This window comes from Rhinolophus ferrumequinum (assembly GCF_004115265.2).
Source record: "Rhinolophus ferrumequinum isolate MPI-CBG mRhiFer1 chromosome 5 unlocalized genomic scaffold, mRhiFer1_v1.p scaffold_110_arrow_ctg1, whole genome shotgun sequence".
Lineage (NCBI taxonomy): Eukaryota > Metazoa > Chordata > Mammalia > Chiroptera > Rhinolophidae > Rhinolophus > Rhinolophus ferrumequinum.
In genome coordinates, this window is record NW_022680355.1 from 7,235,572 (window position 1) to 7,307,660 (window position 72,089).

Consider the following 72,089-nt stretch of genomic DNA (forward strand, 5'->3'; position numbering starts at 1 on the left):
CTGTTTTCAGGGAAGCTAGAAACCAGCGATAGACTGAGTAATTAATATTTGTTAAATGAGACTGGGTAGCGTTAAAGGTATATAAGCTAGGGAAGTCCGCTTAAGATAAATTGAATTAAGACTTTCCAGGTAAAGATTCTCTCTCCCTTTCTTTTGAAAATCTCATTCAGCAAAAAAATGAAGCCTAAATTTAAAGGACAAAGTCAAAATGTTTAAAAATCACATAAAAGTAAGTACACAGCAAACCTAGTAGTAACAGGAGAAAGTCGGTAAAGACAAGACATTAATCATATTGTTTCCTTGTCTGCTGCTCTTGTTGAAGCTCTAGGAGTGCTTATTAAATGCTTTCAATACAATATAACTAAGTGTATGAACACGGTTGTCGTGACGCTCCAGGACTCCCGAAACCCGAAATGCCAGGTCTATAAAAGCTGGACCACAGGGGAAAACATGTAACTTGAAGGTTTCATTGACGATAATGTATCAGATTGCACAAGGCCACACACAAGATTTCTCCTGACCGTCGAAGCCAAGACGACTTCATTGCGCAGTTTCCTTGTTTCGCCGCACTTCCACGGGGTTCTCCCAGCGCGTGGGGCTCCGCGGCCCGGACGACTTGCGCGCAGTCAGGCAGCTACAAGGGTCTGGGGTCCCTTTGTAAAGAACCTGTTCTGCGGGCGGACGTCCGAACCAGCAGGATAGTGACACCCGACAGTGCAGAGCTCGTGCAGCCGCTGGGCGCGTTTGGCACGTCGGGGGGGCCCCTGCAGGCGGAGTTCCCCGGGGCCGGTCACCCTAGCGCGGGGCCCTGAGACCGTGACGTCACGCCCGAGACTCACCGTTGCAGCGAGACCGCCGCGTTGCGGTTCCGGTCGGTTGCCTGGGAGACGCCGGTACACAAAGAGGACAGTTTGCCGTTGGAAGCCGAGTGGCCTCCGCAGTCGCCCCTTCCACGCGGACTCGCTGGCCCGGCGCACACGAACAGCGTCGCCCCGGAGGTCGTGGCCGGCGGAGAGCTGCGGGCGCCATGAGTCAGAGGCAGGTGGTGCAAGGTAGGGCGCGGGGCGGGCGCCCCGACGGCTGGCGGCGGGAGCTGGGGACCGCCGGGCGGCCCCTCCACCGTGTCTCTCCCTGCAGTATTCGAGCAGTACCAGAAAGCCCGGACTCAGTTCGTGCAGATGGTGGCAGAGCTGGTGACCAGACCCCAAAACATCGAGACCCTGCAGAACGCGGGTGAGGCCTCACTCCGAACCCGCGTCGCCTCTCACACCCGGCACCGTGTCACGTGGTGCCTTCGCCTCGCCCTGCACCTCAAGTCGCCCCGGGTCCTCGGCCCTGCCTCGCCCCTCACCGGTACCCCCGCCGCCTCAGCGCCCAGCGTCCCGGTCCGCCCCTCCACGCTCTCCTTACCCCGCCTCCCTTCCCCCGTCTGCGCTCCCCTGTCTGCTGAGCTTTTGGGGAGGAGAAGGATGGGGACTGGAGGACGGCGTCCCTAAATTCTTCCAGTCCTCGGAGAGGGCAGTAGAAACATTCAGCCTCTTTAGCGGGACTTTAGGGGTGAGGCCGAGAGGGTTAAGCTTCCACATGGGTCCCTATTTCCATCTTTATGGCAACCAGAAAAGTGTCGGTTGAAAGTCAAAGCCAAACGAATTGCCTGGAAGTCATTTTACGTGAATGGGAATCTGCCCTAATCAGACTTATTTTATCCGGGTGCCGTTGCATGTCATCCTGCCTTTGATCACCTTGGACTTCTTCACACCAAAGGAATTCCAGAGCGGTTGCCACATAATTTCTCGTTTTGCAGTAGTGAAAGAGCAATGATATGCTTGAATATTTTCCAAGAGATTCAACGTAGGTAAAGACCTAGTTTTGAGATACCTTTCTGGTGTTCTCATTTTACCCTTCAGTTCGAACTCAGGCAGACTCTGTAGAGAGAGGAAGAGTGTGTGTGTGATTCGCTTCTTATCTGTTAACATAAAGAGAGATGATAATGGTTTCTCTCTCTCTCTCTCTCTCTCTCTCTCTCTCTCTCTCTCTCTCTCTCTCTCTGTCTCTTTCTCTCTCTCTCTTTCTCTCTCTCTCTCTCTTTCTCAATTCCTCCACCATCTGAACTTAAAGTAAGATAGCATTTTAACACTAGTGTGTCATGAGAAACGAGAAACCTTCAATTTATAGGATATGATCTTTAAAACGCATTTAAATTTACATGAAATTAAAAGAAAAATAAGAACATATGGACAGGGCAAGAAGACATAATGGTTACTCTAGTTTTTTGTTTTGTTTTGTTTTTTCATTTTTGGAGAGTAATTACTACTGCACCGACGTGGTAATTTTTTTGTGTGTTTTTATTTGGGGTCAGGGGATGTATTTAGAATTGAGAAAGTGTATTTTACAATCATTTTTCAAATCTTTTTATTTTGAGATAACTGTAGATTGACATATATTTGTAAGAAACAATGCAAGACCCCGTGTACTTTCAAACTGTAGTGTGACGTCACAACCAGGATGTCAGCACTGATAAAATCCATTGATTTAATGTAGGTTTCCCCAGTTTTATTTGTACTTATGTGTGCGTGCGCATGCGTGCTATACAGTTTTATTCTGTGTTTATGTATCACCACCCTAATAAGATACAGAACTCTCATCACCAGGAGCATGCGGTATGTTGCTCTTTCATAACCACACCCACCTCCCTCTAGTCCCTAACCCTGGGCAACCACTAATCTGTTCTCTATTTCAAAAATTTTGTCATTTTAAAGTTGATAATATTTTGTTCTGCAATTATTTCACGTGGATTAATTTTCTTCTGCATGTGTGTATGTGCTTGTATGCAGGCAAAGTGTAGTCCTCAGTGTATGCAGAACAGTGTTGGACACACTGTTAGTATATACACTGACTAAAGTTTATTAGAGCGTGTTACATTTTCAGAATGCACTTAGTGCTTAGATTTTTTTTCCCTCTGAGTTCTACCCAATGGTCTTTGTGAATGGACACTTGCTATTTACAAATATTTAATTTTTGGAGAATATATAGCTAAACTAAAACATTTTTAAAAGGGAAAATGATTGACATTTATTACAAATTTGATACTATAGATAACACTTAAGATACAGAATATCATGTTTTAGTATAATAGTGGCAGGTTTCTCTTCCCATACATGTACAATGTAGAATATGTTATGGAATTTAATCAATTCAAACTGTTAAGCTAAGTGATCACTAAAGTATTAAGTGCCTTAGATATGACATTTTAAATAGCCACCTACTTTCACTTCTGGTCTGTCTTGTGAAGGGATGGAATACAAAAGGAATATAAATTAATGTTTTGAAGTTTTCTGCGCTTGACTAATAAAATCTTGATGGAATACTAAGGTTTTGCTCTTCCTGAGAAATTTAACATACTTCATGTTATCTAGATTCAGTTTAAGCACTCCTTTAGTTATTTTAAATAGATACATATAATGAATATTCCAATATATTTATTATTTTAAAAATAATAAAAAATATTTAAAAATAACCTGAAGACTTTGTTATGAAAACTTCTTTTAATAGTCAATTAACTATTCAAATTAGTTTATTCTTTTCTAAAACAATCACCATGGGTTTAAAAATGCATGTGAACGAGCCACCATATGTGTGCATCAATTATATTTCTGATCAAGTTTTTTTTTTTTTTTTTTTTTTTAGCCAAGTGACTTCATTTTGCTAGCTAAGACACCAGTGCATTTTATTCCTGACTGGCATAATCTCTGCATATCTGGGAGGGTTTTGCATCCAAGATAAAGTGAAAAAAATTTCCATATAGGCATCATGATAAGTCAGTAGTTCACTGACGTAAGAATTTTTGAATTGATTAACTGCAAAAGGAACATTAAAGGTGACAATGATCAATAGAGTTTTATTTTATTTTAAATCTCTGCTCTTTTTCATTGTGTTTTTGATTATGCTAATGAGAGAATTTGCCCTATTAAATAAGTTTAAAGTAATTACTAAAGCAAAGTCTTGCAAGATATCTTCTTTAGAGTATTTGGACAAAAATAAGTTTGATTTCTAATCAAAATTGTTACTGGAAAGAACTGTACAATGTGTGTATAACCTAGAGTTATTTTTTTTCTCATTGAGATTTTCTTCTTCTAAATCAAAAAAGCATATATAAAAACATCAAAAAGTTTAATGTTTGTCATAAAGTCTCTACGCACCCTCAAACCTTGTATGTTTGAACCATATTTTGCAGAGATTTAAAAATAATTTTGATACTTCCCCTTTTTGAATAATTAGTAACACATGACTGTAATAGTAGTAATAATATTTTGTCACTACCAATTGTAGAATTTCAGTAATTAAAGGTGGTTGTTTAATTGTAAAATATAAGAAACATGTTTTATGGCACATTGGAATACCAGGCCACTGTTGGGTTATTTGGGAGTTCTTTTGAAATAAGTTAATAAAAGCTCCAAGAAAAGTATTTTTAAACTGCTTAGCTAAATAAAATAAGCTTATGAAGCAGCTATTTTTATAAGAAAAGTGGGGATAAAATATAAAATAATCCTTTGTAATATGTTCCATATAACCTATAGTAAAACAGTAAACATAGCAAACCAGTAGGTATGCACATTTTCAGAAGAGTAGAAATACAAAAGTTTGCATAACATTTGAAATATGCACCTATATGAAGCTAACTTGCAAGTTGAGCCAATTTAATGGGTTCAGAATTCAAGAAAATAGTAACATGTGTTTACAAAAATGATTTTAAATTACATGTTTCTGGGGCAGTGTAAAAGTCTTCAGCTTAATGTTCTACTACCTCAATTTACTGTGAGAAGGAAAAGCCTGTGGTGTTTATAATGTATTTAAAATATATCCTGGTAGGTAAAAGTACCATGATTCTCTTATAAAAGCTACTGTTCCATAGGATAAAGAGAATTAGTAGAGCAACTTGAGAAAACTTAGCCAATCATGCTATTCAAATTGATGCATTTTGTTAATGTAAAAGGAGTCTTCTATTTGTAAATGTGACAATCAACTTGAAGCACTCATTATTTTTAAAGATGGTTTTTTTTTTTTAACATATGCTTAAATGGGAAATAGTCTAGGGAACTATGAAAATTCTGAACTTGTAGCACCTAACAATGTGTCCTAAAAACAAGATTATTTAGAATTTTATTCTGTGTTCTAACCCATAATCCCTACATGGCTGTTATCTGTTTTGATATCTGAGCCTTGATGCATAAATAGAAAATAATATAGTGAGGGCTGGGTTCTCATTGTTTTCTTAGGACAAACTGGACAATTAAAAAAAAATCCAACCTGTAGATGAGCCTATGAGAGGGGTGCTCAGAAATGGCAAATTGTGTGGGTTAAATTTAAATGTTACACATTAAATATGTTTGAAAAGTTAAATATTTCCTAATTCCACTTTACTTTTGAGTGTTTTTTCATGGCCTTTGCTCCTCTGACAAGAACTTCCCCTACACTTCTTTGTCTAATTAATTTCTACTCATTCTTTGTAGCTCTGGTTAGATGTTGAGTCCTCAGGGACATCTTCCTTGAGCCTCATAGTAAGTCAAGTCTCCTGATTTATGCTTTTCTTATTCCTAATATTTCTCTTTCATAATACTTATCACAACTGTAATGATTTAGTTTCTGCTTTCTCCACTAACTGTAAATTCCATGCTTAGCATAATGCTTAGCATAGAGCAGATGTTCAACATATTTGAATAGAATAAAGGAAGGAGTAATTATTTTTCTAAGTGTTTTTACATCTCTTACAAAATTAGATTCTTATAACAGCTCAGGCAGGTAGGGTAGGTATGTTCTTCAGTGTGGATGCTTAAGCCCATAAAGGTCAGGTAATTGCCCTCGTCACAAAGTGAGTTAGTGGCCAAACTGGGACTGAGACCAGTTTCTTAATTGCTGCAGCCTGACCTGGTGCTCTTTCTGCTTGTAGATATTAGTAAATTATTTCTAAATGGTTCTAGGAGTTCCTAATAAACCTCAATGTTCACTGTTAAAACAAATTGTCTGTTGAGCCCTTTGGGTACCAATGGCTGTCCAGTAATTGCGCATAATTGGTTTTGGGGTCTCCTTGAGGACCATTACGGGAGCTTCAGTGGAGGCCAGATGCAGAGGACTAACTTTGATAAATATCTGAAGGTTTGATAGAGTAGGAGAGTATTTAGGGCTTAAACTGGCCTGGGAGCTCTAGAGAATCTTTCAGCTTCCTCTGGTTTCTAAGGAAAAGCCTTATCAAACCTGAAGCTTGTTAAGAGCATCTTGGGAAAAGTGTGTAATCCACTGGAAGTTGTAATCCACAGAGAGTTGTTGGACTGAGACCCTGCCAGGATCAGGGAAAGTGCAGAGGAGACTTCATCAGAGCTCAGGGTGGTCAGCTGGCGTGGGATTGACTGCCTGCTGTCCTGGGAATTTTGAGAACACACAAGGTAGAGCAACAGGGAAGGGGAAGCACTTGATATTTATTGGTTGATTGATGTGAGTGTGTATTTAACACTTCTGTTTGTTTTGCATTTAATCATACTTTATGTGAAGGACTTTTCTTCCAAGTTTTTTGGGGACAGGACTTTGGGATTTCTGTTGACTAGATGTACTGGCCCTAGGAGAAATCCATGGCCACATGTAGAAAAAATTGGGCCTTCCCTTGAACACCAGTCAAATTTCCCTAATTTTCAAAGTGAAATATGCCCTAATGTTTTTTATCATAAGGGTAACTCAATTTAAAATTTATTGTTCAAGTTCTGTTAAAAGTCTAGCTGAAAACAAGTGATATTTGTGTTTGTGTGTATGTTTTGTTATGTGCCCCAATGTTTTTTATCATAAGGGTAGCTCAATTTAAAATTTATTGTTTATTCAAATTCTGTTAAAAGTCTCGGTGAAAACAAGTGATATTTGTACTTGTGTCTATGTATGTATGCGTGTTTCTCCAAAGGAAATGATTTCTATCCACTTATGTGTGTATTCTAAATTCTATCTCTGTGTCAAGATAGAATCACTATTAAATTGTATATATTGACTAGATTACATTAGTTTTCCATTAGAAATGTCTTTATAGGATTAGCCTAATAATATGCCCTCTTTTTAATTTTTAAATTGGGGGCTTATTTTTAAAATAGACAATTTCCCCATAGCCTTAAATCTGTCATTCAAGACATTGTCCATTTTGTTGTTAATTTTTTTTTATACAAAGATGTGGTCTTTTATTTAACTTGTCTTCATAAATTATTATATGTCAAGCTAGTCCTAGGTATGAAATTTCAGGAAAAAAAATTGTTGCTACTTCCTTCATTTCACAAAGTGGTTCCCTTTTTACTTTTGCTGCCAGGAAGCTCAATGCTCTGTTGAGAGCTCAACTGCAGAACTATCCCTAATCCATGTTTTTAATAAAATTGTTAGTCCCTCTCTCCACCTCTCCACTACATGGTTCTTAATAATTATCTTTGTTATGCATATCTTTTAGAGTAAGCCATCCCCCCCAAAATTAGAGTAGGTGGCATATGAAAAAAACAAAAATTAATTGTATCTGAAGATATAATTTTGAACTGACTGCCTTACAAAATTTTCCTCTTCAGATATTACTCATGGAACCTTTGGAGTAGACAACCCTTTTAGAACTGTCCTATTTATTCTCTACATGTTAGTTTTCACAGTTAGTTCATTCATTATTCAATAAACATTTATTGAGTGTCCAAGTGCCAGATGAATGTTTAGACTCTGATCATGAAAAAATACATGGACTCTGCCCTTAGGGAGCTTATTTGCTAATGAGGAGACATATAAATAAATAAAATACTGTTTGGTGAATGTCTGAAGATAGACATATGGAGCACATATGAAGGGTACTTAACTCAAGCTTTCGGAGTGCGGGCCTCTGTTCATGGCAGTCTTGTAGGAGGATTTCCTAGGAGTTAGCCAGACGAAGAAGGGGGAGGGGCAAACTGCATTCAGGAACATTATGTGTAAAGGCCCAGAGGCAAGAGAAAACGAGGTGTGTACTTGATAGAAAATGCATATGTTTAAGTATGACTGGAGCTTCTTGGGGTAATATGGCAAGGCAGAGGAAAGTCAGTGGCTAGAGGATGTCAGCCTTAATTATGAAGGACCTCATCTGAAGTTGGGACTCATCCTGAAATTGTCTGAAAGCCATTGAAGAGTTTTAATTAGAGGAATGATGGGATCTATTTTGTGCTTTAGAGAGATGATTTTCATAGTAGTGTGGAGAACAGATCGGAGGGCATTAAAACAGGATCAGGAAGTCCAGGTATTCATTTTTGCTGTAGCAATCACACTGGGTAAGAGATCTGCAGGACTTGTGACTTAATAGAAGGGGTAGGAGCACGTGAGGAGAGAGTTCCAGATGAGCCCAGGCTTCCGGTTGCTTAGGTGCATTAGAGCCATTCATTCGTGGAGAAAGAGGATACAAGAGGCAGAGGGAAATGATGACCTCACTATCAGTGCTGACGGCGGTTATAGTGTGTTGGGACATCTGTGTGCCAGTGACTACGGTAAGCAGTTTGGGTAGGTAGGGCTCTGGAGTGCAGGAGACAGGTCTTAGCTGGTAATAAAGGCTTGGATATGTGGGACTTACACGTTCATTTGAAAAGTATAGTAAAAGCCCATTTTATATTTCCTCATGTAATTATAAACATGTAAGTTCCAATTGCTTTATCTAAAGTGAAATGTAAATTGAACTTGCTATAACTTGTATGCTTTACACACTCAGTTCGAATCTCACGTATAGGTGGTGATGGCTGTGACCTAGTGGAGAGACAGACAGTTGCCCTGGAAGAATGAATGGAATTTCGGTTTAATATAGTAATCATAGAAGACAGCTACAGTGATGTTAATGGTAGAATAATGTGAATTCAGCAGATTATGCCCTTTGCATTCTAAAGCTGGCAACAGGCCAGTTTGCATTGGGAAATGGTAAATGCTATATAGTGCATATTAAATACATACATACAGTGATTCCTTGCCCTCTTAGAAGAGTTGCTGGTTGCTCTGTGAGTCAGTAGTCTCAGTCCCATCTTCCTCTCATCCTTTTCCACTCAAAAATGCCATGTCAGGTGTGGTAGCCCTTCACTCATAAACAACTATGTTAACACTGAATCACCAAACAAAATTCAGAAGATATTATAGTTAATGGGAATAAATTTAAAAGAAGAAAGTAGACTATTCTTGATCATAAGAGTTTCTTGAATTATTTACCATCATAATGGAATTCTATGTAAAAACACTATACATGTTCTGTGATTCATTCTGACTCTTTTAATAAATTGTAAGACTCTTTGTTGTAAGGGATATAACATCTAAAATCATAACTGCCTTGATAGTTATGACAGTGAAAATGTATTTCATAGAAAACAAAACAGATATGTGGTGCCAAAATTTATGATATCTTAATCAAATTCAGAAATAGTGGCCAGAGGTATATAATCATAAAGGCTGGAAGAAAACAAAACAAGGCCTGAGAATTCTTATTCTAAAAAAAAGGAACAAAAAGGAACACTTACATACTTTCAAGTAAAAAATGACTAGTGAAGGAAAATGAGAACATGTTGTAAAATTTACAGTCATGAGACTTGCTTCAGAAAGTTTGCAGTCATGTAAATGTAATATTATAGAAACAAAATTTTTTAAATCTATTAAAATTGTTAAGTGTAATTGGAGCTACGTTGTGATGACAGAAAACGTAGTGATTAGAGTAGTAAAAGCTAAGTGAATGGTGGTGTCTAGAGTCAAGACCACAAGTTTTTCAGTAAGAGCCAGTTGTGTATTCAGAAGTATGCTAGATAATTTGAGAAATAGAAAATAAACATAAAACAGAAACCCTGCTCTAGAGATGCTTATTATTTTACTGGGGAGATAAGACATTTGTTCACGTAAAACAAAGTAGAAAACCTCATAACATGCTATGTCAAGGAGGGCCGCTGTGCTTTGCATAACTTCAGGAGTGCCGTTTATATTGTGATCTATATGAGTGGCATCCCCTGGATTTGTGCAGTACACAGCCTACCCAGCCATACAGGGTGGACCTGGGATTATTCAGAATCTTCTTTTTTCATTTACTTCCCTGAGAGTAAGTGGTGTAAACAATAAAGCTCCACATGGCTTCCCGTTTCACTTAGAATAACATCACAAAATCTTAACTCGACCTATAGCCAAATTTGATCTGGCCCAGCCAACCTCTCCAGCTTTATCTTTTGTCACTTCTCCGACTTTATGTTTCTGGCCAGTGTGAATTTATCATGGCTTCTTCAACTGTCTGCAACAATCTTGCATGCCTTATCCAAGCCAGAAACCTGGAAGTATGACTGATTCCTCCATCTTCTTCACACTAATCAGTTTGTCTCCTAAATGCCTCCTTGGACCTTTCACTTTTCTCTTTCCCTTTTGCCGTTGCTATTCTCCAGGCTATCTTCACATCTAGTGTAGGTTCCTGTAATAACTTCCTAAGTGGTCTTCCTGCTTCCCATCTTGTCTCTTTTCATGCTTTCTTCCCAGTGTAATCAGAGTGATCCTTCTTTACAAAGTGAACATTTGAGGGTTACTGTACCAACATTAATGTTAAGAGACAATTCAAAGTACTTAAAATAGGTTATTGGACGCTTCAGGACTTTTTAGCTTTCTTTCTCTAATCTCCTTCCTCCCCTGTTGTACAGTAGTCATACTGTGTTCTCAGTTTTGTCAATATATCAAACTTTGTTTTTGATTCTGAACTTCATTTCTATAGTTCCTTCTGGTTGGAATGTTCTCTGATCCTTCTCTCTGGAGACTCCCTCCATTTTTTCAGCAGGCAATCTACCTGGAAGTCTTCAGATCTCGACTTAGATGTCATTTCCCGTGGTTTGCCTTTCCTGTGTCCTTCAGAATCTGGGTTAGATGCTGTACTGTATGTTTGCAGAGCACGCTGTATTTCTCTTTTAGTTGCATGCATCACAGTGTTTTGCATTTGTTTATCTCTCAGAACCCCTTTATAAGTTCCTTGAGGTCAAGGACAACTGTGTTTTCAACATCGTGTATATTCTTAATAGATATTTCTTGAGTGACTGGTGAGTGAATTATTCATTCCATAGTAATTCTAAAATATATGGTTGAAAAGGCTCAATCTATGGGACCATAGAATGTTAAATATTTCTTCATAAGAGTGGAAGGTATTGATTAATGAATGAGTCATATACACTAATAATAATAAAATGTTGATGAAAAACATGGACAACATAGGGAATTGATTCCTTTAATTAACACTTTTATTTATCATGTACTTAATGGTGTTCATTTTGTCCCAACTCATCTTCCTAGCACTTTAGAAATTTTAACTCATTGTAACTCTTACAAGAGTTTTATGAGATAGTCCTAGAATTTGCCACCATTTCACATATGAGGAAACCGAGACACAGAAATGTTAACTAATCTTACTGAGTCCCACAGCTGGGAAGTGACAGAACCCAGATTTGAAACTAATCATTCTCCTGCCAGAAACGTGCTTTTAATCACCTCAGTCTGTTGTCTTTTACAATAGGCAGTCATGTAACAAGCAGGGCAAGTGAGTCCTTCTATTTCTAAAGCATGAAGTTTCTTTTATAGTCTCATTGGACCCCAAACAGAATGCCTGAGTCGGATGATAACACTGACCATCAAAGGTGAATTCTTTGCTGTGTATTGGTTAATTGTATGCAGAAATCACTTCTTCCAAAACTTGAATAAACTATAGTGGCAATTTCATAGTAAATAGTCAGAGAAAGTAGTTTTAGATGAAAATGAAACATTATTGGAATTTAAATTTTTAAAGCTTTGCTAATTTACAATAATAAATCTTCATCAGATAAGTCTAGGATGATTTTGGATAATTTTGAATAAAATTTTAATGTAAAAAAATATATATGGTAGAAATCACTTCATTTTTAAGTCTAAAAATACAACCAAGGGCATGAAAGGACACTATGAAGAGAGTAAAAAGACAGCTCACAGAACTGGAGAATATATTTGCAAAGCATATATCTCATAAGAGATTAATATCCAGAATGTATAGAGAACTCCTAAAATTCAACCAGCAACAAAAACCAAACGACCTGTTTCAAAAATGGGCAAGTAATTTGAACAGACATTTCTCCAAAGAAGATATACAAATGTCCAATAAGCACATGGAAAGATGCTCTATATTACAAATCATTAGGGGAATGCAAATCAAACCACAGTGAGATACCACTTCACACCCATTAGGATGGATATTATGAAAAACAACAACAAAACATAAGTGTTGGTAAGAATGTGGAGAAATTAGAACTTGTGCTTTGCTAGTGGGGATGTAAAATGTAGCCACTGTGGAAAACAGTTTGGTGGTTCCTGAAAAAGTTAAACATAGAATTACCACTTGATGCAGCGATTCCACTCCTAGGTATATACTCAAAAGAATTTAAAACAGGGACTCAAATTGATACTTGTACACCAGTGTTCACAGCAGCATTATTCACAATAACTGAAACGTAGAAACAAACTAAGTGCCTGTCAACAGATGAATGAGCAAACAAGATGTGGTATACATGCAATGGAATATAACTCATTTTAAAAAGAAATGAAATTCTGATGCATACTGCAATAGATGAACATTGAAACCATGCTAAGTGAAATAAGCCAGGCAAAAAAGGACAAATACTATACGATTCCATTTATATGAGGTATCTCGGTTGAAAAATTAAGAGTGACAAAAAGTAGAATAGAGGTCACCAGAGGCTGGGGGTAGAGGAAAATGGGAAGTTATTGTTTAATGTGTATAGAGTATCTTTTAGCAATGAGGAAAAAATTCTGGAATTGATAGTGGGTGATAGTTATACAACATTGGGACTATACTTAATGCCACTGAATTGTACACCAAAAAATGGTTAAAATGATAAGTTGTATGTAATATGTGTTTTGTCACAGTAAAAATAAATAAAATGTTTAAAAAATTGAAAAACAAAACAAAGAAGATAAAAAACCAGAGAAACCAGAAATCTTTACCATGACTTAAATGGGCCCAACGGTCCAGTTTGTAGATAGTTGTTTTATTTTTTAATTTTATTTATTTTGTTATTTTTTTAAACTTACCCACCTACATACCTTGTTTTTAAAGAAACAAAGTTGAGATGTTAACTATCTTTATAAACAGAAGACTGAGGTAATATGAATATAAACTATATACATGTAAAATGAGACTTAATGAGTAATATTTTTGTCTTTGGAAATGTTTGCCATTTTCTTCCTGACTTTTATATATGCAGTTGGCATGCAAAATCAAAGTATTAGGAATATGTTGCATTAAAAGGAATTAAATCAAAGAGTGATGATTATTTTGAGGCTATTTTATAATCTTCTTTACTAGATTATTAGTTTCTTAAGAGGAGGCGCTGCCTTAATTCATGTGTAGTCCTATTCCTTGCTCCTTGGTAAACCCTGATCTGTGTTTTTGAATGAATGACTGTGGACAGGATCAGCAAAGTGGTTTCTGTTTGGAGCATAACTGGACTGCAGTGTAGGAATTAGCAGCAATGTCACCAGTATGGCACAGGAACAAGAAAAATAGAAAAGGAACTCAAGATTATAAAGTTGGGGGAGGAGGAGAATTGTAAAGATTTATCCTAGAATTTAAATTTCAGAACTAGTTACACACCATTTTATCAGTTTGTATAGAGTAGACAGAATTGTTTTATAGATATTAAAGTACAATATATGAATTATTATTTTAACATGAGATATTAGTACATGTTGGCTCCTTCAGTGGAGACTCTAGTGAGGTCATTAGCTGCTCCCTCGAGACCTGGTGTATCAGATACTATTCAGGCTGCTGCAATTTATGGATTCTAAATTTTCATGCATTTGCTCACCAAGGATCATTCACTATGGATTGCTAATGGACAGGGAGGTAAAGAAAATTTTCTTTTTATGTTATATATACTCCTTTTCTCTTTCCTTCCTTCCTTCCTTCTCTCTCTCTCTCGCTCTTTCTCTCATCATTATCTGTATTTTTAGGACAAACCTGTAATTAGAACAACAAAATCTCCATGCTTAATCTGAGTAAGAGACAAAAAAAATATGTCCCTGGGGACTAATGATTATGAAGCACTAAGAGGCAATTCAAGGACTAAATATTAAGGGCAATATTTTCTCTAATAAGATTGACGTTATTCAAACAAAGATATTTTAAATAGAAACTTTAGCTTTTACTTTTATAGGTTCAGAGAGCAGAAGCATCCATGTAGAAACCTAACTTGGATATAGAAGGAAACTGAAGGAAAGGAATTGTGTGTCAACTTATTGGCACTATTTTTCCTGGGCCAGATGCAATAGAAAAATGGAGGAGAAAATATATAAAGCAGAAAATTCCTTTGAGTATATGGACAAATGAAGTACCTTTTTGTGTGTAAAGTATTTTCCTACTAAAATTACAAACTGAAATTTTCCAAAATTGGGAGTGTTTTGGTATATTAGCTAAATATTGTAACTAATAATAAACACTTATAATTTAATTAAATATTATAGACCTAGACAGATGAATTCATTCTTCAAATTCTTAACAAAAAAGTTCAAAGTTCTTGAGATTTTAATTCAAAATATCTACGTTGAATACCCCAGTATGGATTGATTTCCCAATTACATTTCAAAGGCAGTAAGTCACTACCTTCACATAAATTTATCAAGTGAGGGAAAAAAAACACAACAGAATCATCAGGAAAAAATAATATGAAACATAATTATGATTCTCTTAAAACTATTCTAAGCATACTTATCCTTTATATCTTTTGGCTTTATTTATTATGAAACTTAAATGGAACTATGTTAACAAATTTAGCTTTTCTTTTAAAAAATATTAACTTTACTTAAAATGGTGCATATTGCTTATCAATTATGTCAAGTTACATTCAATAACAGCAGCAAATAACCCAATTTGAAAATGGTCAAAGGACTTGAATAGACATTTCAACAAGGAAGATGTACAAGTGGCCAATAGCACATAAAAAGACGTTCACCACCATTAGTGCTAGGAGAAATGAAAATCAAAACCATAATGAGATACCACTTTACACCTATTATTATTTTTTAAAAAAACAAAGTAACAAGTTTTGGTTGAGGATGTGGAGAAATTTGAATACTTCTACTTTGCTGGTGGGAATGTAAAATGGTGCAGCCTTTGTAGAAAACAGTCTAACAGTTCTTAGTGGTGATGATTATACATCATTGTAAATGTACTTAATTGTACACTAAAAAACGGTTAAAGTGGTAACTGTTATGTGTATTTTGTGGCAACTAAAATCTTTAAAAAAGATAAAGTAATAAAGCAAACTACAAAGAAGAGATTGGCAAATTGTTTTAAATCCAACTTTCTAGAAGGAACCCATGTTAATATTTGGTAATAATTCTAATACCTTATTCTGTGCTTTAAACTTTTTATTGTGAGATATATCAGAAATTATCTCTATAAAAAGTATAGAAAACAGTAGAAGCAACACTTATGAGCAAACACTGGGATTTGTTTCACAGGAGCTATTGCATGGACATGAGTAGGAGGGTTTTGTGGCTGCAAAGTTAACCAGCTTGAGTGGGATTCAAACTTGCAGCTGTGGCCTTATGTAAGACGATCTAACTAGGTCAAATTAGACATAAAAATAATCAATAAATGAAATTGGAAGTTATGAAAAGCCACAGGTCACATTATTAAATGTATCTGTGATAAGCACCATTATTCTGTTTAGGTTATTTGGTAGTACTATTATTTTTGTCTAATCCTAAATGTTACTGTAAATGTTTTCCTTTTATTCTAGTTAATGTTTCTGGACATAACATTATGAAAGAATATTAGTAATATTTGCTTTTATAGATCACTGGGGTGTGTTTTTATAGAAAAGATGTATAATAATTCAAGTTGAAAGGCCTGATGTAAATGGTGTAAAATTTAGAAAGTCAAGCAGCACTTTGTTTGGACTCTGTCATTACCTTTCTTGCAACCTTAGACTGAAACACCATCATTAAAGAACAAATAGCAGTCGACTATTTCGCATATTTTATTGTAAGGCAAAATTAATATAAAGAGTGGGAATATCCAGTAAAATGACCAAAATGCAATTATGATTTGTCTGCCTTTCTCCACATCCTCAATTTTTAATACATATTATTTATTTAGCGATTATCAATAAAGAATGTCAGAATTTCTAACCTCGCTCCACCATTTATTAGTGGTATGATGATTTCATTAACCTCTCTCAGCCTCCATTTCCTCATTTGTAAAATAGGGATAATAATAGGGCCTACTTCATAGGTTTGTTAGGAGAGTGCGATGAATTAGTATGGAAAACAAGTCCTTAAAACAATGTGTGCATATAAGTGCTCCATAAATATAAGCTTCTTTTATTATTGTTGTTGTGATGATATACCTACTAAAATGAATATTATGAGAGCTAGTAATACGATATATTTCCTTATCTCAAAGAATGTATTTATTTGGAGGTAATGTCAGAAGTCTGATTTGCAGCCCTTCATGAATGTGAGGTCCTAGCCAAATGTCCACCTAGCCCCCCTGCCTCTGAGAAAGATCCTGATACAATTTCTGTAATGAATTCTAAGTTCATTTGGAATGAGAGAAAAGACCCAACAGTTGGAATCAGAGAAAAAAAAACAAAACAAGCAGAAGACTTCATTGAGAGGAAAGGATCTGAACTGAGCCCTGAAAGATAGGATTTGCAAAGGCCGGGGGTGGGGTGGGGGTGGGAATCTACCACGCCCCGCCCCCCATGTTGTAGGCATTATACTCTGTGCTTCACAGCCTTTCTCTGCATTCCTCATGACAGCCCTGTCAGGTCACATAGCCAGTGTTTGCCAAATCAGGGATTTAAACTCTTATCTAATCCCCACGCCTTTCTTACTTCCATGTTATGCTGCTGCTTTGATGATTACAGGTTGTATTGTTCTTGTCTTGGTCAGCCATGTGCTTCTAAATATCCCATTAGTTTTTAGTGGATAATTTTTTTTTGTTTTTGCTGATTTTCCATTTAATTTTCTTATCTGCATATATGCTGAATTGTATGTTTGTTTTTTAATTTAAATTTTAATTTAAATTTTGCTGATTTCTGTTCTTTCATAATGTAACTCAGGTGTAATGTCTTTGCTGAGACCTCTTCTTCTGGATGTGGTCCCAACAATTCAACAGACTGCAGCTTTGGCTCTTGGGAGACTGGCTAATTATAATGATGACCTAGCGGAAGCAGTTGTGAAGGGAGACATTCTTCCACAGCTTGTTTATTCGTTGGCAGAACAGAATGTAAGATTAAAAATAATGAGTTACATGTTTTTGTTGTTGCTACCTTTGACTTTTAAAAATTTGAAGTTTGGGTACAGTTGCAAACTTGTAGGCATTAGAATTATTAAGGTGTTAATACACCTTCAATTCTTTGAACTGCACGTAATAATATCTTTAGGGTATTTTACTTTGGGTTGATATGCAGCTTTTCTCAATTACTGTTACTATGAGGAGAAAACAGACAAAAAATTTTAATGAAATTATACATAAAGCAGTATTTCTGTGTATTGGGAAATTAAAGTTATAGGATCAGCTTAGATAGGTATACGCTTGTATGAAGCCCTACGCAAACAAAAGTTGTTTTCAACAATACTTATGTCACAAGCTTCTATCTTGTTCACCTACTAGTCCTTGAACTCATTTCTCACAGGAGATTTAATCTCTCTTTATGAGGTACAAAATCCTCTGCTTTTGCTTTTTTTTTTTTTTTTAAGGAAATTATTTTGGTGAGGAGTGGGAGACAAGGGAGGAATTTGGGAAAGTGGAAATTAGGAGAAAAGGTGAATGAGATCAGAAAGTGTGAATTATAGGTACTGTAATTAGTAGTGACTATTGATGCTCAATGAATTGTCTGTGAATTTAAAAATTCTGCAATATAAAAAGTCAAATTAGCTTATGTTAATGACAAGAAATGTATCATCATAATTTTTCCACAATTACAAGAAAATAATCTATGGAAAGCAACTGTAAAACTCTATTCTAATTTTTACAATAAATTAATAGATATTTGGTTACTGACATAAAATTAAACTTTACAACAAATATTTTAATATCTATATATGTTATATTTAAGAAGCTAAGGAAATACACAAAATCAAAACATTATTATTAACATAGCATATTTCTTATATCTTCAATATATACCAGGTTTTGAGATATAATATGTTAAAAACATACTTGATGTACTTTCTCTCTCCTACAATTTTTACTGTACCTTAACATGTTAGACTAAGCAAACAGAATGCTTTCAAAATGAGTGCTGTAGTCACCCAGGGACTTTTAAGTAGTCACTGTAAAGAAATAGAAACTTAGAATCTAAAATAGGGGATTAACTGGGTTCTATTAATGAAAAGAGGCAGGAGACCATTACTGTGTTATTATGTGAACCATAAAACCACAGTGGGTATTATAGCTAAATACTTCCTAAGTAATTTTTTAGTTTTATGAAGAAAATTGTTTTAGTTTTATTTTCTTAGTCTGATAAATTTATATATATGAAATACTATAAATATAAAGCATTACTTAAAATTCACATACTGGTAAGTCATTTGTATTTACCTCTTTAAAAAAGCATTTCTAAAAAGGGATAAATAACATATCCCATTGTTTGGACAGTTCATTTGCCAGGTTAAGTTTTAAAATGTATCAAGAATGTTTATCCAATGATTGGTAAGTGCATCTCAAAACATGGTTGTTATTTAGGATAATTTAGGACACCAGAAGGATTAGTTGAGGTTATGAAAGGCCTATCATGCTTAGAGACTGAGGGCAAGTAAAGGAAACGAATTTGTCAGTTTAGTTGTACATGTTACGAGTCTAAGAGCTCCCATAGGTCAAACCAATACCTTTCAGTGTAATGCAGATACATAAAATCTCATTATTTTATGAATTTGTAGGAAATATAATAAGTAGGCAATATAATATTTTATAAATGCATTTTTTAGAATAAAACAGTTGAAATGTAATATAAAGCATTGTTTTAGTTCAGTTATTGAGCAAAAGCTATGGGAAACATGAAAAATCAAAATGATTTTGCAAGATGTGTTTCATCATTTATATTTAAATGCTGTTGAGCTTTATTACAGTAATGTCATTCTTACATTGGTTTTGGTCTATGTTAACTTTTGGTTGTATAAGTGCTCAACTCACTTTGAGTTTTATCTATTTTATCCTTGTAGCGTTTTTACAAGAAAACAGCTACCTTTGTGTTACAAACAGTTGCTAAACATTCTCCTCAACTAGCTCAGGCAATAGTTGATTGCGGAGCGCTGGATACGCTGGTGATATGCTTGGAAGATTTTGACCCTGGAGTCCTAAAAACAGCACAGAAGAAAATTCATAAAAAAAAGCAACTGTGTGAAAAGCAAAAATTGTCACCCCAAATTTTCATGTTATAATATTCAAAGAACTGCATGCACATAAGCCTCATACATATTATTAGAAAGAACTGTGGAAAAACAGGCAGAGAGAAGTGTGATGGGATGACCCCGCCACCACCCCTGTCACAGTCCCACAGAGGAGCCTGCCTCAGTTCCTTCACTCAGTAATGAGCTATTCATGAGGCCCAAAAATACTAGGTATTCCTTTACTGAAAACAGCTGACCATCAAATCTGAGGGCTGTGTATTCAATTGTACATATTTGTACAATAAATGGTTTTTGTTATTTATGAATAAGGAAGGTGCTATTGGCTAGTTTATTCTCTCTGACAATTTGCGATCTAAGAAATTGTTTAAAAAGAATATAGCCCTTACCATTTTAAAACTGTAATATTTTAGCTTAAATGTAAAAAGGGCGTGGATTAAGGCAAGAGGGAAAGAGTGAAAAAGTAAATGGATATTTCTAGTGTATATTAGTAATTCTTTAAAGAATGATTATAAACCTTATCCTAATATTTTCTTTAAGGGAGACATGCAGTCCCGCCATCATGAACACCCTGAGGAAAGGCCCCAGAAGTGGGGAGGAATTGAAACCTCCTTCTGACATTGCCGTGAGTGAGCTTGGAAGCAGATGCTCTCGACCCATCAAGCCCCAGATAACTACAGCCTCATCCTGCCTGCAGCCTAGTGAGAGGTCACAGCCTGAACCACCCAGCTAAGCTGCTCCCAGATTCCTGACCTACAGAAACTATGAAATAATAAATGGTTCCTGTTTTAAGCAGCTAAGTGTGGTATGATTTATTACACAGCAGTAGATAACTAAACCAATTGTAAACAGCTGGGTTAGACGAAACACTAGACAAATTTGTTCTACTTTGGAAGTGACGTTCCTAAAATAACACTAGAGTATGGTCAGTGTATAACCAGTTTTGGCAATTGCAACACCATATTTGTTTTGACTATAATTTTACCAAATCATAAAAAATGTGGTTGAATGGGGTGACTGATTATCATAACATAAGATTAACATAAGTGGTAGCCAAATTTTAAGTATATTTTTAACCTGCTTTAAAAGTTTTGAAGTGATACAGCTATGTATTTTACAGCTAGATGCAAAAACCAGCATATCTTTAAACTGATAAATAGGTACACCTGAGTGCAGAGAAATGCTGATTCATGACTTTACTTTTTTTTTGGTAGCACTATGGTTTATTAAGCTCTGCCTTAGTATAGGCGCTGGGGCTTTCCCATGGTGCTCTTGATATATAAAGCCCGGATGTTCTGCCAGTTCTTTGACACCAGCAATGACACCAGGAAATTGACAGCTAAGTGCATGTTGTACACACACGCTCATTATCCGTCATTTTCATGTGGCCAACAGCCACTGCCAGACAAAGCACCTTCTTCATCTGGAACTTGATGGTGGATTTCACTTCATCGACTTTGTCCACCATGTTCTCATTGTGGGTCAGCAAGGAAGGGAACTCGCTGGCCTTATTCAGGCCTGGGCCCAGGATTCATGGGATCTGCTTGATCAGAGACTCTGAAACCAAAAAGGCATCATACTTCTTGGCCAGCTTTTTGACCAGTTTCTCATTCTTGTTGAGTTTCTTCAGCACCTCAATATCCATGTGGGAGACATCCACAGCCTGGGCCTCGTCACTATCCACTTATCCTTGGGGGGCAGTGCTGCTGGTCCCCCAGAATACATACGGAGAACTTGGGGCAGAGAGAGGATTTAAGCCTGACGTGCCCAAGAAGCATTTGTCCTTCTGAGGGTCCTAGTTCTTCAAGCTGATCTGCAGCTCCACCGTGTCCATAAACTTCCAGTGCTTGTGCTGGTTTCTGTGCAGGACTTCCCGCACTGCCTCGTACAGGGTGTCGCGGGAGACTTTGCTGCTCATGTTGTGTCGCACTGCAAAAGCCGGAAAAGAGGTTTCCTTTCCTTTTTAATGGAACAAATAAAATATACCTTTTTGTAGGGCTTAGGAACAGTGAGTTAAAGGCAATGTTTGAAAAATAAACTAAAAGCAATAAAGTTAAAAGATATTAGAGTTCCTGAGGTGTTTGATTTGCCTAATTATTTTTGAATTAGTGTGCTAAATACACACACACACACACACACACATTTTTTCTTTTGTTTCTTTTGGCGAGCCTCTTCACTTTGAGTACTTTTTATGAGTTCTCATGATGGATCAGTTAATTTTGCTCAAATTCTCTCCCACATCTCTGCTGTGAGCAAAAAAGTTGAGTATTATATGTTTAAATTAATCCTTTTTTTTGCAGACCAATGATTAGGTTTTCATTAATTTCTTGGAATTTTCCTCTGAATTTTCTTAAATAACTACTAGAGTGGTTCTTCTGTTATGACTCAAAAACATGACTGCAAGAATCAAAGTTAGAACATCACCGTTCCACGTCCAGAAAGCCCCCCACAGGCTGTGTTAGAAGGTGTGAGGTTTAAGCCTGTGCTGTAAAATGGCAGTTGCAGGCTGTAGCTGGCCCACAGATGGATGTATTTTATTTGGCCTGCACTACATTGCCTCACACAGTCTTCTTAAAAAAAAAAAAAAAAAAAAAGTTGTCAACACTTAAAAATCGAGAAATTTCACATTAAAAATCAGATTTCTGGCTTCTCTTGAAAAATCAAAAGATCTGACAACATAGGCCTGTATTCCTACATGGCCACACTGGGCTGAAGCTGAGTAACTGCTGTTCCCTGTAGCTCGTGCCTATACTTTTCCATTTCACTGCTGCTCCCCCACTGGGTATTTTTCTGACACCCTCTGGCTTTACTTATTCTAGTTTCTTGCGTGGGCCTCGTGGACATTTCAGCTTACCACTCTTGATCTAAACAAGCAACTAGCCATAAATAACAGTTAAGAGGAAGGGTGAAGGCCATTGTGAGCACTATTGAAGCAAAATTGCTTGCGCCTGATTTGCGTAGTTTTACCTGTTACAGTCATGCCTATTATATGCGGACGGGCATGCCTGTCTGCTCTCTTCTTTTCTAGTCAGCATGAAGTCATTTCTAATATTCCATTCATCAGTTTTAGATAGTACCAATTTTATAAATAATGTTGAGATTAAAAGTCAGCCCTTTTATCTGTGTTTTTTTATTTTAAAATTAAATCTGAAGTTACACTGATCTTTTTTTGATTATGCTAAGTTGAAGATTTGAATCCATTTAAATGGTGACACTTCACACCTGTTAGAGAGCACTTCAAGTTCAGTCTTTATTTTGTTAGAAAAGAAAACCCCAAACCAAAACCAAAAATCCAGGTCCTAAAAACAGCATAGAAGAAAATTCATAAAAAAAGGCAACTGTGTGAAAAGCAAAGATTATCACCCCAAATTTTCATGTTATAATATTCAAAGAACTGCATGCACATAAGCCTCATACATATTATTAGAAAGAACCGTGGAAAAAACAGAGGCGGAGAGAAGTGTGATGGGATGACCCCGCCACCACCCCTGTCACAGTCCCACAGAGGAGCCTGCCTCAGTTCCTTCACTCAGTAATGAGCTATTCGTGAGGCCCAAAAATACTAGGTATTCCTTTCCTGAAAACAGCTGACCATCAAATCTGAGGGCTGTGTATTCAATTGTACATATTTGTACAATAGATGGTTTTTGTTATTTATGAATAAGGAAGGTGCTATTGCATAGTTTATTCTCTCTGACAATTTGCATCTAAAAATTGTTTAAAATAAATATAATCCTTAATATTTAAAAAAATGTAATATTTTAACTTAACTGTAAAAAGAGTGTGGATTAAGGCAAGAGGGAAAGTGTGAAACAGTAAATGGATATTTCTAGTGTATAGTAATAATTCTTTAAAGAATAATTATAAACCCTATCCTAATGTTTTCTTTGAAGGAGACACACAGTCCTGACCTTTTTTTTTTTTAATTCTATTAGCATTTATTTGATGCTGAATTTACTCCTGGGCCATAAGTTTTTGTTTCTTCAGTTTCTTCTGGGATAGCTTTTTCTTCTGTGTAACCGCCTCTTCTGGTTTAGAACAATCTACTCTTTCTCACTCAGGAACATTTCAATGTGGCAAGGAGAGCTCATGTATGGGGTTATCCACCCATGAGAGTCTACATTTAAACCCTTAAGTTCAGCATTACTCTTTGCATTTTTAAGCATGTGCTGCAAAAATTCTGCACTCTTTTTGGGCCACAGACCCTGTGTCCAGTCCCACTGTTTGGCCTGGGCACAGTTACCGACTCCACCATTGTAACGACGGAACAGCACACATTGATTCTGTAAGGTGACATCTTTTAGATACTTGGTGGCTTTTTGGATATGCATGCCCCTGATGGCCTGGGCAGTTTCACGAGTGTTCTTAAAGTGAATATGAAGATTTGAACCTCTTGATTTGCATGATTTTGTGGGATTCTCTGGGTCAAATAAATAGCAAATCATTTTTAGAGGTCACCTCAGGCCACTTACAGGGAGAGCATTCACACTACCTTTTTAAAAAACTTTTATTTATTTAAGTGTATTTTTCCAGGACCCAATAGCTCCAAGTCAAGTAGTTGTTTCAATCTAGTTGTGGAGGGCGCAGCTCACAGTGGCCCATGTGGGGATCAAACCGGCGACCTTGTTGTTAAGAGCACCGAACTCTAACCAACTGAGCTAACCGGTCCCCCTTTCCCCCCATCCACACTACTTTTTAAAATAAGAAACATTCTGCCCTATTGAGAAACTAAAATGTCTGTATTTATTTTTCCTTTATAATAGTAATGTTAATATAGTTAGCCCCAGCAGTAGCTATAAGTATGAACAGAAGTCATGTTCATATTTCTTTTATTTTAAAAAGTATATATAATTACATTGAAGACAATTTGGCAAACAGAGAAGAAAACTATATCGACAATAGTACCATCAACCTAGTACAAATCCTGTTAGTATGTTGGTATAGGATACTATTAGGTTGGTGCAAAAGTAATTGCGGTTTAAAAGGTTGAAAATAATTACAAAAACCGCAATTACTTTTGCACCAACCTAATAAGTTTTTTCCTCTGCATTTTCTTTGCATAACTACTTCTAATCTTGCTTGTTACTAACAGTATATGATTATGTCACTTGTTATTACACAATAAAAGGTGTGCTTTTTTAAAATTATTTTTTTTATTTAAAATTTAAAACAATGCTAAAACATTTTGAAAGATATGGGAAGAAAAATTTCTTGGCTTCCTGCTTTTTCTGAGGGGAATCAAACATTTTACGAGCCTCTAAGTTTGTACACGTCAATCTTTGATTTCATAAGCATGATAATTAATTGAACCAAAACTCATTTCCAAATTAGAGTTTAAAAATGAGCTCTGTGAAATTTCTCCTACGGGTAGATATTTTTACATGTATCAGAATTTTGTATGTTTTGGTTACTACTGCTTTTTTTAGAGAAAGTATAGGGAAAAAGGAAAACAGCAAAAAGAAGTAAGGTGGGAAGCACTGCCTGAAATGCACCCCAATATACATTTTCACCAAACACTCCACAGACTTGACTCCTAGCTCTGCTCCATACTTGCAGTGTTATATTTGTATATTCATCCTGAGCAAAGGCTTCTAGAACAAAACAATGTTTTACTCTATTCTGCTGCCCCAATGTCTAGCCAAATTTCTAGCACATAGTAAGCATTTAATGAACACTCAACGAGTGAAGGAAGAGAGGAAAATACACACATACACTGAGCGCAAGCTAAGACAGAATTACCTCAGAGTGTATTTTGGCTGTAAAGTACAGAATATCAACTACAAGTGACTTAAACAATAAAGACATTTTATTTCACATGACACAAAATTCAGATCAGAGCATCTCCAAGCTTGGTTATGCAGCTGAACAGTGTCATGGAGGACCCAGATGTTTTTCATTTTTGTACTCAGCCATCCTCAGCATATTGGTGATTTCTTCCGTTATAATTGCAGGATGGATATAGGAGTCCAGATGTCATTGGCAGACATGACCATGCCCAGCAAAGAAGAGGCAGTGTTTCCTCCTGTGTATCTCTGTTTATATCAGAGGAAAACCTCTCACAGATGCTTTTAGCTGACTTCTACTCAGGTCCCATTGATCAGGATTGGTCCACAAGTCCATTCCCTGGCTGACAAAGGCTATTGGGTAGACACCAACAGTCACTGACATAGAAATGCCAGAGGAAGCAATAGTAGAGAAGAGGAGAAAGATATGCCATAGGAGAAAGAGTAGCGATAGAGGCAGGCTAATAAAGAGGTAACTGTAGCATGTGTAATATGGTATATTGTGCATTATTTAGGCTTATTGTATTCTTACTTTTATGTACTACACCATCTTATACTTAATATATGTATGAAGGTAGTAGAACAATGTCATTTTAGATAACGATGTGTGCCAACCTGGAGCAGATGCCAGTTTTTTTAGTATAGTGTAAATTTGGAGATGTAAACCACTACTCTGTACACCTGAAATTAACATAAAATAATACTTAATGTCAACTGTAATTGCAAAATTTAAAAATTGGGGGTAAAGATGAGGGGGAATAAGAGGTTCAAATTTCCAGATATAAAATAAGTCATGGGGATATAATGTACAGCATAGGGAATATACTCAATAATATTGTTACAGCACAGTATAGTGTCAGCTAGTTGCTGGAATTATCATGGTGATCACTTCTTTAGGTATATAAATGTTGAATAACTGTGGTGTACACCTGAAACTAATATAATATAGCATGTTAACTATATTTTAATACAAATCTTTTTTAAAAATTGGAGATGTAAAGTATATGAAATCTCAAGTATAAAGTTGCTAGGCCCAATGCAAGTCTTTGGAAGCTTCATTACCTTCATGGCGAATCTTCCTCCAGCACCATCCCCAGCCTTTCCCACATTTTAACATCAGAACTTTAGAGAGAACCAAAAACAGCTTAGGATGGGATTGGGTAACAAGTCAGAAGAGCAGCAGAGTTTGCTTCATTATTGACATTACATGGTTCAGGGAAAAGAGGATATGGCACTCTGTTATTCAAGGAAAGGATAAAATGTGTGGGAATAACAAAGATAATAGGTGTTTTTTTTTTTTTAAAAGAACCTTAAGTTTTTATTAATAGTACTTTGAAACAGTTGTAGTTTACTGCATATTCTTCACTCTTAGAAACTGTATAAAAGTGATAATACATAGAGGAACTAATCCTTAGACTCTCTTGAAACAAAATTTTCAGCCAATTACATATATTCTAGGTACCCTGAAATATGTACATAGAAAGTTGATATTACCATATGACACCTGTGTACTTGGACTGGATTGAATAACATGTTCATTAATATAAAATATGAAAATTATATCTAGAAATTTTGTATAATACCGCACTTTATCTTTCTTTCCATTTCCCTTGGATGAATGGTGGAGGGAGAGAGACAGTGATCACCTGTTTTACCTGCTGTCTTGTTGGTTTTCAGGCAGTTGAGAGAGAATCACAGAGATGCTTCTGAGGAAAGTGTTGGTATTCTAGTCTGTTGCTGCTGTTGTCTTTTTTTAAAAAACTATTTTCCATGTATCTGCCTCTAGTTCTTGAAATTACATATTAACTTACCATTGTATTTCATTTTCCACACCACATTTTAAAGATTGGAAACTATTTGCTAATCAGTGTAGTGTTAATTTGTAGAAGTCTGTCATCTGCACCAGAGTTGAAAGCATCTGGCACGTAGTAACCTTCCATTAATACTTGTTTAATGAAAGAATGAATGGTTTATGCAACATTGGGACTTGTAAGATAATTATAATAATTTAAGGAAAACAAATATTGGATGTTAACCTGTATTTTCAACATTATTTCCTTTTAGAAAATATGATATTACCAGTATTTTGAAAAATTAAACACCGTGTTTTCTTTAAAGACCTTAAGTAATATGCTGAAGAGATAACTTGGCTATTAAGACCTAAATTGTCAGGGCACTACAAATCTGGGAAAATGAGGACATAATAGAAATGGGCATATGTGATTCAGTAAGAGAGCCCATGAATACGATAAAAGTAGAATCTGTAACTATGTATTGTGTTTTATGCTTCTCAAAAGACATTTTTTACATACATATTACATGGGTCTGCCTGCCTGTCTCTCATTATCTATAATTTAAATTATGTTATTATTTTTGTAGCTGTTCTTCTTTGGCACACATGTAAATCAACATGTATATTCAAAAGATGTTTATTTCTGACATGTAAAATGCATAGGATAAATTTACTCTTTTACCTAAACATTAACATTTATATAAAGTATGCTGTTCAGTTGTAGATCTTGTTTTTGAAAGTGTTTTTATATGTACAATAAAAATGCACCTTTTCATTTTGTACAAAGTTTTAAAAAGTCTTTTAAAAGTACTGTAAGATGAAAGAAATTTTAAAATTGACATTATTGGCACAAGATTCATATTAATGTTTACTCATGTAAATAAACACAAAATACAGCCTAATTAGTGTGGTTGGTAAATTTTTGGGGCTTTAATTTTCTGTTATTGGAAGCCATGCATAAAATGCTTGCCTATTGAGAAGTACAGAATTGTCAGAGCTTTAAACAGCTGACATCTGCTTACTCTCTTAAAAAAAAAAAAAAGAAAAGAAAAAAGAAAAAGAAAAAAAGAAAAACAAGCCATTTCAGCCTAATCTACCTCAAATGTGTTCATGTAAATGGAGGTCCATCTATTGACCTGTATTCTTTTCAGCTCAGGATTGGTCCACATGGTTTACGAAACCAGGAAGGCTGATTTGAAATGCAGATGTCGAGACAGTGAAGCACACCCTCCCCTTTTTTCTTTGCTGTATCTGTCAGGGTGAAAAATGGCTTGCACAAGGGTCAGTCACCCATACTCACTTAATTACTTTTCTTGGGCCCACAGAACTGTCACAAGCTGTGGTGGACGCGGGAGCGGTTCCTCTTTTAGTACTCTGTATCCAGGAGCCAGAAATTGCTTTGAAAAGGATTGCTGCTTCGGCTCTCAGCGATATTTCAAAGCACTCCCCAGAGTTGGCACAGACAGTGGTGGATGCGGGAGCGATTGCTCACTTAGCCCAGATGATCCTGAACCCTGATGCTAAACTGAAGGTATTTAAAAATAATCAAAAACAAACCAGTCTTCTGTTAATCTAAGAAAATGGAAATGTGTATAGATTAATATTATACATTAAAGATAAGTCGTAAATTATCACTGAAAACAGATGTGATTATGTGGTGTATTTGGCCTTGTAATATGTGAAAGTCATGCTGTAAAGATTAGACATAAACACATGACTGAGAAAGGTATGTGCAAGGCTTAAAATTAGAAGTAGCATCAGTATTAACATTAATGACTAAAATAAGGAATCCCATAATGATTGAATTTCAGGGTGGGAAGGGACCTAAAGGTTTTCTAGCCCACCACTATTTAAATTTCTTAAGAACATTGTCATATTTATATATATTTTTATAGCTTTCTAAAATAGTCACCGATTATATTTTTATATTGTAATAGTTATATCCTATAAGGTTTTTAAATTGTTAATATGAACTAAGCAATGTAAAGTTCTTTGAAATGTTATCAGCATCATGCCAAAAATAAAGTGTTAGTTCTGCTTGATCTTTTTCTACTACCTTATCGCATATATTGTAAATTAACAATTTAAGTATTACATAATTAAGAAATAGTATTCATCCAAAGGTCATATTCTTAGATCATCTGTGATAGAGATTAAAATAGTCCACAGAATACTAAGACACTTCATTTAGAAATTAGGGACTTTAAAAAATTGAGTATTTAGGTATAAGACTAAGATGTGAATGTCTTGAGACTCAGAAATCAGGTTATGTTAGATATGCAATTGTTTTTTTTTTTCTTTTTATAAAGGAGTTTGACTATGTAAAAAGGTGTTTAAACTGTGTCTGAACTCTGCAGTGGACTCTACATAATGTTTTGTTTTATTTTGGTTTTTGCTTAACAGCGTCAGGTCCTTTCAGCTCTCAGTCAGGTTGTAAAACATTCTGTGGATCTGGCAGAAATGGTGGTTGAAGCAGAGATTTTCCCAGTTGTATTTACCTGTGTGAAGGACAAAGATGAATACGTGAAGAAAAATGCTTCTACTTTTATTAGAGAGATTGCAAAACATACATCTGAGGTTAAATTAAAAAAGCTTTAAATGCAATAATATGAGTTAGTTTTCGTGTTGAAGTAAAACATCAGTTTGTACACAGGGCCCAAGTGCTGTGCCACATGATCTGGATAGGTCAGGGTTTCTCATCCTGAGCACTATGGACATTTTGGACTAGGTAACTGTGTGGAGGGGGGTCCTGTACACTGTTGGATGGATATTTTGCAGCATCCTTGGCCTCTGCCCATTAGATAGATGCCAGTAGTACCCCTCCCCGCGTTATGATAATCAAAAGTGTCTCCATATATTGCCAAATGTTTTCCAAGGGATAAAAGTGCCCCCACCCTGACCCCGTTGAGAACCACTGGGTTATATCCATGGGGTTTGAAACAGAAATTTTAGTTTTTAATCATTTCCTGCTTTCCATGTCTAGATTCTGGGGACCATGGATCTTGGTGATCCTTGTCATTTTAGATCAGCGGGGAGTAGTGAGAGGTTGTACAGTTCCAGGTTGGGAGAGACCACCAAGTCCCCAGCCTAATGTAACCACTCAAGTAGCTGCTCTTATATGCTGGTTTCCATTCTGAGTTCTTAGATGCCAACGGAATAGTGATGAAGCAAACCTGGGTGGATTCTAAAGTTGTATATTTTTCTGTGTATATTTTGAATAATCAATTTCATTTCACTAAAGTTTAAAGTCCTCATTCTCTATTTTACCTAATATCTTCACTTGATTGAGATTTTTCATGATTGAAGTGTAATTAGCTAGTGATCATTGCTCGCAAATGAGGGATAATTAGGCTAGAATATTTCAAGTCTGCCATTATCTTTCAGCATTCAATGATTAATCTGCTTCATATTCACACATTGTGATTGGACTTTCAGTAGTTAGGTAGTTATGAACTAGCCCTACGTGTAGTGTCTAGGTGAGGAGTTTTAACATCCATTATGATAGGTATTAAAGCTGTGTCATCAGTGCATGAAAAATTGAAGCTCCGAGTAAAGCTACGCATGGTGAATATATTTGCACATTTGAAATAGCAAGATTATTATACTTGTATATTTCTTTTTTTTGCTTTTCATTCTCTTTTTTAAATTAGTTTCAAGTGTACAAAACAATGTAAATGACATTTATCATTTATATCCCTCAAACAGTGATAACCTCCCTCCCCCCATCTACTACGCCTCTGACATTGCATTCAGCTATTATATTTCCACTGTCTCTATTCCTAATACTGAACTCCACTTCTTGTAATTATATGTATATTTCTTTATAAGTATAGTAATTTCATGAAATCATATTTCAAATTTTACCAGATATTTTTAGGTCCTTAGTTAAAAAGTTTGCAATACTAAAGTAATATTCAAAGATCATCTTGTGCTTTACCATCACAATTACCTAAGTCTCCTTTTTTTCTCTCAGCTCTCACAGTTGATAGTTAACACAGGGGGAGTTGCTGCTGTGATCGATTGCATTGGGTCCTGCAAAGGCAACATTAGGCTGCCCGGCATCATGATGCTTGGTTATGTCGCGGCTCATTCTGAGAACCTGGCGATGGCGGTCATCATTTCCAAGGTTTGCTTGATTTTCTCAGTTATTGCAGTGAGATATTCTAAGACAGAACCACAGATTAATACTCTCCCATAGAGTATAAAATGTAACTGACATGAATGAAAGAACCCTGAAGACTTTTACGGCTTGTTTTCATGGCTTGTGCTTGAAATAAGGTTTACTTTGTAGGCAGTTTTACTCAGTATTTAATATCGACAAAATAACAATACCTCTGCATATTAGTATCCTCTGTATTGAAATATTCAGTGCACTTGTATCTTGAAGGATTGACTGTACATATTCACTAACATGCAGAGCATACTTTGATTAAAGACAACGTATAAATGAAATGCTGGGAGTTGTTTTCATTATTCTCAGAGGTCTCTACATTCTTTCCCCCTTCCTGTCACTTGGGTAGGAGATGACAATGACTAGGACATCCCTTTTTATCCACTTTCTCTCCTTCAGCTTTCATGAACTAGTTTCTGTTTTTAGATGTAGGCAATTCAGAGCACACATCAGACAGCGAGGTTCTGTGTCCTTGCTCTTGGGATTTGGCCTCCAGTCAATTTACAGCCTGGTATCAACCCTCCTTACAGTGCAGCCCTGGCACACAGTAGGTGATCTAAAACTATTGGTTGAATGAATAAATATTGATAGCCTGTGAAGAACGCTTCAGAAGCTGTGTGCTTACAGTGTCTCCAGAGACCTTCTAGAGTGTGGGTTTCTTATCAGCATGGAAAAGCTGCTGCTGTATGTTAAACAGTGTGGAGTTTTTTGTTTTTTTATCTCTTGCTAATCCTCAGAATGAAAAGGAGCCTCAGATCTTTATTTCTACCTATTCCTTGATAATTCAATTCTTTGCTCTACTTGCATTTTATCCTGTGTTTTTCCTTTTGTTCTTGTATTACAAAGACTATGATGGTGACTAGAGCAGTACCGCTGCTTTCTGAAAGGTCACCGTGGGATGTTACCGGGATTTTTTTTTTTTTAAAGATTTTTTATTGGGGAAGGGGAACAGGACTTTATTGGGAACAGTGTGTACTTCCAGGACTTTTTTCCAAGTCAAATTATTTGTCCTTTCAATCTTAGTTGTGGAGGGTGCCCTTTCAGTCTTAGCTGTGGAGGGCGCAGCTCAGCTCCAGGTCCAGTTGCCGTTGCTAGTTGCAGGGGGCAGAGCCCACCATCCCTGGTGGGAGTCGAGGAGTTGAACTGGCAACCTTGTGGTTGAGAGCCCACTGGCCCTTGTGGGAATTGAACCGGCAGCCTTCGGAGTTAGGAGCACGGAGCTCCAACCGCCTGAGCCACCAGGCCGGCCCCGTTACTGGGATTTTGATTCTTGGTTCTTTTGTGGATCATCAGAAAACTTGCACGTAGGAAGAATGATGAAAGAAGCAGCAATTGCTTTTGCTTCCTACATTTGCTCCCCAAACTAACCAGGAAGCAGTCCCCTCCTTTGGCCCAGGGTTGCTGCTGGCCTCTGCCACCTCATTGTCCCTCAGTTAGTTGAAGATCAAGGTGACGGCAGTAGTTTGAGGCAAACCGCACAATACTGCGTCATTCTTTCTTTTTCCTACATAGTGCTGTAAGAGCTAATAAAATACTTCACAGTTAAATAAAACTTTATGATTTTTCAAAGCACACTCACGTTCCTTGTCTCATTTGCTATTCATAACAACTGAGGCCAGTAAGTCAGAGTTTGGAGGATGCAGTGGAGGAGGCTGCTTTTCCTCCTGCTTCTTCAATCTTGGTATGTCCCAGAGTATGGACTTTCTGGAAAGTTGTCGCATTCTGAAGAAAGGTCTGACCTTTAGTATTGCAGTCACACATTTTTAGTTGTAAAAAAGAAGCCAACGAAGAAATATGTCAGGTCTCTTCAGGAAATTGGTTTTAATAACCAAATTTAAAGGTAGCGGGTAAAAGAAGTGTATATGATCATTTGGCCTTTGCTATGGTTGCAGGACGATGTGACGTTGACTTTTGTGGCACTAAATTTAAGGTGATAATTATTATAGTCTCAAATTAGTTAGAAAATTATACAGAATCTGGAATTATAATTTGATTTGGCTATTTGATTCTTCCTTGGATGTATAAACTGTGATGTATATGAGGCCCTTGATTTAATTCTGGTTTGATTATTTAGATAGATAAGCCTAAAATACAAAATATAAGCACATGCTATCTGTTACAAAAGTAATCATTTCTACTTGGACATTCAATCATGTTAAAATGGGCAAAACTATCATTTAAAAGTTGGCCAAAATTAATGGAAATTTTTTTACTATTTCAGGAAAGGTTTCAATGAATATATTTCATCTGAAAGCTACTTAAATAGAATTCTTGCTCATATTATTCATTTGATTTCAGATCTGTAGTAATTATTTTGTTCTCAGATCTATTATACTTAGTGAAAAGTTGATTTAAAAAGGATTCTAAATTACCTTTCTTAACAAAGGAAAATAAAAGGTTTTAAAATCCTAAGCTTTTCTAATTTGTCACAGTGGAATCTGGTTTTGCTTAGATACTAGTCTGTAGCATCTGTTGTTTGGTTAACTGCCTCTGTATTTGGGGAGTAAAGGCTAGCAGAGAGAGTCTTAGGTTAGTTGGATTGTTACAGATAATTGAGGTAAATTAGTTCTAGTCATTTTATTGACTTGAAAAATGACAGCCCCTGTGTTGTGCTCGTTTATTGAACCGTTTAGGGAGAAAAGGATCAAGGCCAAAATGACTTCTTCTAATGTTTGAGAGACATGGAAGACGCTTTAATCCTGCTCTAGCGTCATAACACTTGCTCTTTTGATCAACGCTGCAGGGTGTGCCCCAGTTGTCAGTCTGCTTGTCAGAAGAACCGGAAGATCATATTAAGGCTGCTGCTGCTTGGGCCTTGGGACAGATCGGGAGACACACTCCAGAGCATGCGCGGGCTGTGGCAGTCACAAATACTTTGCCAGTTCTGCTTTCATTGTACATGTCAACAGAAAGCTCAGAGGATCTTCAGGAAAAAGTAAGTCCTTAATTCTTACCTGTTTATGAAGCTCTGTTAGATTTTGACTCATTCTTAAAAATATGTAATTTATAATGTTCTAATTTTTTTATGGACAATATTGCTTTTATGAGTTAAGAAATACAAATTTATCTGAAGGACTGAGGTGACTTCTTTGAAAACAGATCATTCTTGTCTCTAAAAATCAGTGATATATTTTAAAGAAAATTCTCTGCAAGTCAAAGTTATTTGAAAAATAATGTCTGGTTATTGTCTTCTACACTGGTATTGACTTTTCTTAAAGAATATGAACTGAAGAAGAATAGAATTTTGGAGTTGGAATTGGCTGGAGAGAACTTTAATCCATTTTACATTAAAAAATTGACTCCGAAAGAATTGAAGATGCTTTCAAATGTACAATGTAACTGGTAGAGGGTATTCTGGAAGCCATGATCTAACTTTTCTAACTCCAACTGCCTGGTCTTTTAATTATATGTCTTGTATTTGTTCTTTAAAACAAAAATGTCTATAAGATTTACTAAATTAAACATTTTTAAATATACATTTTTTTAAAATCAAGCTTTCTGAAAAAATATTACTAGCTACTAAAATGAGTCACAAAACATGAATATAAAGTAGGATGTGTTGCTTAATAATTATAGGATTTCAAAGAAAGAAAAACATGTTTCCCAGCATACTGCCTTATTAGGAAACATGTAACTTTATGAAAGCTGCTTTTAGAATTGACTTGGATTGAAAGAAGTGCACAGAAAAGCCAATAATTCAAAATAAAATAAACAACAGTAAGTTAAATTGTATTTAAATTTTAATTAAAATAATAAATTAACAAATAAGAAAACACAATTGCTGAAACTTTAGATGTATTGAGGCAGGAAGTTTATTAGAACTGTATAGTTCAGGGACTCTGCAAGTTATATATAGTGAATAATTTATTATCAAATTATATGTTTACAAATTTTAAATTTTATAAAAGTGAATTTATGTATATTTGGTTATGTTTATGTGTTATTTCTCTACAAATTATTTCTATATCAAAGTAATGATTTGATAGATTTAGGGCTTCCCTTATATTTCTCCAATGTTGAATGCATTCCTTGGCAATGCTTGGTAGGGAGAGTAAAATTGACAATGTGCTAAGGCCTTTCCCCATTTAACAATTCTGTGATTCTTTGACTTTCTGGTTGAGAAACCACAAGCCCATTTGCAGTTTTGAGTTGCCCAGTACAGCTGATTTACATATGCATAATTTTAACCTATATTTGTAGTTCTTTTTTGGCCTCAAATTTCTTTAACCCATTATTGTTACTGTCTTTTCTTCTACCCTCTTCTATCCCCTCCCCCCTAAATTCCTCTACCTTCCTCTTCCCTCCTTACTTCTCTCATCCTCCCTTACCCCTTACCTCTACTGATCCAATGACTATGGCCTCCTCTGCAGGGTCTCTTTAGGCATAAACTGTGCTGCCTAGGCTATAATAGTAATTATGTTCAACTTCTAGATTATCAACAGATAAATTGTTAATATCCTAAAAAAAGTCTCTATCGCTTTTAGTTTTCTGCACTTAACAACTGTTATTTTCCTCTAAGTTTTGGAAATAAAGGAATACATCAGCTAAAGCACAAATAACTAATAGTGAAGTCAATAGTAGTTATAACTGAGAAACCCTTGCAAATAGTCTCAGGTAGCACTATATACATTGTATACTACCAAGTTCATATAACTTGGTTTTTAATTAATTATTATGATGTTAAGAAATAACATCACTGCAGTAAAGTAAATTTGAAAACATCTTAAAGTAAGATCATTGTTATTGTGTTTTATTTTAACGAAGGTGGTTTTACTAAAAACCACCTGAAGATCCCACGTTTTTAGGTTTACTAAAATAGAAGTTAAGGTTCATTCTGACTACATTTGATACAATATTTACTTTTAGGAAATACACTGAGTATTAAATTAAAAAGTGAGATCTTTATCAATCATTGTCTTGTTAGCAATCTTTCCAAGGCTTTACGTCCATACAAATATTTTCTTATTGTAGGGACTTAATCACTTTTTTTTTCTTTCCCAAGAGCTGTTGTATTTTATCAGTTGTTGTTTTAAAAGCTTTAGGATGAAAGTCCATGTTTGTTTGATCTGACACTATCTCAGTAGGGAAAATGCATCCAAGAGGTTCAGGAACTGTCTAATGTATTTCTCATTTGTTACTCTGTGGCAGCTTTCACATTATAAAGCCATGTTGAAGTCCATTATGTCCCAAAGGCATGTCAGCTTCTATAGGCATTCCTTGATTGGTTCTGATCCAGGAGAACCAATGAGCAGCCCCTTAGAATTTCTTGCATATTTTCACATAGCCTTCCTATCTGCCTGTGCCCATGTCATATCAAATACCTTATTAAAAACTGAAACAATAAATCTTTTATCTAATAAGCTCACCTACTTATATTTTGAAGACATTCAGGCTTTTATATTTTCATTTGTTTTGATTTAGAAGCATCATATTGAAATGTTCCATGTTAGTTTTGGCATTTGAATAAGTTCATTCTATCACCTTAGCTATAAAACGGTTTCTAAGTTAATTATTTGATTTAATTATTGTATTCCTATCATCATGGTTATTCCCCTTAACTTTTTAGTGGCTTTATTGAAATATAATTCATAGACTATGTAATTTACCCATTTAAAGTGTACAGTTCATTGGCTTTTAGTATATTCACAGAGTTGTGCAACAATCACTATAATTTTAGAAACTTTTCATTCCCCCATTATCTATATCTTCCCTGACTAGCCCAAGGCAACCATTAATTTACTTTCTGTCTCTGTGTGTTTGTTGCTTTTGAACATTTAAATGGAATTATACAACATATGTGGCCTTTGTGCCTGCCTTCTTTCACTTAGCATAAGTTTCAAGGCTCATTCTTGTTATATAGCATATATCAATATTTTGCTCCTTTTTATTGACAAGTAATATTCTATCGTATTGATATACCACATTTAATCCATTTGCCAGTTGATGGACATTTGGGTTGCTTCTACTCTTCGACTATTATGAATAATGCTGTTATGAACATTATTGTACAAGTTTTTGCATGGTCGTATGTTTTCATTTCTCTTGGATAAATACTTATGAGTATAATTGCTAGCTACTATGATACTGTATTTAACATTTTGAGGAACTGCCAAACTGATTTCCAATGTGAGCACCATTTTATATTCCTACCAGTAACGTGTTGAGGGTTCCAATTTTCCACATCCTTGCAACACTATCTTGGTTTTTTGTTATAGCCACTCTAATGTGTTTGAATTGGTATCTCATTGTGGTTTTGATTTGTATTTCCCTGATGGTTGACGATATTGAAAATCTTTTCATGTGCACATTGGCCATTCATATATCTTCGTTGGAGAAATGTCTAATAGACCCTTTGCCCATTTAAAAAATGTATCTTTTTATTATGGAGTTGTAATTGTTCTTTATATATTCAAGTACTTATCAGATATATGGTTTACAAGTATTTTCTCCCAATCTGTGAATTGTCTTAACGTTTTCTTGATGGTAACATTTGTAGCCAAACACTTAAACTTTAATGAGATTCAATTTATATATTCTTCCTTTTGTTGCTTGTGCTGTTGGAGCCATATCTAAGAAGACTTTGCCTAACCCAAGATCACAAAATTTATCCCTATGTTCCCCCTTAATTTTAAAAACTATAACTCTTTGGGCCATAATGCTTTCAAAACAAAATTAACTTTTGAATTGTCCAGAAAAGTCTAATTTATAGACAGAAAGTTGATTAGTAGTTGCCTGTGGATTGTGGGAAAAGTGGGGCAAGGGATTAGGGAATGACTGCAAATGGGCATGAAGTTTCCTTCTGGGATGATGAAAATGTTCTAAAATTAGAATGTGTTGATGTTTGCACAACTCTGTAAATGTACTAAATATCCATTGAATTGTGCACTTTAAATGAATGAATTTATGGTATGTTAATTGTATCTCAATAAAGTTGTTAAAAATATTAAGCCCAGAAATTGACAAGTGAACAAAATCTTAATTAATTAATACTAATATTCCTTTCATGCTGGATAATACAGCGATTATCAATCATGACACACATTCCTACCTAGGAGTATGCAGTCGTAAATCTAGTATATTTCTTAACAAAGGATATAGTAAAGCTCAGTGAATTTCTAGTGTCATTCATTAGAAGTTCTAATCCTCTAGACTTCTTGATTAATAACTCGACAACTTGGAATACATCACCAACTTGGAATTGTTAGAATTAGAGTAAGGCTGTCTGTATGGTATGGTGAATGTGATCTCTGCTATACTGTTAGTGGACCTTGTCACCAACAGCAGTTAAGTTAAATTTGTTGGCCTGTTAAGGTCACCATGATCCTAAGTTGGTTCACAAAGGTTTAACTAGGTGTTTTGGGAATGGAGAGTTTAATTCTGGCTTAGGCTATACAACTTGTGGAAAAACTTTGGGCTGCATTTCTTAGTTCCTTGTTCTATTTAATTTGGTTTATAGAACAATATTTGAAGACAAATGTGTCAAGAGATAAGAGATTATACAAGACTGCTTAGACTGGGTCTCTGGGAAACCACAAATTCAAGAGTTCCTTTACAGAGAGCCCAAATGTGATGAAAGTTTTTGCAGAATCCACTTACCAACTGTAAAATTCATGATGTGAAAATAAATATGCTCCGTGACATTCGAGAGCATTGCTAAACATTCAGTGCAAGATCCCAGAAGAACAAGTCAGCTACGGCCTCAGAGACAGAATAGGTGATCAGAGGAAAGTCTGTAAGGATGCACTAAAGCACAAAACCATATACTTACAAACGGATGTGGATTTCTAGTGGAAAACAGTTGTAGATAAACCCAATTGTGAAGCCTTCCAAAGTGAAGGGGGCAGACTTTAATACAAAGAAACAGAATCACAACCAGCCATGGCCTTAGAGCTGGGTGCAGGGATGTGCTGCAGTCACAGCAGCCCTTCAGCCATTCTTGCAGCACCACATGGTGTCACCATGAAATACAGAGTGCTGGGGGAGAGTGGGAAAGGTACGAGTGGATACCGATTCTTTCGCTTGTGGGTGATACACTCCCTACTGTCCAGCTTTTGTCTACATTTGAGTAGATTCTATCTGTTTTGCTTCTGTGTGTGAATGGGGCAATTTCTACCTGTGATCTACAGCAGCATATCTGCAAGTGTACATTGAATAATGCACACAGACTATTTCTGAGTATATACATATAAGCCATGAAATCTTTTGGATAACACAGAATGCCTCATAATGGTTTTCCATTGTAAACTAAGTATTTTTCTCATATTTGTTGATTGGGAGGAATAGGACCTTAGTTTCATATGTATCTCATAGTTTCATACATATGAATTTTTAAGCTAATAAAATATAATCCATATTAATTTACAGTCTTTAGCTTTATGATTTATAATCTTAATTTCCTCACAGGTATTTTAAGATCTCAATGATACACTGTATATTTTTAAATTTGACATGAAGACAACTGGCAGGGTGTTCTATGATAAAACCAATGAAAGGAGTGTTTCTGACAACTGTTTTAAAAAATGAAACAACTGCAGCGTAGACCAGGAAATTGATTTCATTTTCAAATTCCAGGAACATGAGACATGAATTTTTGTCAAAATTTAATGATTACTTATTTTGGTATGTATTTTGCTTTTGTATTTCAACAGAGCAAAAAAGCCATAAAGACTATCCTACAAAAATGCACCTATTTACCAGCCTTTGAGCCATTTCTATATGATGCCCCTCCCAATATTCTGAAGCATGTGGTTGGACAGTTCAGTAAGGTGAGAAGTGCTCTTAGCCTGGAAAAGGGGGAAGAAAATGAAAATGAGTTAACTTGTTTTTTCTATTGGGTCAATGTTTTCTTCTGTAATTGGGGGGCGGGCAGTTAAGTTTGTTACTTAACTCTCACTGATTGTATTGACAGGAACAATACGTAGGTTCATAAAATTAACACAGGTTAATGAAATTCACACACATATAATTCACACTTCCTTCTTCCGCTCAATCTCTGTACTGTCTTTTTTAGTGTTCTTGGGGGTAAATAGTAGGTGAACACATAAAAACCTCATAAAAATATTTATATTTGATAAGTAACTTTTAGTAAATTTCCCAGTGTCCGTTAGGCTCACTCATCTGGGAACACTGCATAGATCTTATAAAGAAAAAGAAAAAGGTCTCTGAATCACTGAAATATTTTCCACAAAGTCCATGCATTTACTGCACATGCTCTCAGACAATGATGTGAAGTTTGTTGACTTACTTTATGAACAGTTTTAACCAATGTAGCTCTTATATTTCTTAGATTATTGCAGATTAAAAGTAGTAAGGCAGGACGTCAAGCTGCTAGCAGTGGGCAGCAGCCCCCAGAACTGACTACTGATTGCAAAGCCTGAGAGAGAGTGGCTGTGTTGCCACAGCCATTGATGGTGACCCTAAGTATCAAGAACTTGTTAAATTGTGCTCAGGAGATTTGATTGATGAAAATGGAGTCTGTGGAAATAGTATCCCAGAGTGGCTCTGAGCTCAGGCTGTGGAGTTGGGGAACCTGGATTTACATTTACCAGTGCTAATATTTTTAGCAAAATCTTGAGCTCTCTAAACCTTAGTATGATTAGTCATAAAATAGGGATCACAAGAGTACCTATTCCATAGGGTCATTGTAAAGTTAAATGAGATGTTATATGTAAAGAGTTTAGCTCAATCCCAGGAACATAGTAAACATGTGTGCGCGCAGATATGCGCACACACACACACACACACACACACACACACACACACGGTTGTTTTTAAGATATTAAACACGGAAGTGGTTAAGTCTGATTAAAAAAATTAATGAAAATGAATGGGGGACCAATATTATTTGAATAGTCAGTTATAATACTATATAAAGGGGGTACCACATTCTGTATACTACATATATTTCTACAAACAATAAACAAAACTGTATATCGTTATAACTTACACTCTAAGCCCTGCAGTTAAATAAGCCTGGTTTTAGGTACTCCACTGAAAGATACTCTACTAATCGCCATCACTTCTCTGAACTCTTTCCATGATCTCCAACACTTGGCTGACTCTCAAGCACCATAGCCACTGGATAGTAGGTTTTACATTGCTGAAACCGCCTCAGGATACAGTTCTGTGTGTCAAACACCTCCTTCTAAGAAAATAATTAAACTATTTTTCTTTCTTTCTGGGAGCTAAGTAAGAAACGGACCCCCTGAGAGTGGGGGAGTGAGGCGCTGAGTGGATCATCTATAGAGTCATCAGCTCTCGAAAATGAGAAGTTGACATTATTTCTGCAAGTTTCATTTTAATAGTCTAATCTCTTTGGCTACTGGGATATTCTGGTTTTATTGAACTTGCTATGAAAATGAACACTAACCCGAATTAGGAGTTGGCAATTAGTCACTAAAGTAAATAAAAATAAATCAATGGGCTCTGTGGAAAGTTAGATAGCTAAGATAAAATAAAGACAGTACCTCGTATTATGTACTGTTATAAATGTGCCTTTGGGAATATTTGCTTCAGGCAGAATTTTGTGTTTTCTTAATCTAAGGATACCAGAGCAGTAGAAACAATGGGAAAACAAGGCAGAAGGTAAAAAGATAGTTTAGCGTGGCTGGAGACAGACATAGGAGGTATGAAAACTCTCCATGCCAAAAATATATTTAAAACTGATATATCTGGGTAGTGGGGTTGTAATAGCTGCAGCCAAGTGCAGAAGGAAGGTCACTGAGGTACGTGAATTCTCGCGGCTGTGCAGGGGTCTAAATGCCACCATTTGGAGCAAAAGGGCAAAGACCAAGACCACCAAGAAGCACCCCCAGCACGCAACATCCAATGTGTTCGCCGTGTTTGACCAGTCACAGATTTAGTAGTTCAAAGAGGCCTTTAACATGATTGATCAAAACAGAGATGGTTTCACTGACAAGGAAGATTTGTGTGATATGCTTGCCTCCCTGGGGAAAAATCCAACCAATGAGTATCTAGACGCCACGATGAATGAAGCTCTGGGTCCCATAAATTTCCCCATGTTCCTCACGATGTTTGGTGAGAAGTTAAATTGTACAGATCCAGAAGATGTCATCAGAAATGCTTTTGCTTGCTTTGATGAAGAAGCAACTGGCACCATTCAGGAAGATTACCTGAGACAGCTGCTGACAACAATGGGAGATCTGTTTACAGAGGAGGAAGTGGATGAGCTGTACAGAGAAGCACCTATTGACAAAAAGGGAAATTTCAATTACATTGAGTTCACGTGCATCCTTAAACCTGGAGCAAAAGACAAAGATGACTGAAAAGAACTCCAAATTCCATCCAAACTTTCCTATTGGCCCCTTTGGGTATTTCTGAGAGTTTCTCTTAGAGCCTATAGCATGCTCTAAGCTTTACAGCTTTTGCCTTTCTTGTATTTATTCTCAGCCATTTTGGGCACATGCATCTCTATAATCAGACTGGAAATGGGACTTTTTTGTCATTTTCAAAATAGAAAATAGGGTAATTTAACTTACCTCCCCCAAAATAACTGCAGTCTACACAGAGTCAATGTATTTTTTCAGAGACAGTTACTTACTCATTTTTTCCTGAACCATAATTAAACTTTATGATAAAAATAACCTGATAGATCTATAGACCACTCCATTTTTTATAAATACATACTAGTGTAATCTTTTATAGACCAGTTGATATATGTTAACATTCTATTAGCCAGATCCTTTTGTAGTTTTAAATACTTATTAAATGTCTACATGTACCCTTTTGAGAATAGATAAGAGTAAGACAAAGTTCTTTTTAAAGGAACATTACACTCTAGCTGGGGAGATCAGAAAAAAACAATTAGAAGAATCAGGGCAGTAAGGGATCAACAAATCCAAAATAAGTTTTTAAGAAGCAGCCAATGAGAACTAAAGAAAGTCACTGGATTTGACAGTGGATGTTTGTGTGTCAAGAGAAAAGAGCCAGTGGAGATGAAATTAATTATACAAGACAGCAACAACTATCCAGACCTGGAAAGTTCTGGAGGGGTGGTCCGCAATGTGGGAATTCCCCCTCTCTTCCTTGGTCATTGCCACTATTCCCTCTGACACGAACATCTTTTCTTTGCCCCACCATTCTTACTCTTTCTTCAAAACCAGCTTTTTCCAATCAAATTTCCTCTCTGAATTACCTTAGACTGCATTCATTTATTCCTTCTTTTTTAAAAAAAGTTTATTATGAAGTCTAGTACATTGAAGTATTTTCTACCTCTTTAACATCTCAAGTTCCTTTCTCTGCCTACTCCTTTGTATGTTCATTCATTTGTTAAACATTTATTGAGCATCTATTAGGCACCGGGCACTAGAGAAATAAATGAATGATTGAATGTACAGTTTCTGCCGTCATGACATTTATGTGTGATAGGCATATAAACTGATAATTAAAATATTACATGGCAAGTACACTGATGTGGTTTAAAAGAATGCTATGAGAGAAGAAAAGTACCTAACTCATCCTGGTATAAAGAGTAGGGCTGTCTCAGATAAGTTTCTTAAAGTAACACCTCAGCTAAATCTTAAAAGATGAGCGAGAGTTAGCCAAGCAGGTGTGGGGAAGGAAGAAGGGCATTCCAGGAATGGCAACAGCATGGGCAAAGGCAAGAAATGGCCCAGCATGCACCCTTTGGGATAAAGACTGGTGGGAAAGGAAGCTGGAGAAGTACTTAGTACTTAGTTGCTGGGTCACAGAAGGCTTTCTGGGCCTTGTTAGGAGTTTGCCTTTAATTTTGTAGGTAATGGGAAGATTTTGAATGGGTATCAGCAAAGAGGGTCACCACTTTACATTTTATATGTAAGGGTGGATCTCCATTACCTTTGCTTATGTTCATTTGCCTATATTCCATCTCCACAACAGAAAAAGGTCAGACATTTCTAAAGAGGCTGACTGCATTTTACTTCCACTCATCAGCAAATTGAGGCTCATTATGTTACTGGTATATTGGACATAAATTCTCTTTTACAGTTCCTCAGATATATTGTTACTTTCAGTAATAATAATCCACCTTGAAAAAGAAAACTGACATTTTCATGTGCTTCCTTTTTAAGGTGCTGCCACGTGATAGCAACGCTTGACAACTTTTTGTAACAAATGGTGGGCTTTAAAAGGTTCAAGAGGTAAAAGCAGAACCTGGCTCTCTCCTTCAAGAATACATTAACAGTATTAACAACTGTTATCCAGAGGAAATAGTGAGGTGGGAAAAACAGCTTTGAAAAGTTCAAAATTATGTAACTTTTCTGTTTTCAGATCTAGATTTTATATTCACTGTGTCAAAATGTGGACTTTGAAATACTACATGAAACCAATGTGTACCTTTGTAGCGTCCAGCTCAACACAGGCAGTGAGTGAACGAGAAGGAGCAGTGAAGGGTTAAGAAAGAAACAGAAATCAAGAAAGTTCTGAAACAGGGGCCAAGGGTCTCACAGCCTCAAAGGACTGAGAGCCCTGAATCGGGTCGCCTTCTGGCTTTTATTGATGTACACACAAGGAAGTAGCATTGTTTTCTTCACTTTCTGTGAGTCTCCTACATCGTACCAGAAAACTGATTCAAACCAATCACCCTTGCCTTCAAACAGACGGAATCGAAAAGTCCCATGATGTCTTAACAGTTATGGTATGTGCCTCCCCAGGGACAAAACCTTTACGCTGAAACTTATTGATAAGTTTGTAAGGAGAACTGATGTTATCACATCATTGACTCACTTCCCAAGCAGGTTGTGGGAAGGAATATAGCCACATAGGCAGAAGCGCTCCTTAGCCAGGGGAAGGTGGGGTCTGTACCCACCTCTGTCGACCCTGTGAATTCTCCTGGTGGTCCCCTGTCATGCGGGGTGTCATGCGGGGTCTCAGGGGTCTCTGGTCCCACTCCCCACACGAAAACGCAGGATATGGCTAGGCCAAAAAGGAACACCCACGGAGCCATAAGTAGGGGAGTCCTATCTCTATACTCTCGCTGGCGGCTGGGTTGGAGACACAGGAACCAGGAGCAACACAATTCTCAACCCTCACTGTGCCGCTTGCAGACTCAGCCACCATCTTCTTGCTAGCTCCCCCCCCTTTTTTTTTTTGCTAGCCTAGCCACGGCAGTTATATCCATGGCTAATGGCTCACTGGTTACAGCTGACGGCCAACTAGCCACAGCTGCTGGCCATTTGATCACAGTCGATGGCCATTTACTACCTGAGCCAGCACCTTTCTATGTGAGGTTGAGAGCCTGGAAACTGATTTTGGGGCTCTGTCCCCACACTCCACCCCTACAGGGTCTCGCCTCACAATCTACGCGACAAGTGTCTTCTGCAAGGGGCCCTGTGCGAGGACCCTGGAGGTGAATGCTATTTTCTGGACACAGCCAAGCTCCCTGGTCACAGCCAGGGTTTCTCAGGGCACCACCAGTACTTCTGGGCACAGCCAGACTTCCTGGACTCAGCCAGGGCTCTCAGGGCACTGCCACTCTCTCTGGACACAGCCAGACTTCCTGGACTCAGCCAGGGCTCTCAGGGCACTGCCACTCTCTCTGGACACAGCCAGACTTCCTGGACACAGCCAGGGCTCTCAGGGCACTGCTACTCTCTCTGGACACAGCCAGACTTCCTGGACACAGCCAGGGTCTCTCAGGGCACTGCCACTCTCTCTGGGCCTCTCAGGGTACCGTGCTGGAACAACAGCGACTCACAGTCAAGGTGCTCACATATTCTTGATGGCGGCCGGTCAAGACACAAAAGCAAACATCCGCCAGTTCCACTACATGGTGGTATGTTCCCAAACAGTCAAGCAGTCCATTAAATTAGGGATGGAAGGCAATTCCCCATAGTCCATAGTCATTCGCCAGGGCTGTCCTGGGGGTGAGGGATGACCTTGACCTCACCCTCAGCTGCCACGGAGGACTCAGCAAGCGTTTCTTCCTGGGACTACAAGTCCTGCATCCGGGCTGCCTCAGCAAGCACTTCCCAGCTCACAGGGCCGCAAGGACCTTCGCTTTCTCCGGCCTATGCTGGTTGGGGAAACGTCCACATCTTCCCACCCCTCCACGGGGTTCCAGCTCTCAGGCAGCTGCTCCTCCTGGTCTTCCTGCAACTGAGTGTTCATACGCACAAACTGCTCCACTGCCCTTTGGAGAGCTTTGGCCGGCACCGTACCCTGCTCGCTGCGCCATGTGTCGTGCAGGGGATCCTGCCTGCTGCGCCATTTGTCCTGCGGGGCATCCTGCCGACTACACCAAGTGTCATGCGGGGTGTCATGCGGGGTCTCAGGGGTCTCTGGTCCCACTCCCCACACAAAAACGCAGGATATGGCTAGGCCAAAAAGGAACACCCACGGAGCCATAAGTAGGGGAGTCCTATCGCTATACTCTCGCTGGCGGCTGGGTTGGAGACACAGGAACCAGGAGCAACACAATTCTCAACCCTCACTGTGCCGCTTGCAGACTCAACCACCATCTTCTTGCTAGCTCCCCCCTTTTTTTTTTTTTTGCTAGCCTAGCCACGGCAGTTATATCCATGGCTAATGGCTCACTGGTTACAGCTGACGGCCAACTAGCCACAGCTGCTGGCCATTTGATCACAGTCGATGGCCATTTACTACCTGAGCCAGCACCTTTCTATGTGAGGTTGAGAGCCTGGAAACTGATTTTGGGGCTCTGTCCCCACATTCCCACTCGGCTGCACCTGGCTTGGGTTGTTCCTTCCATGGGGAATCTTACCCGTCATTGACTGACCAGCCATCTTTTGGGGGCCAAACAGAGAGACATGAGGTGTAAGTACAAAGGTGAAGCAAAGTCCCTGAAAGGATCAGTCTCACAGACTCTTCTTTCTTTAGGGGTAGGCACGAGGGGACAGACGGGTAGGCTGCTGTGTGACAGCATACCTTTTCTTTTGCTCTTGATCTCCTTTTTTTCTCAAATAATGTTCTGATTGACACACACATTTCCAAATCAAACTGGAATGTCATTTGAGACATTTCTGTACTAATTTAAGACATGCTTTATTAAAGAGTGCCCAAATACAGAGTTCAAATTAAATTAATCTTTAATGTGAACCTTATTTAGAAAGGGCCTATAGATTCTGATTTTCATAGTTCCCTGCATATTATTTTTCTGCCTCAAGCTCACATTTATATTAATAGGAGTATTAAACTAGAAAAGAAATGTTAAATGACAAAAAGAAAGTTATAATCTATATTTGAAAAAAATAACGTTGCTTATGATATGCAGGTGCTGCATAGTAATATAGCAGGAAGCTATTTTCAAGGTTAATTTTTTAAAAATGAGGTTGATTTGCAGAGCATTAAAACTAAGCCTCAATTTTTGTCAGCCTAACAGAGAACTATACCACTAAACCCAAAATAAATAAAAGGAAAGTTACCAAGAAAAGACAGAATGATTTAAATAACTGAATCTTGAAAAATGCCCACAGCACATGCAGAATTAAAGGACATATTTTTCTAATCCTACACGCATTTCTTATTTTCTGTAATTAATATTAGAGAATATAAATTTCAATGTTTAAAACTTATATAAGTTATATAAGCCATTCTTCTTACTTGATATCAGTGATTTTTAATACATATGGTAACATTGATTTTAAAAATACAAAAACAATTTTCTTTAAGTGAAAATTTATTTTCTGTTCACATATATTCTGCAATTAATTCTTTCCAAGGGTACAAGTTTATGCACTTTTGGGAGGCTTATGAGACCTCCTTGACCAAAAGAGTTCCAATAAGTTCCAACTGCTTACATTTGTAGTTGATACCCAATTTCAAAGCCTTGTGATCAGAGAATATGCTTGGTATGATTTCAATCTTCTTAAATTTGTTGAGGCTAGTTTTATGTCCCAATATATGGTCCATACTTGAGAATGTTCCACATACACTAGAAAAGAATGTATAGTCTGATGTTCTAGGATGAAGTGCTCTATAAATGTCAATTATTCCATTTCATCTAATGTGTCATTTAGGGCTGCTATTTCTTTATTTATTTTCTGTTTGGATGATCTACTCATAGCTGTCAATGATGTATTTGGGTTCCCTACTATAATTGTGTTTTGGTCAGTTTCTCCCTTTAGTTCTGGTGGTAGTTGCTTGGTATATTTTGGTGCTCCCTGATTGGGGTCATAAATATTAATGACTGTTATGTCTTCTTGTTGTATAGTCCCCTTTATCATTATGAAATGTCCTTCTTTGTCTCTTGTTACCTTTTTTATCCTGAAGTCTGTTTCATCTGATATCAGTATGGCTACACCTGATTTTCTCCGGATACCATTTGCTTGGAGTGTCAATTTCCACCCTTTTTCTTTGAGTCTATGTTTGTCCTTGTAACTGAGATGTGCCTCTTGGAGGCAGCACATGTTGGTTTAGTTTTTTGATCCAATCTGCTACTCTGTGCTTTTTTTTTTGGTGAGTTCAGTTCTTGTATATTTAGGGTGATTATTGCTATGTCAGGATTTCCTATCATTCTATCTTTGGTTTTCTGGTAAGACTGTGTCCATTGTTTCTTTGCCTTTTTGTTGTTGTCTATTATTTCTTTGTGGTGGTATTCTATGATTTTTTTTCCCTCTGTTTCTTCTTTTATTACATTACATATTTCAGTTCTGGATTTTTTTTTTTTTTGAGTGGTTACCATAAAGTTTATGTAAAAGAAAGTTTCATTTTTAGAGTAGTCCCTTTTCTTCAGCATGCTTACTTTCTCTATTCCCATATTTCGGTTCAGGCATTTACTCTCCCCCCTTTTATGTATGGTTGTCACAAATTATTCTTATTAATGCTGGTCGAATAGCTTCCTTCAGTATTTCTTATAGTGAAAGTCATGTGTTAGAAAATTCCCTCAGCTTCTGTATGTCTGGAAAGGTCCTTATTCTTCCTTCATACCTAAAGGATATCTTTGCTGGATATATTATTCTTGGCTCATAATTTCTCTCTCACAATAGGTTGAATATTTGGTTCCACTCCCTCCTGGCTTGTAGAGTTTCTGCTGAAAAATCTGATGATAATATAATTCTTCTTTTCCCTGGCTGCCTTGAGGATTTTTTTTCTTTGTCATTAATTTTTGACAGCTTCAATACAGTGTGCCTTGGAGAAAGTCTGTTGGGGTTTAGGTAATTAGGTGTTCTATTTGCTTCTTGGATTCGATGATCCAGTTCTTTCTATAAGTTTGGGAAGTTCTCTCTGTTTCCTGTCTCTTTCTTTTCCTCCTGGTATGCCCATTATTCTTATATTGCTCTTTCTGATGGAGTCAGCAAGTTCTTGTAAAGTTCTTTCATTTCTTTTAAGTTTCAAGTCTCTTTCTTCTTCCATCCATGTCATTTTCAGATTTCTATCTTCGATGTCACTGATTCTTTCCTCCATCTTGTCAACTCTACTACCTAAGCTGCCTATTTCATTCTTCATTTCTTTTATTGAGTTCTTAATCTCCAGAAATCCTATTTGGTTCTTTTTTAAAATTTCAATCTCTTTGGTAAAATGTTCATTTTGTTCTATGATTGTGTTTCTGAGTTCATTAAACTGCCTGTCTGTGTTCTTGCATCTTGTTGAGATTTTTAAGAACTTCAATCTTGAATTCTCTGTCATTTAAGTCACGTAGTTCCATGTCTTTAAGTTCATTTTCTGAAAACTTTTTATTTACTTCCTGAGCTGTCTTGTTACCTTGGTTATTCATGGCAATTAATGATTTATTATTCCTCTTCTAGACATCTACAGGAATGGGTTCTGCAACAGGTTGATAGAAAGAGGTTTTTCTTTTGTTTTCCGGTAGGTATTGGTAGAATGTTTTGTTTTCTCTCCAGCTGCAACCTTTTATTCTCTCACACCGTAGTGTTATATTTTCTCTGCACCATTCCAGCTTTTCACACAATGGGGGGATTCCCTGGAAGGCGGGTTTTTCCTCTGTGAACAGTTCGTCTGGGTCATAGGGGACCGCCTCTATGGGGGGATGTGGAGAGCTTCTGAAGTTCCAAAGCTCTTGCTGCACCAGATTCAGAGCCCGTGTGTTTCAGCAGGTCTGTTTACTCCTGCAGGGATCTTCCCAGATAGGTGGGGACAGGGGCATGGTGGGTTGTGAGAGTGGGCCAGAGCAATGGTGACAACCACCACCACAGCAAGTCCTGTTTCCATGGCTCCCTCCCCTTTGCTGGAACTAGTTGGGCTGCGAGTCCATATCTGTGGACCACAGTTCTCAGAACTGCAAATATTCTGTTCTTTTGATCTGACACTGCTGCTGTTCTGCTTCTAGAACTGGACAGGTGAGGGCGGGATGAGCTCTGGGAGGGTAGGAAGAGGGTGGCTAGGCTCAGTGCCTAAAGCTTCTGTTCTCTGCTCAGCAGTGAGGGCTTAAACCACCGTTTTCAGCCTTCTTCCCTCAGTCTTTGCTCAGAGGTCTCTGCCGTGTACGTTGGGTTCAGCTATGTTATGTGCTGTCCCTTCAGCCCTGTGGGCCATAAGGGCATCTCTAGTAGTCCAAGTTCTTTCCTTTTCTGCAGCTGAGGTAGTTCTAGAATGCAGTGAGCTTGGAGCACTGAGCTAGATCTTCGTCCTGCGCCTATGCAGCCCCGTCTCCACACTTCTCCCTTCCATCCTCCCCCACTCTCGCTATTTGCCCCCCTTTAGATGATTTCAGTAGTGCACCTCTTAGTCTTGCCTGTCTGCTGCACAGGGAGTCCTTTATGGAGTTATAGTTGTTCAATTTGTTGTAAATTCCAGGGGAAATTTCAACAGGCTCACCTCACACCATCATTTTTATGATGTCTGTAAATTTTTAACTTCTAACATTCTGTGAGCAGGGATTTTATTTTTAAATTTGCTAATTATCATGAAGGATTTTGGTTAGATGACTTTTTCAAGTTTGTGATATATTTTTTAAAGCATTAGGTTCTATGGAATGGTGTTTTATAGAAATCTTTGAAACATTGTCTTTCTATGAAGAAAGACAAATATAATCTTAAAATGGTTTTACCTATTTTTGCAACCATATAATTCTCAAGAATTACTTGGTGAATATTTTAAAAGTAATTATTCTTTATAGGACAGATTATCAATGGTTACATTTTCTCAGCTGTTATCAGCCTAAAGATTTATTTCATATTGTTCTCCAATTTTATCAATCTTTAAAAATTTCTAGTAAATGTATTTGGTATGATGAGACAATAGGGGCCCAGGACTAGATGTTAGAAAACCCAAGTTCTAGTCCTGGTCCACTCCACAGCCAGAGGTATTTTTGGAACTCTTTCATCTTCTGGATCTCTGCCTAAACTGGGCGGGGTGGGGTCAGGTAGGGTGGGGGAGGGAAGGTGCTTTTAGGAAACATCTAGTTTGGGGAGGGAGGCATACATACATTCTTCCATTCAGCATATCTGATATGGTAACTGTATAATAACCCAAATTCTACGTGGTTTTAGGACAGCAGTAGTGGGGTGTAAGTACTAAGCACGTTTCCTTCCCCTTGGAGAATCCTGGAGATTGTGGAGTCTCTGAGGTCCTTGAGGAGAGAGGTACAACAATGGCAGTTAGCTTAGCAATTAGCCAGTAAAGCCTAGAGAATTATTGGTAGATCCTAATTTATTTGATGGGGATCTAATTTTAAGGCAATACAATTTAACAGAAGTATAAAATGAGTCACATGGTTAATTTTAAATTTTCTTATAGCCCTATTAAAAAAAGTAAAAAAAAAATAGGATAAATTTTCATTATATATATATATATTTTAAATGTATACACATGACTTGTATTTTTTTTTTTTTAAGATTTTATTGGGGCAGGGGAACAGGACTTTATTGGGGAACAGTGTGTACTTCCAGGACTTTTTTCCAGGTCAATTTGTTGTTTTTTCAATCTTAGTTGTGGAGGGTGCTGTTCAGCTTCAAGTTGTTGTCCTTTCAGTCTTAGTTGTGGAGGGCGCAGCTCAGCTCCAGGTCCCATTGTTAGTTGCAGGGGGCACTGCCCACCATCCCTTGCGGGACTCAAGGAGTGGAAGTCAACCTTGTGGTTGAGAGCCCACTGGCCCATGTGGGAATCGAACCGGCAGCCTTTGTAGTTAAGAGCATGGAGCTCTAACCGCCTGAGCCACCAGGCCGTCCTTCATAATATATTTTTGTTAACTCAATATATCAAAGCATTAACATTTCAACTTATGATAAATAAAAAAATTATAAATGAGCAATTTTATGTTTTATACTAAGTTTTTGAAATGTGGTGGGTATTTTATCACTTCCTGCACACCTCAATTCAGATGCTAAATTTCATCAGAAATACTTTATTTCTATTTAGATTGTATAAAGTTTACAGATGAAAAAATAGATTCACTAGTTTTTCCAAACACACTTAAAGTAGTTCCAGCTGAATCGGGTATAAATTTTTATTAAGATTAAATATGAAAAATTTAGTTCCTCAGACATACTAGCTATAATTCTAGGGCTGTATAGCCACATGTGGTTAGTAGCTACCATATTAAACAAAACAATTTTTAAAGTTTAGGTTTTTTAAAAATCTTTTTCTTGCCATTTACATAAAAAATACCTATTTTGTACCTGGCATATTTATAATGCCTACAGCCTAGGAAGGTAAGGCCTACTTTAAAATTTGTTGAGTAACTCAGACAGAAAGAGAAACAGTTGTGAATTCCTCAGTGTGTGAATACTTTGAAGAGAAGCACTGTTGCGGGCAATTTTTTCCAGAGTAGGAGGCCTGTAGAAGAAAAACATTCTTTCAGGTAACTTTGTGTGTGTGTGTGTGTGTGTGTGTGTGTGTGTGTGTGTGTGTGTATCTGCTTAAGTATGACTGCCTATAAAAGCACACTATTGAGAAAATACAGTTCTGTTTTATCCACTGTAACATGACTAGTTGTGAAAGAAATTAGTATACTATAAATTAAGAGTTTTTCAGTCAAGCATCTGAGCAGATAAGGATAACAAACAAAGGACAAAGCAAGTCTCAAACATCAGATTTTATCTGGAGAAAACACCATAGGAGGCTTAATTATTTTACGTGTTTTGGAAAAATTTTAATTATACTTAGATTTTTCATTCATTTATTATATTCTGGAATCTCTGCCAAATTTTATTTGATGTATTTTTATATGCATGTTAATTCTTTCCATGGTATATGAAGCATCCCACGATATATTAATAGATTTAATTCTTTTATACTAAATATTTCATAAAATGTTCAATTTATAAATATAAATTTGTAGTACTATAAATGCTTAAGAACAAATGAAAATGATTAATTTCCTAGGATTGTAAGATGGAATATATGTAAACCATGAGGAAAATACTGCTTTAATATGAATTATGCTCCCAGAAATTTCATTTTTATGGGTGACCAGATCTGATTAAAACATACGTTGAGAATAATCTCTAAGGCAATCAGAATACAGAAGTTGATTAATAATGATAGACTGTGTTGTTTAACTTACAAAAAAAATCTATTAGCTATGATCATGAAAGCAACATCAGTCACTTGACATAACAAAAACAAAGTTTTTGTAGTAAAATACTACCCCTGGACCTTGCTTTCAAAATACCCTTTCTTTGCCACTGCATTGACATCTCTTAAATGTTTTGCTATTTATCTAGCACAGACTTGTGAGTTGGTGTGTTCTTTCTTGATAGTCTCTATCCTTTTGCACAAAGAATTATTGGAGTATAATTATTCATGGTGTATATGAAGTTTCTCTCATAACATTCTTTCAGATAAATATCTTATATTGAATATTTTGTGCCTACTGTGCTAAATCATTGCACAAGTATCTAATAGAAATTTTTCTTTTTCAGGTATTATTCTCATGGATATTCAGATACACTTCTGCAGAGAGTGGACAGCTACCAACCACTTACTAACTAAGCAAAGTTATATTTTTATACTCAAATTCACAGTAGAGTGTTTATGAATACCAGTTGTTAAAGCTCTTTCTGAATATTTGAACTAAGTGTATCCTAGATTTATTCAATGTGAAATACCTTTGGATAATATTTTCTAAATTTATGTAATACTTTAAAAATTAGTGGCTGTGTAAATGACCATGAATATGAGAAACTGTTCATGGTCATTTACACAGGATTTACTCAAAAGATAGAATTTTAAAAAGACATTAAAGGGTTTTAAGGCATTTGTTATTATTCTGTTAAAAACCATATTTACACACACGTACACCCCTCCAACTAGATATAGATGAAAGATGGTATTCAAAAACTCATAGTATTTTGACCACTTCCTCATAAGCTTAGGCAAGGAAAGCTAGCCTTGCAAATTCCACAGTAGAATATAGAAGGGAAATAGTTGAAAGGGGAAACTGATAACAGAAGTACAGGGCACTTGAAAGAGACTATTGCTGGTTACATAAATGCATTAACAGAACACACAGAATCTATGGATAACCTGTCAGATTTTCTTAAGAACTTAGGAAACTCTTCCCTTCATCCCAAATTTTCTAGGCTCTTTTCTTACCCTACCTAAACTGTTCCTTACCTTTCAAGGGGTTGGAGTGGATAGAAGTCAGCATTAAGCATTATATTACTGCAGACATGCTTTCCATTTTCACTAAAAGGTTTCTTATTCTATTCTAGCTCTGCTCATGAATAAACAAGGAAGTAGGCATGTAAAATGGGTCCTCAGTATTCCTTTGTCCTAGCTTCACTTTCCCAAGTTTCAAAAGTCACATTTTCAGAGATTTAAGATATAATTGGAAAAGAATACCATCAGGTTCAGACTTGACATGCATCTTTACTTAGGGAGCTAAAAAGGTGTGAGAGGGGGTTTCAATAAAATTTTAAATAAAAACGGCATTAGAATTGTCCTTTTCATTTTCCTATCTAGTATGTTTCTGACCTTGAGGAATATGTCATTAAATTTAGGAATCTTGGATAGTTGGCATGTGTGTGTCTTTTAATCTAAAGGGAGATCTTTACAGTGATATCCCTGGAAGGTTAATGATAGGAGAGGAGGTAAATGATAACCAGGGAGTCCCTAGGCCACAATGTTTCCAATCTGGCCGACTTTCAGGTTTGCTTCTCGAAAGGATCCTACCCATTTATTTTTGGTATTTTCTGGATTCTTCTCTGTCATCATTTCCTAACAGTGCATAACTTTGTTACATCTTTTTAAATGTTATTATACCCAAGATTGTCCCATTTCTTTTTGCCTCATAGAAGCCTAGGATTGCTTGCAGTTTGACTTTTTAATACTACCTTGTGCCTATTTTGTTTCCTTGCAGTAATTTCTTTGACTCACTACATAAGAAAATATGTTTTATTCCCAGTGTTGTAGCTTTCCTTCCTCTCCTTCCAGCCTGCCTGCTTGTCTTATGAACCTTTTAACAATCTGAAAAAATAAAGATAGTTTTCAACTTTCTTTATTAAAACCTTTTTCTTAGATGACCATGTTAATAATGAAGAAACTGGCCTATCTAGGATAAAACCTCCTCGGATGTTATAGGAATAGTAAATTTCCTGTTATGTATTTCTTGCCATTGTATGTTGAACTTGAAGGTTTTCACTTCATACATCATTTCATACTTATCAAATAGTATTAAACTAAGAAAGTAATAAAATATTTAATGGTGCTTAGATGGGTGCTACAATTTGATCACATGCAATTTGGAAAATTTAGGCTATGAAACGTTTCTTGACATAAAATATTTAAAACAAAATGAAGTTTTATTTTTTTGAAAAGTTTATTATGAATATTTTTAAAACATAAAAAAATATTTTGTGCTAGGGCAAAAATAGTGTCTCTCACTGGTGGTACTCTTTGGTATTTTCACCCTGGTTTGATTTTTGTCAATTCCAGTTCTCTAGGCAGACCAACCCCTGTCCCACTTCTCCCCTCCCCCGCAGTTTATTTGAAATTCAGTTATCATTAGGATACCTCATTTAGCTGAACAATTTATTTTTAGAACTTCAGTTCAGGAGTAGAATTGGTTGAATCTTATTATTGGTTGACTCTTATTATTATTCATTCATTTCAACTGTTGTGGAAATAGGTGCATATGAGTGGTGCTTGAAAGTGATGTTGAAAATCTGGGTTCTAGTCATATCTGTTAAGTAGTAAGGGTGATAATACTTGCTCAGCTAACTAATAAGATGCTTGTGAAAATAACCTGCAATGATGCGTGTAACAGTTTTGTAAACTGTCCCATTCTGTGCAAACCGACATGTGATTTATGGGCAATGACGTCACAGACAGATTATATGTTTGGGCCAAAAATCAAGCATTGGGCAGACCAGGCCCCATACTCTTAGATAAGAAGATTTATACCAGATGATTTATGATAAAGAAAAGCTGCATTTCCTATCCTCACGGAGTTTTCTAATATAAACACATTCACCCAAACAGGGAGTAAAATAGTTACAAGACATGAACACAAAAAAGGCATACTTCATTTAGTATATGTGACAAATGACAACCTCATATTTATAGGAAGTTGACCTGTTTTTCTAAACTTCTCCTCTCAAACTATCTCTTTAAAGAAAGTATTAAACAATTGCTTGTTTCTAATTTGATTTGAGGTCTTGCTTAACATAAACCCTGACTTTAAATTCTTGGGTGAGTCCCTCTCCAATCCAATATGTCAAGTTTAAAAACTAACCTTGAAAGAATGAAGTATTTGTCTGCTGTGTTTTAAAATTGTCAACACCCTTTTTTTTAAATTAAAGGTTATTGGGGTGACAATTGTTAGTAAACCCTTTTGTTAAATTCATAAACCCTGACCTGAAATTTCTGGATGAGGCCCTCTCCAATCCAAGATGTCAAGCTTAGAAACTGACCTTGAAGAATAAAGGATCTGTCTGTTGTGTTTTCAAATCGCCAACCCTTTGATTAAGTCAGGTGCTAGCAAATGTTGAGGCTTGTGTTTACTCTGGCTTAGCTTGCCACAAAATTCATTGTCTAGAAAATATTGATTTGTAGTTATTCTGTTTCAGACATTAAAAAGATCAAGACAGTCTTAACTATAACTATTCCATCCACCAGTTGTTTAAGGGACTTTAGACTTTTAACACTTGATTTGTCTATAAAGTTATTTTTTCTAAAGGCCATAAAATTAGACACATATTCAGTGATACTAGCTTTAAAGCATGATGAGTTTTATTGTGTTTATGAAAATCAGTAAGTTTTTTAAAAATTTAGGCAATATATAAAGGATAAAGAAAAAAACATTACTCCAAATCTCACAACCCAGAAAATAATTGTTATTAACAAGTAAACATAATTCCAAGTTCCTCTCTGAGCATTTGTACAGATAGAAAAAAATTTTGAAAAGTGTATTCATGCTATACGTGTTATTTTAAAATAAAAAGCAAAAGTGTAAAGCAGTTTGCTTGTTTCACAGAAGATGGAATTTTCACTTTTTGGTTTGTTTATTTTAGTGGGTTTAGGTAATAGGAAAATATTTATAAATGGCCTTCTTTTAAGTAATAAAAGAAGGCCATTTATAAATGTTTTACATTGATCCCTAATTTATCACTGACAGTGATTAATGATTGACCAGTATTTGTTATAGAGATTTTAACCTGAGTGCTATTTAAGACTTATGAGTTTTACAACATTGGATCAAGAATACTATACTAATAATATATCATTTAGCAAGGTAAGTTTTGATAAAGATATTTATACATTTTAAAAAGTTTTTCCCATGTATATAGAATTAATGCAGTCTTTAGTATAGTGGTAATACAGTCTTGCTAATATTTATACTGAAATATAAAATTTATGCATTACTGATGGTGTTTATTCAATATATTTTTCATATAAAGAATTCCAACTCTTTGAGAAATATTGTAACCTATATTGGGTTCTCTAGTTTTTGAATTTCTGTAGCGTGTATAGTTTAAATCATATTAATGTAATTAAAAATACCAAAGAGAATGTCATCATCCTCCCATTTTTTTTCTTTACTAACTCAGAATAACTATTTTCTTGGGTGAATGTTACGTGCCCTGCTCGCTTCAGCCCCCAGTCGCATCCAGCGCTGTGGTCAGCACACACAGAACAGGCGGCAGTCTGGATGAGCGGCAGGGCAGCAAGATTCTCTGGTCAAGTCTCTTTAGTCCCCAGGCCCTAGTTTTCTGAAATATGTCCCCAGGCCCTAGTTTTCTGAAATATCATCGCTCAGTGCAGAAGAGGACAGGCTCTAGAGTTAGAGACCCACATCACACTCTTGAAATTACTACACCCTGACTCAGTGGCCTTAGGCCAGTTACTAACAGCACCCATTTTCTAGGCTCCTGAGGATTAAACAAGGGTAGGTGAGCGTAAGCCTGGGAGTGTAGAAAGCAGTGCCATCAGGAGTCTATGTGAGATCTTTACGTGACTAGAAGGTGTACAGTCTTTAAGACACTTTACTTCCATTTGGCAGAAATTGTAATATTCTGATTTTGTTCGAGCAAGATTTTACTGCCATCTGCTGGAAAATTTTCTTAATAAATATGCAAATAATGGTGTCTACAATGTCAACCACACCCCCTTAGATGTGTTGGTACCCTTGTGCAATACACAACCTGTACAACTGTGAACGTAAGTGCTCAATAGATCGCATTTGCTATTCTTCTTTTCACTTTTGTAAATGGGGTTTGGAGGAGAATTCCAGATAAACAGTGCTGTTGTAGGAAGCAATTCATTTTAAAAAACCAAGGGGTAGAAGTTAATCTCTTTAAAAAGAGTCAGCATTTTGTTACAAAACGTGGAAACATTTGGGTTTACTGCTTCCCTTACTTCCCATTTCTCTACAGAAAGTACCTTCTACAATAAAACCTGCAATTTAAGTTAGCAGAGACACTAATTAAGCCATTACTCTTGCATTTATAAACACTGAATGTAAGACGAAATCAGGGGTCATTTTATTTATGCAAAAGCAAGCACATTTTGGAATATATATCCATATAGCCTCTTAATCTTGATTTTTTAAAAGTGGATCAAGAAAATTATATCATTATTGCAAAATGACAGATCTTTGGAAAGCACCTCTGCTGGGACTCCATCCACCTTTCTTCATCCTGGAAGCTGGGCTGAGATAGTTCTGATTGAGAGATCATTGTAGTACCTTTTTTGCACACAAAAGGGAAAAATTTGTCGCAAAACCTAGCAGTACAATCATGAAGAAGATTGACTAGAGTTTTAGATTAGGGAGAATTTATTGATAATAGGAACACTCTCCCAAGGTGCAGGATTTATCACCTGAACAAGTACCCCTGGTACGAGGATGGCTCTTGCAATTTTGGAAAAATTAACAGCTCCCACTAAATAAAGTGGAAATTCCACAACTGCCATAGCCGAGTGGATGAAGAAATCAAATGGCTCATAGGGGTGAGCATGCTGAAGTGCATACCCTATGTAGGGATGGAAGACCCCCCAGCTGACTCTATTCTAAGAGAAGTTCCAGAGAACATACCATTTACCGAAGTGATAAGAATGCATTGTTAAGAGGAATGATAACTGAATCTCTCTTGATCACTATTCTGTATGCCAGGGTTGACTGGAGGAGACAATGTTACAGAACTGGCCTCCTGAATAGGGATGATAGGATCCTGACACAATAGAGGCCAAGTGACAGTACTTAACTGTCAGAAGCAAGGTGTGTGCAATTATTGCAATGAGTTGCAAAATCAGTGTGGCATTCCGGGACACAATTCATAGAGAGCTATAAAGATGGTTAATAGAACTCAAAGATCCTGAAGGCAAGATAGATAGGCAGTCAATAGGGTATCAATTTATAAGTAAAATCAAGAATGGATGGTCAGAAGACTAAGGGCAGCTACACCAATAAAAAGTCACAGTCACTTGCCTAGTTTCCAGACCTGAGTCAATTTTCAGATCCGGAACCCACTGACTGAAGGAGAGGCTGGTCCCTATGAGAATGAAGACTGAAAGACCTCCATTAGGTGTATTCAATAGTTATTTCCTATGCACTTCATATGCACTTGAATATTACTTCAATACTTTTACCAGATGACAGAGCTTGTAAAAGACAGCAGGTCTAGGCACCTGTGCAAGAAGTCCTGCCATATCACTCAGCCAACCTTATGGTATTAAAGGGATCTATGGTGGGGAAAGATGTCATGTAGAGAGTTACCCGTGATCCCAATAGGAAAACCACAGCATAGATCCTAGGATTCTGGAGCAAGGTCATACCATCTGTAGGGATGGACTCCCAGAGAGCAGTTCCAGGCTCTCGACTTCACGTGGAAAAGTGCTGGCTCGGGTAGTAGATGGCCATCAGCTGTAATCAGATGGCCATCAGCTGTAACTAGTTGGCCATCAGCTGTAACCAGTTAGCCATTAGCCACTGATATAACTGCTGTGGCTGAGCTAGCAAGCACGGATTGCGTTTGGCAGAGAAGCAGTCTATAAATTGTGGCTAGCAAGTGCAGTTAGCAAGCGGATTGTGGATTGCGGATTGTGTTGATCCTACTTCCTATGTCTTGCCCGGTCACCAGTGAGACTGGGGTGCAGGAAGACCCCTTGTTGGGGTACTGGTGGATGTTTGCTTTTGTCTTGACCAGCCTCCATTGAGAATATAGTGGTATGACTCCCCTATCTATGGCTCCGTTGTTGTTCCTTTTTGGCCTCACCACATCTTGCGTTGTTGTGCGGGCAGCGGAAGCTGAGTCCCTGCATTTCACTATCGCTAATAAAGATCTATACACCATTTGAACAGAAGTTCTTACAGACTGATAGGCCTTGATTGAGATGGGGTATGTGACCATGAGACACCAAGTAAATCTGCAGCCAGATATAGTCATCATGAGCTGGGTTCTGTCAGATCCAGCAAGTGATAAGTTGCGTGGGCTCAACCTTATCCAAAATGGATTCCAAAATGGAAATGGCAATCCAAAATGGAAGTGGCAGATATAAGATTGAGCATGAGCAGGGCCAGAGGACAAAATAAAGTTGTACCAGCTGGTGGCCCAGGTCCCCATGTCATCTGCCACTATTGTGCTGGTGTTCACAACTATGCTGTGATTTGCCTCGACCAGCATGGTTGCTAGCTGATACTGTGCTTAATTTAGAATGGGTGGTGGAAAATGGAACAAAATATCAGTTACTTCAGCCTTGAGATCTTTTACAACTGTAGTTTTCCCACTAACCTTTTTGTGTTTCCTCAGCAATAAAGGCTAACCAGAGTCCTAGAGTTGCTGGTTACCAAGTGGGAGAAGTTAGTATAAAAAGCAAGTGCATCTGAGCAGCACAAGGGTGAACTATACTCTACTGCTCCACCCAAATCTCTTCAGGGCCAACGGCCAATGCACCCATCCTTCAGCTGCTGCTATGTTCTAGTCACACTTTTTATAGACTTCCCACACATATGAACTGAATTAAATCCTCAACCAACTAGAATGAACCTTAATATTTGCAAAAACTTAAAATTAACACCTTAAGTTGAATGGAAAATAAATTAAGAACACTTAGGCAACTAGTTCAAACTGGAATCAAACCAAACCAGAACAGCAGATTTTCTCAGATCTAAACCCAAACCAAACTTCCAGATACTTTGCACATAGAGCTGTGGGTAGATGTTCTGTGGTCTTAGCAGCTCTTGCTTATTAGAAGTGCCTGACTTTCCTCTGGCAGTTTAGCTGATAAATGTCTTTCAAATTGTGGTCCCATCTGAGATTAGGAGAAGGGGATAGAATTTTTAAAAAATTAACTTGCACTCAGTTATTTGTTTGGCTCAGATGGGGAAGAAAACAGTTATTTTTCAAAAAGTAATTCCATACCCATCCAACATCATACCCTCTGTCACATCATAAAAATAAGTGACACCTGGCTGTGGTTAATTGTGAAGCAATCTCAGTTCTCCTCTGATGTAGCCTGATTCTCTCTGAATACAGAGTAAAATCTTAACCTCATTAACAATGAGATTGCATCACAGCTCAGGCCAAATCCTTTGGGTTTTTCTTCAAAGAGGGTGAGGCAGGGAGTTAAAAAACCAGTATGTATGTAAAAAATTATTCTTAGAAGCCTTTACGTTGTTGCTCACACAAGAGATACAGGTCTAAGTTCCATGAGGGCAGGAACCATGCATCTTTGCAGCCAGCATATCACTTGAGCATAGTTGCCTGGCAGTCAGTGGGCGATCAATAAATAATGACTGAATGAATGAATGTTGCTGCAGAGTTCCAAAAGCCAGCCTGGTTGTTGGCACCCTTTGAGGGGACTTTGACAAGCACATTTTGAAAGTGTAGCTCACCCAAGCAAGAACAGGCTCTTTTCAATCTCTGTTCTGTCAGGACTGCTGCCACTTTGGTCACATTCGGCATCGGAATCTGGCTGTGCTGTCAGCCACATCCACCCAACTCAAGTTAGTGCCTGAAGTATTAATAGATCTTCTTCTTAGGACTTTAAAACGGTAGCAAAAAGGACCAGTTTCAAAGGAATGAATCCACAGTAGGATGATTTTCAGAGTTCATTAAACAGCCTGAGTTTGAATACATACGTGTGTGTGTGCGTGTGCATGCGTGTGTGTGTGTGTGTGTGTGTGTCAGATTGTCCTGGGAATTTTGGATTTAACAGAGAGTCAGTGATTGGGAGTTGGTAGCTAAGTTAATGGCAGCTCTTTGGAGGAATTAGTGGATTTCAGCCTCTGAGGTCCTGGGAACTGCCCTGGGCCAGCTCTCCCTGATGAAGGCTTAGTTGTTCAACTCTTCCTTGGGTTCCATGAGATACCCAAGTATTCGTTCAGCATGTTTAGTTTTACTTAAGTTCTCTCCAGTTGGTGTCCATTATTTGCAAAGAGAAGGAAAGCATTTCAGAGGAAATCAGTGCATCTAAGTTGGATGCTGGTGTTACTGAAGAAAGTGGTTGATGTGGCAAGGAAAGCTGAATGGAGAGCTGGGATGAAGGCCCTAGAAACAATCACCTTTCTGCTGAGAATCAGTTATGGACAAGAGGCTGCCAACTGTTAACTGGAGCTCAGCAGAGGGCTTCCAGGGGACACACTGAGTAAAATTGGTTTTTAAATACTCATTTCAAAAGCTGAATACATTCTCTTTGTCCTCTTCTCTGTTTGGGAATCTCTCCTGCAGTTCTTGCCCCCAACTACTTGTTTTGAGTCTCCCTACCTCAGCTTTTCTTTACCTTCCAAGGTGCTAAAATTGCCAGCAAGAAGGCCACATGGTCTTCTCTTTGATTCCAGGATAGCTCTCTGAATTATTTGCCTTTTTACTGAGCCCAAGTATGGTGACTTAATCCTTCCCTCTTTTCTCCATCTTCCCAAGTATTTCATTGTGAGAACGTGGAAAGCAAATCCTGCCTCTGGTTCAAGCCACCTATTTAGATGAGTTTATTGGATGCTACTGGGAAGGAAAGGCTAAATTAGGAAGAAAGTCGTGAATTTAAGAAAACTACACCAAATCTGTGTGGGAGGAGGAAAGGAAAAGAGGAGGAATTTGGACCATTTTTTTGCAGCATGTGTTACTGACAGTTAAATACAGTGGTTTGTTCTGTTTTCTGCCACTTGAAGGTTATTTAATTAAATTCATGACCTAAGATGCTAACCAGCTCCACATCTAAAATAATTGCTTCTCTGTTGGTGAGATGTAAAGCTGAGATAGATTCCCCCCCCCCCCGGCCTGGCCGATAGCTCTCCTTTCTGAGTCATGAATGTCATCTCCACTCTCTTCCCCACGTAATTTGATCTCTGTATTTGATCCCTATTTAGTAATACACTTCACTAAACAGATGTCTCAGTAATTAAAATCCCAAGTGGGCATACTCGTCAGTGAGTTACATCAATTTAATAGTCAAGTTAGAAAACTTTTCACCCTGGGCTCTTCTCCCATCCTGGTGTCATATGTCACTGGCCTTCACTGGCGTTTAGCAGGCTTCAAGTATGAGAGTTCAAACCTGTTATGTTTGTTTTCCTGCATTCAGAGAACATCTCTTTTCATTTTCTGACTGCATTTTTCTTACAAGCCCCTGATCTCTTTCTCCTTCAACTCACCTGGATTTTCTATACAGTTTTCCCCAGCATTCAAATTTTCATTGGGTGACTCACCCTATATTTCATTCATGCCAGCACCAGCAATAAAAAAACAAAACAAAACAAAACAAAAAAACAGAAGAATGTTGTTAGAACCAGGATTAAGAGTGTCTTTTATTTTTTTCCCCTGAGGCATAGCCAAATATTTCAATCTGAACCATCCCCAAATTTTTTCTTTTTAACTATTTGAGATCAAATACTGGAAATGTGTTCCGTTGCTACAGGTCACTGAAGGATTTCAATGACAAAGAATTATAGAAGGAAAGAATGCATGTTTGGAGCAGGAAAGGGAAGTTAGGAAAGGCTTAATGCATGGAATTTACTCACTTCTAAGAGAGGATTTAGATGGAAATTTATGAAAATGTTTATACCTAAAGAGATAAAGTTCTTATGATAAATTTTATGAGACTGATATGACATTATATAAAATTTGAGGTTAATGCTGTAATTTACAGTAGGTAAAAGAATTTCCCTTGCAGTTGACAATGCATATTAACTTTAAGAACATTTTGAAATCAGTAGAGAATATATATATATATATATATATATATATATATATATATATATATATGTTTTTTTTTTCCTGATACTTACCAATTAAGACTTGAACAAAATCAGATAAATGAGTGGGCAACAGTCATAATGCAAAAGAATTCTTTATTTTTCTACTTTTAAATAGATGGAGGTCCAGTGCATTTAACAGAGATCATTTTATAAAAGTAAATTTCTCAGAACATGTATGTTTCTTGTGAAGTTCCTTTGAATTCACAATATTGTGAAATAAAAAATAATGAAATAAAAAAGCAGGCAACAAGTTCAGAAGTCAATACTGTTTTAGTTCTATGTAAGCAAATTCTAAAAGTATTTGTATAAACTTTACTATCATGATTCTGTTTAAAAACTGGGTGAAAATCCTGGTGTGCAATGGGAGGGTCAGTGGGCATTTAGACACAACCTCTTGCCTTGTTATCTAAACTAACAAAGGCTAGGTAAATCAACAGAGACATAAGTTTAATGACAGGATTCTTAGACAAACAATGACCTGGAAAGGGAGCTAATATTTCAGGACGGTGGCCGAGTTCAACATGATGGGAACGCTGTGGATGCTTTCTTTCACTGATTATCATCCAGCTTCATTAGACCTGATGGCTCAGGAGCTGAAATGATTTTCATTCTCACTGTGCTCAGGATAACCTCCCTTTGCCCGTTCCCAGGTCCCTTCTTCTCTATGCAGCTTGTATTTAATCCACTTAAAGTCTAGGGCATTTCTTCCTCTGATCCAAGCCCTTAAGCCTTGTTTTCTCTCCAGTCATTCCTTATCACATGTCCATCCATGCTCTGCAGTCAGCTTCTTTCAGATCATTAAAAAAAGAAGAAGAAAAAAAGATTACTAATTCCAACAACCCATTTCTGGCTTCCCACTTCCTTAAGTGTAAATTGGGGAGAATATTTCCTTACCACCTCACAAAGACGGGAGGGTCAAATGAGCTCTTGGGGCTGAAAGGGCTTTGTAAATTGTTAAATGTGGCCAAGGAGCTTGGGCTCTAGCTCCAACTACCTGGCTCAAATCTAGCTTGTAGCATTTTCTAGCTATGTGAACTTCAGCAAACTATTTAACTTTTCTGTGGTTCAGTTTTCTAATGTGGAAAATGTAGACCATAAAAGCACCTGAATCCTGGGGTTGTTTGATGGTTACCTGAGACAATTTGTGCATATTATGAAGTCAGAACATGCTTAGAACAGTCCCTGTTTTAAGCTCCATTAAGTGCTAGCACCAGTGCAGGCATCAGATGGTGTTTCCCATGCAGGTCGGCCAGCTTCCTCACAACCTCATATCTCTCCAGCCCGAGGCCTCTGGGACCTGTCCTCATTTGGGCACTACGGAAAGCTGGGCTATATCCCTTGAGTGTGGACTGTGACAGCTAAGAATGGGGGCAAGGTGTAAGAATCCTGGCTGAGCATGCGTACTGTATTTGAAGATTGGTTGGCAGGTACTTTTAACAGTTGCCTCTCTTTCTCTAACTCGTGTTCACTCAGCTTAGCTTCTCCTCTGATGACTTCATTTCGAATGACTTTTTATGTTAATATTTCAGTTTGTTGCCCATTTGTACTTAAAGCCACAAAGATACAACTTTCCTAATCTGGAAAATGGAGATAGTAAGAGTATCTACCCCTGAGCTTATAATGAGATACATCTAGAGAACGATATTTTAGGGTTGATTTTGAAAAAGAAATTGGAGAAAATAGCATTTGTAATCCAAATATCACCTTGTGCATCATGAAACAAGATGGAAACAAAACAAAACATAAAAAGAAGCAACAAAACACTGGCATTCTAAAAATGGGACTAATGATTCTTCCAAATGAACTCTCTTCTTCAAAGTGGTTCCCTATACCGTGTTTCCCTGAAAATAAGACCTAGCCAGACCATCAGCTCTAATGCGTCTTTTGGAGCAAAAATTAATATAAGACCCGGTGTTATGTTATGTTATATTATATTAAATTATATTACATTACATTAAAGACCCGGTCTTATATTATAGTAAAATAAGACTGGGTCTTATACTAATTTTTGCTCCAAAGGATGCATTAGAGCTGATGGTCTGGCTAGGTCTTATTTTTGGGGAAATACGGTAAGTTTATGTCCACCATAGGATGATGTTGTTGCACAAAAGGTGTTAGGATTTATTCTCTGAAAAGGCTTTTAAGGACCTTCATGCAAATACTAAGTCTGCCATTTTATGATATTTTTGACAAATATCTTTCTACTTTGCAACTTATTATTCAATATTGTTTATAATTTTTTGACATACAGATACTTATACAGATACATCTATACGGTTTCTTCCACTGTTTTGTGGTTAGTTCTTTCTCATCCAAGAATCAGTTAAATATTCACTTAAATTTTTTGTTTTACCGTTTCATTTTCACATATGCCTCTTTAATCCATCTGGGATGTATTTCAGTAGATACTATGAAGTGAGCATATAATCTGATTTTTTTTCTTCCCAATGATTGGCTGTTTTTCCTAGTACCAGTTATTGAATAATCCATGTTCTCCTCATTGGTGATGCTCCAATTTATTGGTATATTGCATTTTCTTTCAAGTCTATCTATTTTGAAATATTGACCTATTTACCAATCTTTTCTCAGGTCAAAATCATCGTAGTTATTGTGGGTTTATAATAGGTATTAACATCTGGTATAGTATATCTCCTGTAATTATTCTTCCTTCTTAAATGTATTCCGGCTACCCTCCTGTTTCTTTTCCTCCAAACAGAAATTAGTTTTTTTCAACTTCAAAAAAAACACAACAAAACCCACTGGAATTTTGGTTAAAATCACAAATAAAAAATTGATAAATTTATCTCAGAGCATAACAGATTTCTCAATTTATTAAAATCTTTTTCTTTTGTGTTTTTTTCTTTTTGTATAGCTTCCTTCCAGTTTTTGCCAATATTATTTATATGTGACCACATATATATCCTAACAGGTTATTGTTGGATCACCAAAAAAAATTATTGATTTTTAGTAGTTATTTTATAATAGCTTTTCAATCAAATCTCTTGAGATTTTTTAGGCAAAAGTATCATCTGCAAATAACAGCAATTTTTCTTCTGCTTTTTGATATTTTAACTATTATTTTTATTTCTTGTCTTATTACAGAATTATTTCAGCATAATTTTAAAGAATAGCAGGCATCTTTATACCTTATTTTAATAAGGCCTCTACTGTTATATCACTAAGTATGGAAATTTAAAGATAAACCCAAATAGTAAAACAAATTGTCACGTACCCATCACCTAGCCTTATTAATTATCAAAATTATTTGCATACACTTTTAGTGAGTTATAAGTTAATCCAGCCTTTTTGGATGCTAATTTGGAAAAAATATCTATCCAAATATAGATCTGGCAATTCCACTGCTAGGCGTTAATCCTACAAGTATGCCAGCACCAATAGGCAAAGATATTCAAGGATGCTCACTGTAACTGTATATAATTGCAGAAAACTAAAAAATAGTTTAAATGCTCCCCATAGGAGAGTGAAAAATTGTGGTGTGTTCATATAATAATACTCAGCTGTTACAAAAAATTTGGGTAGATCTGTGTGCTGAAGTGGGAAGATGTCCAGGGTACAATGAAAAAGTGCAGAACACTATATATAGTATGATTCTATTTTCTTCCCACAGGAAATAATCACATGCTTTTATGTGCATGGAAACTTTCTGGAAGGATATGTAAGAAACTGTTAATAGAGGTTACCTCTGGGAGGGAGAATGAGGAGTGGTGACGAGAGGTTGAGGAAATAACTTTATACTTTCTCCTTTTCTTTATAGTTTGGCTGTCTTACCAATAGCATTATTATTTTTTAAAAATCTTACTAAAAGATATGATGTTGGCTATTGGTTTAATATTTACTAAGAGTTTTTTTTTAATTCAGTCGTTTTAATCAGGATGAGGTGTTAGATTTTTATTATCTATTGAGATGATGTTTTTTTCCTATATGACCTAAATGTCTGATTTGTTATTTCAGTTATTTTCCTATTATAAAAATATTCTGGCATTTGTAGAATAAAATCTACCTGATCATGTTAACAATAACTTTCTTCATTGCATTTAATTTGCTGGAATTTTAAGGGGGAATTCTGGCATTGGATTGGATTTCTTATGTGAGTTTATATTTTTGAGTGTTCTTTGTGTACCACTTTTGATAGATTTTATAATAATTACATTTGCTTCATTAAAGTAAATTAAATTCAAATATCTATGCATTTAGAAAAGGATTTATATGTTCAAAATTTACAAGAATTTGCCTGTATAATATTAGAGTTGTTCCTTTGTTGAATTCTTCTCTGGTTTTGAGTTTTTTTTTCTTTCTTTCTTTTTTTCTTTTTTTTTTTTTTTTTCTTCTTCTTGATTCAATTTGGATGATTTATATTTTTCCAGGAAAAAAAAAGTATTAGCACATAGTTAACTACATATAGCATTCTCACATAATTAAAAAAAAAAAAACCCTATTTCCCCGTATCTGTTATGTCTCCTTTCTTCTTTACAATTTTATTTATATTCTGTCTCTCTTTTTTATTAAATATATTTGCCAGATATTTCTCTACTTTCTTCCTATTTTTTCCAAGGAATTACTTTCTGAATTGATCAACAATTGTGCTTTTTGTTTAGTTTCTAATTCATTAATTTTGCTTCAATCTTTCCTTGATTCTTCTTTTCTCAGAGTTTAATTTTTTAAAAAGTACTACTCAGTTCACTGGTTTTTATTCTTTCTTATTCAATTTTTCCCTGCTAAACAATGTTACTAAGTTTAGTCTGGTTTCAATTGACTTTGGGGTATTTCTAAAAATTAAATCTACTCTGAGAGGAGAGAGATTTGCTATTACTGATGCTGTCCATCTGAAAGAATGTGACTTCGTCTATTGTGGCAAAATTCTAAAGAATTCTAAAAATGTTTGAGTAATAGCAGTATAATTGCAGCAAGCTACCTATTCAGAAGGGGTCAACACCTACTTGTATATATAAAACCTGTACATTTGCTAGAACATTACCTGCCGTCATATATTTGGAAAAAATCAAGTGCTAGCATTTAAAGAGAAGCTCTCATGTTCGCTTAATGGGATGTCCTCTGATACTGCATGTTTGTAACCCAAGATATTTTAAAATGTTTTTTCTTTTTGTGAAAAGGTATTTAATACAATGTGCATACAGCCTGGTTTCATGGTTTGCTTGTGATTGGAATTACCCCAGAAAAAACATTTTTGAAATGCAAAGATTAAAAATTATTCACATGATAGGATGACATAATTTTCTCTGCAAAAACCAATTCACTATGAAGATATAGATGAGGGCAGAGCATGCTTCTAAACACAAATTTTTCATACTCTGATAGGCCAGATTATAAACAATAAAATTAAGTTTCTAATAAAAAATGTGCCAATAGAAAGATAGATTTGCAGGCGTGACCTTTGTAAATATGTCTCAGAAAACCTCAGATCCATGTGTTTGTACATTATGTAACAGTGTTTAAGTGGCCAGGAAAGGGAGGATTTTGTGGTCAAGAAAGTGGAAATGTCTTATTTAACATATGACCCTGACCAGTCCCATCTCAAATTACTGTTGATCAAGTTACATACAGATGGTTAGCAAACCTGGTGGGAGGGAAGAAAAAGAAAAGTCTGACAAACTTGGCAATGAACAGGAGGCCACAAAGCCAGTGGCTATCATTAAAAATACGACCTTACTGAAGTCTTCAAATATTTAAGATAACACAAAGAAAAATTGTTTTGCAAAGCATTCTGGACCAGAAGAAGTCACTTTAAAAAGCTTTAAAATAGCCTCCCTTGATAATAAGATTTTTAGGAAAGGTAGAACATGGTTTTATGAATGAATCAAAAACATATAACTCGACCCCCCAACCTGACTAACAGCTTTATGATCATGATTGAAATGCATTTTCTTTGTTTTGCACCCACATGTACTTCAAGTTTTTCAAGCTACCAAATGTTTAAAACATGTTAAGCGTCTGTGCTCTAGGAATTTATTCTTGAGAGGAAACACTACTAAGCACCAATAAATGGAAAACCAAACTTTTATCTCTACCAACTTCAAACAGAGGCACGTATCTATAAATTCACGTATTTAGCTATGACCTCAACTAATCGACTTTTAAAGTAGCGGTTTAGGGCTAATAGAACAGTAAGCCAGAGCCAAAAATAATCTTAATTTTGTTCTTGTGGCTGTGAAATTTTCAGTAAAGCACAGACCTAAAGCCCAAATGCTGCTAAAGGATTACCTAGAAAGCAGCGCCTGAGGCCAAGTTTAAGTGCTAAGATTTTATTAGGAAGGGCAATCCCAGGGCGGCAAGGGTGAGCGGAAATGCAAAGGAGATTCAGCATTGAACTGAAAACCACTTCACAAGAAAGTACATCTGATTGCTCAGTCCCAAAGGACAGCTTCTAGACAAGCCATGCTGAATCATCATGCCTTGAGACCCTCTGTCCATGGAGAAGGAGAGGAGTTTATATGTTGGCCACTTCTTGCTTTCTGAACTCTTAGATGCAAGTTTGGCTCCTGGGGCTCTAATGTCCCTACTCTTCTGGGTGTGGCAACTGACCCCTCCTGGCAATTGCCAGGGAAGCTAAAGCATCCTGACCACAACGTTTCTCACGAGTCTAGGAATGGTGGGAGAAGCCAGAGCATCCATTACAGCCATGGTGTGAGAGAGGCAGTGCTGAAGCCTGACCCTCACCCGGGGTGGGGGAGGCTGTCCTGAAAGAAGTCACAGCAGCGGAGGCCAAACCTCTGCACTGAGCAAGAGGCTAAAACGAGAGTGGTAGGGGTGGGACTGAGAAAATCTGGGGAGGTGCATAAACGGGGTGTGGTGGTGTGTATCCTTCATGGACCTGAGTTCTTTCTGTGCTGGTCACTGTTTCTCAAGAAACAAGAAGCCACTCAATTCAGAGACAACACTCATTTAGTGCTAGGATTTTGTAACTCCTAATTTTTTCCGACCAACGTCTTCCTTAATGCTCAACTACCCCGCAGCCACTACTTTAACTCTTCCCCCCTCACCCCGCACTTTGCACTCCATCCTCTCCAGGCAACTGCTTTCTGTAACTACAGTTTTGCCTCTTCTAGAATTTCATAGAAATGGAATGAGATTATACTCTTTTGCGTTACCTTTCCCCCATAGCATTGTTTTGAGATACATCCCTGTTGCTGCATGTGTTAAGACTGTGTCCCTTTCAGTTCCTTACTATTTTGGAGAAATTACTGTGTATTATGCTAAATGTCGGGCATGTTAACCCGCATCCTCACAACCATCTTGTTTCACAGCAGAGGGCCCGAAGTTCGGCGCCCAGCGGGGGAGTTTGGTCGGGGAGGGGACACACGCCGACTCCTGCGAGTCAGTCAGCGTAGCTGCCGG

General features: G+C 36.8%; 1 protein-coding gene and 2 pseudogenes across 1 annotated transcript; 2 read left to right on the forward strand and 1 right to left on the reverse strand.

Annotated features, from left to right (window-relative positions):
- Window positions 1-627: 627 nt before the first annotated feature.
- On the forward strand, window positions 628-54,019 carry LOC117019174 (sperm-associated antigen 6-like). Its single transcript, XM_033100688.1, is given in 13 exon segments — window positions 628-1,052; window positions 1,138-1,233; window positions 17,136-17,302; window positions 19,240-19,385; window positions 23,383-23,402; window positions 26,233-26,250; window positions 28,326-28,531; window positions 29,404-29,577; window positions 30,974-31,126; window positions 33,915-34,106; window positions 39,820-39,936; window positions 44,239-44,384; window positions 53,950-54,019. Coding segments are annotated over 13 exon segments (1,530 nt in total). The 5' UTR covers window positions 628-1,027.
- LOC117019097 (60S ribosomal protein L10a-like) lies at window positions 20,635-21,343 on the reverse strand (annotated as a pseudogene).
- On the forward strand, window positions 41,812-42,456 carry LOC117019102 (myosin regulatory light polypeptide 9-like; annotated as a pseudogene).
- Window positions 54,020-72,089: the final 18,070 nt, after the last annotated feature.